This window comes from Ambystoma mexicanum, chromosome 5q, assembly GCF_040938575.1.
Source record: "Ambystoma mexicanum isolate Mex_15411 chromosome 5q, UKY_AmexF1_1, whole genome shotgun sequence".
Lineage (NCBI taxonomy): Eukaryota > Metazoa > Chordata > Amphibia > Caudata > Ambystomatidae > Ambystoma > Ambystoma mexicanum.
Window position 1 is genome coordinate 1,323,061,942 of NC_090933.1, and position 72,089 is coordinate 1,323,134,030.

Genomic DNA, 72,089 nt, shown 5'->3' on the forward strand with positions numbered 1-72,089 from the left:
TGCGGCAAAGGCAACCGAGCATTCAAGTCATAAACTGGACGAAAGGGATTCGCACAAGGAAATCGATGTTCACCTGAAAAAAACACTCACAGCACCTAAAGCCGATGGCGTAGGTGTAAGGGAGGAATCCAAAATGGCCATTGTTGTCTTGGTGGGAACGTCCACCATTTTGTCAGCGCCTGAGGAGAACTGCGTCACATGTGGGAGTGAGGCAGGGGTCTCCACAGACGGGTCAGTGGGTCTTCATTTTAGCCTTGAGACAAGGATCATCAGCAGAGCCGGTACTACGTGGCCTAGGATTTTTCTGAGACATACTATCAGACAAATTATCGGCAACACCGGTAAAAGAGGAATTACAGTAAGCAACCTCACTCTGTGCCCCCTCGACAGAACCGGTATCACCGCAAGCACGGGAACGATGAGGAATCCACCTCACCGACAAGACCTTAACAGGCCTCCGTTCTGTCGGTCACCTTAGCCTCAGATAGAGGAACCTTGGACCAGAGGCCGGTAATAGTTCGCTCACGAGGGGCTTCAAACCTTGGTTCGGTACAGAAAGCCTCTGCCGAGGCTTTGGGGCACACCCCGGTGTCTGTATGGGAAGCTCCAGACAAGGAGACCTCGAAGCAAGCTCCGGTACTCACCGCCTCAGTAGAACTGGGCCGTTGAATAGCCCCTACAGGAGGGGCCTCAGATTGGAATCCGGTGTAGGCAGGCCCCTTACGGAGGCCCTCGGTGAAAACTCTGGTACCTTTTTTAGGCCTGAAAGGCACTTCAGGGGAAACCCGGTAACAGAGCTTTTGAGTTGGGGTGTCCTAAAAACTAAAGAACTAACCGGGCATCTCTTCTTTTCGTTGCTGAAACTCTGATAATGCGGGGGAGGAACGCGCTGAAACACCTCCCACCGCTCCAGACGACGTTGAAGTGACCGGGCAGTAGAAGCACGAGTCTCACCCGTGATCCGGACCCAAACACTCTAAACAAAGAGGATGGGGATTCGCCCTAGCGAATCGTCGCTCGCAGGAAGAACAAGAAGGAAAATCTAACCGAACCGGCACAGACGGACTACTACGCGACCGCTAAACCGGAGCAGGAGAGAAGGAAACTGGAAGGAAAAAATCTTCCGAAGATGCAAGTGCGTCCAGTCCCGATCATGCGGAGAAAAGGACTAATGGGTGATGTGCTGGGCGGAACTAAGGAGGGCAGGGTTACGGCCGCGTGCCGTACCGCGTAAAAAGAGGAGGACATATTTTTTTAAAAATGTGTTGCTTTTTACAAAGTGCTCCGGTCCCGTCCCACAGCAAGGAGGAATGTCCCTTAAGTATGGAGGAAAGGGGATGGGACGTAGGAGTATAGCCTTCTCTGTTTGTATTATACACGAGTGCTCCAGATAATTTAAATTTGGGGTATTTTAATCTCTATGTGTTAATGTTTAAAGTAAAACTACTTTATGGGGGTGTACAAATAGAATTCCCAGTAGAGGCATTTCTAATGGATTCCTTCCTTCCACGGATTCCTCATCTTTGGTATCTATATCCTAGCACAGCTGTTCTCTAGAAACATTTCTGCAGTCAGGGGGTTTGTCCCAGCTCTGTGTCGGGTCAGTCCAAAGCCTCTATGCGCTTTGCACCAGAAATGACATTGAGGCCAGTATAAGTAGTGGAGCCACACTCCACGACCTCAGTTCCTTTTTTCCACGCATTCACACTTGAACGACACCGCACCATGTATTCCGCAGGAATATGTGCCATTTCCCATGGACACTTTCATGTAAAAAAAGTAAGACATTTACAATGAGATCCCCTGGGTTTGGAGCCCATGGATTCTAGAGAGGAGACACTTCCCAGAGTAGTTCTATGGGACTGGCGCTATGCTGGACCTGGAAGCTAACATGCCAGGGCAGCAATCTGGACAATTCCCTGTAGTTCGACATTCTACCAGCACCAACACCAGGTAAACCTCAATCTGCTTTTTAGTGCCTGATGACAAAGGTGGTCGATACCCTGGGTTCCTCTGTGCCGCCCAGGTCCAGAGTGCAATACAAACTCTGCAACATTCTGGACGATGCACCGAAGAGGCACTGCTGCCCTTCAACGTGGTGGTAGAGGCACCAGTGTTAGAAGCATGGGAGAAACCTGCCTCGGTCACCCCTAATGGACACGGTCCTAGCATGGAAGCATTGTCCGGCACCTTCTGACCCAGCTTTCCTCTCCACCCACACATTACCTGAAAGCATGCTGGTACAGGCCACTACAGTGAGCCTGAAAACCTCTACCTTATCCCTCCTCTGCACCACGCAGGTGAAGCAAAGGGCTGGACGCATGAGGCAAGGAAGTGTTCGCGTCAGGCAGCCTAGTGGTGAAAGCCATGAATGCATCTCGTGCCTTTGGCCTCTGGTCAGCTGTAGTCAGTGCAGCAGAGCATGCTCCAGAGGGCAGAGAAGCAAGGAGACTGTGGTTCTGGAGAACTAGGTGTCCCCAACAGCGGCTCATCAGGCCACACAGGAGAACATCACAGCAGATGCATTGAGCAGCCAGACCTCAGCCTACCACAAATGGGAGCTGCGTCAAGAAGTTCTGGAGGAGATCTCACTTAATGGGCGGGGGGAGGCAACTCATCAATTGGACCTCTTCGCTTCCAGAGTCAATCGGAAGTGAGTTCTACTGCAGGGAATTTCCTCAGTAGGGAGCTTTTGGGGGCGCAGTGACCATCAAGTGGACTTTTGACCTCCTTTATGAGTACCCACCGATCCCAGTCATCCCACTGGCCCTCAGGAGATCCAGTCTATTCAAAACCACACTGATCCCAATCGCCCTGGACTGGGCTAGAGAACGTGGTATCCAGAGTTAATGGACAGGCCCACCTGACCTCCCTTGCGCCAATGCGCCAGTCAGAGGGGCGTGTTCTCCATCTGAACCTCAGCAGCCTTAACCTTCATGCTGGACTACTGAGGTACTATGATACAAGGAGTCCTCCTTTCAACTCTGAGGCCAGATACAAACTCCATTTATGCCTGCAGGTGGCATACATTTTCACTGCCGGAGAAGGTCCTGGATCCTTTATCCTGTCCACTGCCCCATGTGTTGGATTTTCTGCTTTCCTTGGCCCAAGCAAGCCTGCAGATTGACACTTGGCAGGGTTACCTTGCCACCATTTCTGTGTTCAAGAGGTCCCTAGAAACGGGCTTGTTTTTCACAATCACCATTGTCATGCAGTTCTTGTGGGGTTTGTATAATCAGTTACCTCCCTACCAGTTCGTAGTTCCAGTGTGGAATTAGAATTTAGTTACAACTTTTCTTATGGGCCCTCTGTTTGGGACCTTTCATTTTGTACCATGCTCACCCTTATGTGATTTTCCTGGTTGCCATCACATGCGCGAGATGGGTGAGTGAGCTCCATACTTAGTTTTACCTCTGCATTTGTTTTCCCCACCACCCCCCCAAGGAGAAGGTGACTGGAAGCAAGACCCTCCTTTCTGCCAAAGAGGGTCTCAGATTTCCATCTCTCAGATCCATCTTCTTGCATTCTTCCCTCCACCTCACCCTTCCAAGGCTGAGGAAAGATTTCATTGATTGGACCCAATACGGGACCTTAATTTCAATGTCTCTCATACTCGAGAGGCTAGGAAGGATGACCAGATTTTTGTTGGCTGCGCTGGTGCGGGCAGTGCTGTGACCAAACAGACCCTGTACAGGCGCATCATTCTCTGCATCTCAGAAGGCTATGATCTGGGTGTGAAGGATGTGGGGTAAGGGTATATGGGCTCATTCTACCAAGAGGGGCTGCCACCTTTGCCCTGCAGGCATTTGCCAGGCAGCTGAAAGGGGCCCTTAGGGGTCCCTCGCGATATGGAAACAAGGCAACAACCATACACAAAAGGATACGCCAGACACAAGGTTGAATTCCAAATGCTAGGGTTTATTTGCAAGAAAAAAATAGTCTCAGTTGGCCAACTCAGGTCTCATGCCCCGCAACGTGTATTCTCTAGACCTCAAGGGACGCAAGAGAGCGAACAACATACATCACTTACATATATACAAAATGCATATCATACAATCAGCTATGTCATGTTTAACATCCCCCTTTATTGGGTTTCTTTGAACTCGGGGTGATGGACATTTTCTGACGAGTATGACAATTATGACACTTTCGATGTCTATTCTAGTAACAATGTGCAATTTAGCAAGTGCGGAGGCATCTTCTAGTTGTTGAACAGAACACAGTGCTTCTGTTCTTGGAAGCGAGCTAAACACGGGGGAAGAGTCACATTCCAAGCTTTGCTATCTATGAGGGGCTACTCGTGTCCTGGGAGCCGACACGCTCTAAAGGGTTCAGTTAAAGGTGGGCCGTAAGAAGAGCATAATTCAAGCCTTTAGCTGCTTTATTCTAACATATTCTACCATAGTACTAGACTGGCTGGCAGCTGCGAAATGATTAAATGCCCTGCGGCTCTCCCTCAAGGCTACAGAGAGGCAGCGTGGGCATTCCTTTCCGGGCTGCTCGTGAGGAGTTTCAACGAACTCCTTAGTCCTGCCGCCTTGCCCTTTCATATTCAGACAACAATGTTAACAGTTGAGCAGAGTAAGCAGAATTCGCAAGAATTGCAGGCTGCAAAGCAGTTTAGACAGAAAGCAATGAGCAATGGTTAACAAGCAAAATGGCAATTCTTGCTACGTTTAAAATGGCTGCTCGTTGGTCAAGTATAGTAATCTACATTTCTATAATTCTGTGCATAAGACGGTTGGCCTTCGGCCATCAAGATACGTCTATCATCCAAACTGAAGGGTATTCACTTTTCCAGATTGACAAACCCTCCTTTTGGCCATATGCCAAGCATCTTATTCATTCATTGTATCCTCCTCTTATGAGGATCATTCTGGGGTATCTATGTCTGAACCTTGCATGCTATCATAAGCATCATCTTCATCATTAATGTCTATAGCCATGAATTGTTTTACTGTTTTTGTTTCATCAGTGTCTTTGTCATTTTGGCCATGGGTTTATTTTCCTCTCGCCATCATGTGCATACATCCCTTAGTACATCCCTCAGTTATCTCAGTGCAAGCTATTGGTAGGCATTGTATGCAACAGCAACATGTTATGAATATTCCAAGCGCCACCACTAGTATCGAAATTAGCTTCCATCCCCAGGACCGCAATAGTCCCCAAAACCAGGATCCTATCCCCCAACCCCCTTCTTCAGTAGAGAGTTTGGAACTTAGGACATGTCATTTCCGGATTGCTTTAAATATCGTAGGGGAGTAATCATCTATAAACACACAGCATGCAGTTTTTACGAGTTTGCAAACTCCCCCGCGGTCAACTAATATTATATCAAGAGCCATTCTGTTTTGTAGTGCCATTAGCCTAATTACTTTTTCTTTCAACGTCATGTTGTATAAGATATCCGTTGTTGTATCTATTGTATTTTTTGGTATTCTGGACAGTTTCCTTATGTTATAGGAGTTTTCTATTTGGGCCAAGAATGGTATAAAAGATTTGGCTGCATCTAATGCTATCATTCCGTCCCCGCTACTCCTTCGGGTTCTACCTCTTAACCGCCTGGCTACTTCTGCTGCTTCTAAGAGGAACACTCCCGGAAACAGTAGACCCAGGTAACACGTACCTCCCCAGTTTCTAGGTAACCATGGGTATGCGCTTTCCCCACATATGAAATAAACAGGGTCTCCTACGTATACTGGTTCAACTTCATATTTTAGGACCACTGTATCCATGCACCCAGAGGAAGTGCCTACTAAGTAGATACCTTTTTTCTTCAGGCATAACGGGACAGTTCTTGGGCTGTAATTCACCGCATAGGAAGGTGCACAGCGTCTTTGTTCCATTCTTCTCTCATGCGGAACTTCATTACTGATGTTTTTCTGGCAAGGACAATCTATCCTGCCTATATTGTTTTCTTATTTTTCGTGTACTCTTTGGCGTGGGTTTTGGGATTATTACACGTTTTTTATGGAATATGGAGCAGCCCACAGGCCTCATGATAATTCCCTCGAATTCATTCATATTTGTTTAATCTAATTGACCCGTACTGCTTCAGTTCCATTTCCCAAAAAAACATTGCACCTAAAGATGTTCTGCATGCAGAACTTAATGGCAACAGTTGTACATACCATCCTATCCCTTTCCCACCATGCTGTGGTAAATGTGCACACACCCAGCAATTTCTTTTCTTTAAAACGGCATGGGTCATGTTCATTATTAGCAATAACGTGCTGTTGCCATACCCTTCTCTATGGTTCTTCAATTGGACAACGTACCAGTGATTACATGAACCTGGCTTTCAGTAGTGGACACATTCGTTTCTGGTAAGAGTGTTTCTAATGGGTGCTTTGACTCCATGCACCATAATACAATGGCTATTGTCATTGGTACTACCATACATATGAAACACAGAACCAGCGTCCAAGTTAGTACACCATTTTTTTTACCATGCCTTTTCCCTGAATTTACAGTCTCTATAACTATCATTTTCTCAGCAGCGGTGCAGGAGGAAGCTGGAACCAGTTTCGATTTGCTCTTCATCATCCTTCCTCTTACTGGAAATGTTCATCGTGGATATCTCTCGTTGTTACACTTGCTCTGATGCCAAAAGTTCAACGGAAAAATGTCATAGTTCAGTCTGCCAGCCCTTCACAGCCTTTACCATTGGTTTGGGCAAGATTGGTAGTATTCCTTTTTTCCCACTGCTCAGACTATTTCTGAACAGTTTTTAGTGACCGAGTACTATGTGCATCCAGCTTGTCCTGCTCTGGCTTAGGACACATGTACTCTGTCATAAACGCACCGAGGAGCCGTGAGTCTTGAATTGTCCGATTTGCACAACTCTCACACCTCTCTCCTCTACACCCCTGGTTCCTTCTCCAACCGTGAGTGGAACCCAAGGCAAAAACACCAAGAATCAGTGGATCACTTCGCCCTCCGAGGCCTGAGGTTATACCGTTTCACTCCTGGTATAGTGTGATCTGTGAACAGTGTCGATGCACTTCCAGTGTCAGGCTCAGTGTCAGCCTGCGGCGCAATGACAGGTGACGTGGAGCGCCGCGGCAATGATGCAGATTCTGTTATTGGCTCTGGTGTGGTTACAAGATCTGATGGGTGCCAAAGGGGCACACGCTCCTTTTTTTGCAGCTGTTTGCAATGCTGATTCTGTGTCATTCAACAATGATGTTGTTTCTACTGGCCAGCGTTGGGGCACTTTTCGCCCTTTCCCCTTTTTGGCAGTCTCTCCAGGCTCTGTTTTGAGTTTCACTTCTTGCTCAAGTTTCGTTTCGAGTTTCACTTCTCGCTCAGGCTGATGCTGTGGCAGTCAACTGGCAGTAGTTTCTTTTGCTTCCAAGACCATTTCCTTTCTCTGTTCGTCTTGGTCAAGCGTAGTGTTCAGCAAACCTGGGAATCTTTTGGCATGCGTCGCATGGATCCAGGCCGTGCGGCCGTCTACTCGAATGGCCGTCTGCATCGCCAAAAGTACTTGATAGGGGCCGTGCCACCTGGGTGCTAATGATGTTTTTCGCGCAAAGTTTTTGATCAGCACCCAGTCTCCTGGCTCCAGCACGTGCCCCGGTCCGGCGTATCGTACTGGTAATGCCTCCTGCACCTGCTGATGAATCAAACGCAACTTCTGCATTAAAAGGCCACAGTATGTACTTAACACAGGTTGCTCTACCTTGCATAATCTTTTGGGCTGCGGTGCACACCATACATTTGCTGGTCTCCCCATGATAATTTCATAGGGAGAGAGCCCAGTTTTAGCCTGCACAGATGTACACATGCATAATAGCGCTAGAGGTAATGCATCTACCCAACTAAACTTGCTCCCAGCACATATTTTTGCAATCTTCGATTTTAGAATACCGTTATGTCTCTCAACAAGTCCGGCGGAACTGGGATGCCTGGAGCTGTGGAATCGTTTATCTATCTGCAGACCTGCACAGATCTCTAATACCACTGCACCCACAAAATATGGGCCGTTGTCTGACCACAGGACACGGGGCAGCCCAAACCTGGAGAAATACTCCTTGAGCATTACTTTTGCCGTAGTCATTGCAGTGCAATCCTTTAAGGGATATGCCTCCACCCACTTGCTGAAAGCACAAATCACTACCAACACATATTTATAGTTCTGACACCTTTCCATTTCTATGAAATCAAAATGGATCATCTCAAATGGCATAGAGGGTGGGCCAAAACTGCCTGTTGGAGTCACGGTTCCCTTCCCTATATTGTGTTGCAAGCATATAATACAATTCTACACCAATCTTTCTGCATTTTTGTTTATGTGCCCATTTTTCCATACTGTGGATAAATGCTGTACTATCTTCTTTGCACAGATGTGAGTAGGGCTATGCGCCATTGTGACCATTGCAGTCACATAACAATTTGGCAACATCCAGTTCTTTGTTTCTTTGTACACCCCACTGATACAGAGCTGTGCAGCACCCCCTATCGGCAGAATGGTTTCTGGATAACAGCTGCACAAGGATATGGATATCATAGATGAGGAATCTATGGCAGGTATAACCATCAGAGAAAAAAACATTGCAGAGAGGCAAGTCATTTGTTCTTTTTACTTAAGTAGAAAGAAATTGCAACTTTTTAATTCACACTTCTTTATGACTAGCAATTAATGTAAAATAAAATATTCATTACTTTATAGTTTCTCTACATATCCAGTGAAAATCCCTGTAAACCACCATCCACTGGTACTGCCTGGCTGGCATCACTGGGCTGAACATATTCATGAACCCGAGTGGGAGAAAGCAGGAAGGTTGGCACCAATTTGTCCATTGCTTCCAATTTTACAGTTGGGTTTTTGGCTACTTTTTTGAAGGGAATGTTTGCTAATTCTTGGAGAGTAAATGGTTAATACACAGCTTATCTGTAGGGTTGCATTAAGAGTTGCCTTTTTTATTAAGAATCTTTCCCTATGGCACTTATTCACCTAAAGGTTTATGGGTTCTAACAACAAGTGGGCATTGAAACATAAGACAATCTAGAAAAATGAAGGAAAGACAAACCAGTGAGCTTAGACAGAGGGCGTTCCAGATATAGGGAGCAAATAAATAAATAAATAAATAAATAAAGGTACACCACCTCCTCATCTAGAGGAATGATGTAAAGGTACAGGGAGGAAGGATCCAATGCAGAATGGGTTGGAAATAGGCAGTCAATTGGGTCAGTAAAATGCAAAACACAGACAAGCTGCCTGTGCCCTCTCGCCCATCTGATCTCCCTCTTATCACCATAAATTATAATAGAACAGCACAGTATCATGCCCCGTTAACAAGGTGTATCCGTTGCATCACAACATAACAGATCACTGCTGCATTCAATCTTGGTGGGAGCGCCCACTCATCATTGGCAGCAACAGTAATTCCGTTCAGCGGAATTACCGCCAAAACCGAGTCCATGGCAGTAATTCTGCACAGATTTGGTGGATTTACCGTTACTGCTAGAAGGGGAAGCACGGCAGTGGCCATTTTGAAAAACGCAATCCGCTCGAAATACAATACTTCCTGTAGCCATCTAGACAAACAAGAGAGAGAGAGAGAGAGAGAGAGAGAGAGAGAGAGAGAGAGAGAGAGAGAGAGAGAGAGAGAGAGAGAGAGAGAGAGAGAGAGAGAGAGAGAGAGAGAGAGACACACAACGTCCAAGGCGAAGGTGCCCGGTCAGAGGCTGAGGAAGCAAACTTTGTGAGGTGGGGATTGTAGGAAGCGGTAGAATGACCTAAAGGGCAGCGTCTGCAGCCTCCTGTCCAAACACCAGCAGTACTCATTAGACACCAGAGGCGGCACTGTGGACACCCCCCCCCCCCTTGACCTGACCCTCGCGGGAGAAGGCCAGCTCCATCCTCAACATTGGGTGGATCAAGGGAGTGCTGAACCATAGAGCCAGCAGCCAATTTAAATTTTGAATGCATCCCCCGGCCCCACCCCTTCCCCTCACAACGCACTGGCCAAACGACCATAACAAGCATGTGGCTCCCAGCATAGATGGGCCTGATGACAGGTAAAGCTGTCACCACATGGCAATGCTCCCAAAGGAACCACTATCCAACGTGTTTTCAAGCAGACCCGGGTTCAGGCATGGGCGCTCTGGCCAGTCGCATGGTGCACATCAGCACCCAACAGATTGGGGTGACACCACCCTGCAGGCATCCCCCTACACATGGCAGAACCCTGCCCCCACCCTGCAGGCAGCCCCCCTCCACATGGGAGAACCCCAGCACCCATTACCCACGACACCAACCTGCAGGCAGCCTCCTCCACATGGCAAAACCCAGCCCCCCCCCCCGCCCATCACCCCTGACCCCACCCTGCAGGCTGCCCCCCTCAACATGGGAGAGCCCAGCCCTCCTCACCCCAACCCCACCCTGCAGGCAGCCCTCTACACATGGCAGAGCCCAGCCCCCCCATCCCCACTGACCCCACCCTGCAGGCAGCCCCCTCCACATGGCAGAACCCAGCCCCCATTACCCATGACACCACCCTGCAGGCAGCCCCCTCCCCATGGGAGAACCCAGCATCCCTGACTCCACCCTGCAGGCAACCCCATCCACATGGGGAAACCCAGCACCCATCACACCACCCTGCAGGCATCCCCCTCCACATGGGAGAACCCAGCCCCCATCACCCCTGACTCCACCCTGCAGGTAGCCCCCTCCACATGGGAGAACCCAGCCCCCCTGACACCACCCTGCAGGCAAGCCCCCTCCACATGGGAGAACCCATCACCCCGGACCCCACCCTGCAGGCAGCACCCATCCACATGGCAGAAACCAGCCCCCATGACCCCACCCTGCAGGCCGCCCCCCTCAATTTGTGACATCACCTGCATCATTGAGCTGCTATCCCTAGAAGAGAATCCCTAAAATATACTTCACTGGTATGCCCATGTGTGAAGGACATGGCAATCGGACAGTGCAGCACAAACTGAGTCAGCTGCAATGGGCAGCCAATGTGTAAATACTATGAAATGGCAATAGCGTATCCCAGTGCAAGAGGTCGACCAACACCAGAGATGATGATGATGATGATGATGAGGACTACGAAAACACATGCTGGTGAGAATTTGGAAAGCACCACCAGTGTGTTACACAGCATCAAGCAAATCATGAGCAAATGTCCTGAACATGTAATACTCTCACAGTCACCACACCCACCTAACTCACAAACACTGTCAAGGCAAATACACAGTGATGCTGCACATGTTAAAGGAAATGCCATTTGCCTGTGCACACACAAACTTCCACTCCACCCCCCCCCGGTGCGCCCCATATGTATACTTACCCCGCAAACATTACACATGCAAGTAAGCAACCACACACATGACTAACAATGAGCAGGATCAGGGCTACTAAATGGACTACCAAACAGGCACAATGAATGTGAGATTTAAAAAAAAGAAATTTATATATATATATATATATATATATATATATAAACAGTTGTATTTTAATATTTTAATCATACATATTGTTAATCAAATCATCAATCATAATATTAAAAAATGTCCATGTTAAAATAGAAAATTAAACATTTTTCATGTGTATCAAAAATATTTTACATAAAAAAGAAATTCACTAACAAAATACCTCAAACACACTAAAAATCTATGTACAATAAAACATGGAGGATAGTCCACTCCAAAAGAAATAAAAGGAAACTTACACCTATACAGAAGGTGGAGTAGAAGATGACATGAAAGTTCTTAGCCTCACAGGAAGGAGCAGGTAGAGGACCCAGGGTGGGCGGCCAGAGCTAGAGGAAAGGAGGATCCCCAGGTACCCCAATGAGGAGGATCTCAGCCTTCCTGGCATTAAGGCAGAGATGGTTGGGGCACACCATTCCTGATTTGCGGGCAGGAAGTCTGGTATGAGAGAAGGAGCAGAAGAGGCTGAGGGGAACACGAAGAAGAGCTGGGTGTCATCCGCATAACACTGAAAGTTAGAGCAGAAGGTAGAGATGCAGTGGGCAAGCGGTACCAGTTAGTGGTTAGAGAGCCAGGGAGAGGTTAGACACATGGCACATGTTAGGCAGAATTGCATTCATTGCCCTCTGGGAACACCACACACAATTAGGACTACAGGTGCAAGTAAATACCAACCTTTGGCTTATCCCAAGAGGGAATGTGAGCAGTAAATGAAGTTACACAGGAGTATCACAATCACAGGGGTTCAAGTAGACACTCAAGGTTTCTTGGTAAAACTCTATACATTTATTTACACAATCATTTGGAAAACATACACTAGTAGACATCAATTTAATATTAAGCATCAATGCACTACAGTACCAAACTCTTAGTTGTAGAGACAGTTTAAGCTACCCTGAAAAAGGAGTCAAATAGCACTTCAATGACTTTCAATGGGAATAAAAGGCCACGGTTTGTACAGAGGGTTAGAAAAAACTTCTGTGAGGCAAAAGTGTCAGTTCAATTTAATAGGCCAGGCCAAAGTCAATCGGCTAGTGTTCTTGGATAGAACAGAACAGTTCTGGTAACAAATGGAGAAGTAGTTTAGATAAAAAAGGAAGATATGCTGGGTCACAAGCTGATTAGGCCTGCAAGTTGGGAACGTTTCACAAACATCTCACCGCAAGAGTTAGGATCCCTCAACTGGATGGCACCGTACCTTAGTATGCAGAACAAAGATGTAGCTGAAGATGTTGGTTCCTGGCAGTTCCTGCAGATCTCACTGTTCCTGAGCCTCAGTCATGCGGACAAGAGGGAGGACGTCAGGGGGGGCGGGACTCCTGCACTGCACAGGAACATCAGAGCAAACAAGATGGAGTCAGTTCAAGTAGCTGTTGCTTCATAACACAAAACCAGTGTCCCTCTCCCTGGCTAAACCTTAACCAGCACGGAGAATGGTATCCAGGTGTTTTCTGAGCCGATTGGTCTCACCAGCTCAAGGGAAGAAGCCGTCCTTGAAGGAGCTTCTTTGTCAAATGGAGATCTGGCAATTTGGAGTTGCAGCAGGGCTTCACCAGGCAAACCAACGGTCCAGTGGTTGCAGCAGCCGCCCTCTCCCAGCTCGTCTTCGGTCCTTTCGTTCCAGTGCTCAACTCAGCCTTTCAGTCCTGGAGACTCGCCTTTTAAACAGTTTTCTCCCTTTCATTCCAGTCTAGCTGTCCCTCACCCAGCAGGTTGCCACAGAGGTGATGGTTAGAAAAGATGTCCATTCATGGGTAATTTTTCGACCAGTTGTGAACCCACCCCGAACCCCCACCTTCTCCCCCAACTTTTTGCTCTTGTCTGACCATCCTAGCCTGATGTTTATCAGTGGAGCCCACCCTTCGGCTGTACTCTGCTGGGCTTTTGCTCATTTTGTTATGGGGAAACTGACATGCCCTTCAGACTGTCAGTACTGGGAGACAGTGATTCCTTTAGTCATTCACTTTGTTGTTATTTCTTAGCAACATTTTATCAGTGCACAATGTACCTTACATTACAGTGCTCAGGAGTCCCTTTTTCAAATGATTTTTCGTGAATGTACAAGTATGCCCAGGACAGAGCTGGTGGCAGCAGTTACTTTTAAAGCATTTTTGACTATTTTCTATGGACCAAACTGCATTTACCTTATTTGGCCCAGGACAGTTGCCAGTGCGTAACATGGCCATGCCACGAGGTCCTTTGTTCTGTCCTTTTGCCATCTTGTAGGTTTGCCTTCCCGAGGTCCAGCTGGACCGGGAAATTCCTTATTTGGTCATGTAGACCCCTGGGCAAACCAAAGCTGTCGCAGGCTTCTGCATGCCTTGTGTGTGCAACCAGGATGTGGGCTGGAGCCGTGCAGTTCCAATACATATCCTCGGTGCCAGGATGTCTGGTGTGCTTGGATGTCTGAGATCACTGTGGTTCGCGATAGGTCCACCTCTGGGATGGATGAATGTGAGCAGATCTCCCATTGGTTTCTCTTCCTTTTGGCGCGAAGGAGACAGAGGATAACAGAAAGGCACTAGACACCAATTCCAGGTCGAACTTCTGAGTTACACCAAACTTAGTAACGGAGCCAGGTATCCTGAGCAGAAGCAGCAGTTAGGAACCGCTGGAATGTTTGGCACCCTGACCGCGCTGTTGTCCTGACAGAGCCCCCGTTTCTCATCGATCACAGAAGGCCTGCAATGGCACTTCAACCCATTGGAGTGAGTAGTGAAACCAACTACTCTCGGCACCTCCTGCTTAACCTGTATACGAGCCTTTTCGGAAATATTCCTGGACCGGCCAGTGAACTGACCAGCTCATACATGACCTTAGCCCTGGAACGCCACTGTCTCAATTTCAACTTAGTCTTTGGGGACGTTAAGCTCCTGGTAGAAGGCATTCTCCCGCAGAGGTTCGTACACCTAACATTCCTAGGTCTGGAATTAGCAGAGTCCGCCAGAACCCGAGCCTGCCTTTCACCTACTAAAAGGCAGGCTCAGCCCTAAGTATTGCAGAGATCGGGCACCATATCGAACCGTTGGTGCTTGCACAACAGAACAAATTGCCCCTGCCTCTACCATGGTCTCAGCTTATTACCGCTTGCTCGGCAGCTGCAAATGAATTGGCACCTTGAAAATTGATAAAGAAAACTGCACGTCTCAGCTCCCTGGTTCTCACCGAAACTCTGGGCATGGTGGGCAACTGTCAGCAGAGCTGAGCGGAAATGGTGCATACATTTTGATCTTGCATTGTAACTTTCTTTTAAGAAAGAGTTAGCCTCATATCATCTTGGGATAAAGGCTGAACAAAGAGTCTTACTTTGGCTGCATTATGCAACAAGCTGTCAATACTCCAAATAAGAATAACATCAGAAACTGATGTACCTCCTTCTGAAGGTTGTGGTACTTAAGTCTGAGTCCTTTCATCTTATTAGCCCCTACAGCAGTAAAGGCTGTGTTTGGTCTAAAAATCATCCTCTCCTCTAGATTAGATTCTTCTTCTCCCAGCAAAGTGCATAATTTCTAAAGGATTCTGCAACAGTCTTGATCTGAGTTCTGACTCGACAAAACAGGTACTACCAAGAGAATGACTCCATTCTTCTGGTCTGTCTGGATCAACCTTGAGGGCCGTCTTTGTACAGTCATTTGAAATAAAGTTGTAAGAGTCCCTTGTTTCACTGTTTATTAGTAGGCTTATTGTTTGGAAGATTACTCCATCCGTTATTGTCCTTTAACACTTTTCAACCTTGTTTAGGTATCCACTGTGACAAGGGAGAGGACTCCTGAACCACTCTCGTCTTCCCCAGTTTTGTAGATTATCACTAGGACGAGGGAGATGACTCCAGAGTACCTCTTGGCTCTTGGTTTGACTAGAGTACCTACCAAGAACTGACTCGGGTTACCTGCGGCTTCCGTTACCTTGATAATGGCTAGGGCACGTTACTGGTTCCACCGCCTTGGGTCGGCTTTTCTTCTGCATGCGTCAGTGTGTCTTTCTTCAGCTTCTCGTTGCTGCTTTGCCGATCACGGCACACTTTATGGACCACACAGTCCATCTGCTTGAGGTTGTTCAAACACCTGGTTTCTTGCAGCGGCTAGTGGAGATGGGTCCGTACCCAGTCATGGAAGGCTTCTCAATTTCCTGTACGAGGTCCTCTCGTCTGAGGAGAAACTGCCTCTCAGGACTTCCTCTGTTCTGGGTTTGAATCTCCTGGGCTGTGATGGAAAGACGCTGCCTTCACTCGAGGCTGTCCCTACTCTCCCCTCCAAGTCCTTGATCAGTTTTTAATGGCGTGTAGCTGAGTTCTCCACAGCTTAACGTCAAAGTCTTTCTTTAGTGCCTTTGATGCAATCTACATGCCTCCCTGGGCCAACTCGTTACTGTACCATTACCAGTCAACCTGTTATTACTCTGCATGTTTTCTTGGCTCTTCCTCATCTCAGTTATATAAAATCTAGGTGAAGAGATCTTACAATAACAACCAGTAGTATTCTTAGGTTGAGTTTCAGAGGTATTCAAAAGATCCTAAATTCTGGGTAAACCGGTTGAGGGAGTTAGTCCTTAATCCCACATAGGGATTATTAGGTGGCGGCCACAACTCTCTAACCTCACAGGGAAGGGCTCCCCTCTGGGAAGAACTGACGAGAACCTGTGAATCTTCACAGTATGTAGTATGGTGTTGCAGTAGGCATGGTAATTGTCAACTTCAGGTAGACAAGATGGTTCTTGCCCGTCATTGATCTGAACTATTTTCAATTCAGCATTAAATAGGAAGGAAGACCTGGTAATGGCGCTCAAACCCAAGTCAGGAAGCCCAAAGTGCAGCATTTCAGCTCTACGCCCCCAGGAAAGAGTATATATATTTCTATTAGCCCACCGAGCTGCCTTCTGGGTGCGGATACCTTTTCTTTTTTTTACAGGGACCAAGCTTTGCGCAATTCATGCTACTCTTAAAAAGTACTACACATGTCTGCAATTAAAACAAATATTTATAGGACTGGATGTGGACCAGGAGGTGTGCAGGTTAGTGGTAACAGGGGCTGTGTGGGTGCCTCTAGTGGGATAGCGGGAGGAGGGGGGTGGAGGGGTTGAGGTGATGCACTCTAGTGGAGACTCGACCTGGGGCACCACCTCCAAAGACAAGGGTGTATGTGTCAGAGTCCTATAGGATGCTGCACCAAGGCAAAATGCCTTGCTTTGGAGTGCCAGACTGTGGGCTACTGCCCCCACCCTCCCAACCCCCACTGTGGGTCTGGATGTTAGCGGGTTCCTTGCAAACCTGAGAATTACAGCGGCCAGATGTCCTTGTAGCAGAATCAACACTGAAAGACAACACCTGCTCTGGCTGTGAGCTGCAAGTAAAAACTGCATCCCTGAGCAATGAACCTGGTAGGAGGAGAACACCAGTGGCCGAATAGGTGAAAATAAATATATATGGGAAACATTACTCGCCATAATTGTATTTCTGATGCTTGTATCTGCTTAGATGCACATGCTTTCCATAGGCTGACATCTAGCGGAAGCTGGAGTAATGCACAAACGTTTTCGGCAGGGCGTGACTAATACCATCCCTTGTACCACGATTCCCTCACGCGTCGAAGTCCCTCAGATTGTTCCTGACAAGAGGGAAGTGTAAGCATGAAGTGTAAGAAGAACCATGAGTTGTGACAGATCCATGGTTCTAATACCCATGCTCCTTCTACTCCAAGAGGGAAGGGCGGGTGCATGTGTATCTAAGCAGATCCATGATTACTCTGTATCCCTTCTGAGGCTTGTAGAATCACATGCTTTGCGTAGATTAGCAAGCACTACTAGAAGGAGGTGGGTTATTAGAAGGCAGCGCTGCAAAAAGAGATGTTTCAGCACCGCTTGTCCCACCTGTGTGTCACCACTAGACTGTCCAGACACTAGTGTTGGGTGAAGGTGTGTACTGAACTTCAAGTGGCAGCCTTGCAAATGGCATCTAGAGGAACGTCTGCTATGAAGGCTCAAGTTGCCCCGGTGCCTCGAGTGGCGTGTGCTCTGGGTTTAAAGGGCAATGTTCTCTTGGCAAGAGTGTAACAGAGTTGGATGAAGTTGACAATCCATTTAGAAATTGCCGCTTCAGAGATAGGGTCCACTTCTCTTCCAGCGGCTACTGATACAAAGAACCGATCTTTCTTCCTGATCGACTGTCTTTTAAAGGTAGAACATGACAGCTCTGCATGCATCCAGTGTACGTAGACTTCTTTCTGCTGCGTTTGTTCGGTTTTGGAAAAATGCAGGAAGCTCCATCGTTTGATGGACATGCAATTTTGATATATGTGAGAAGCTAGGGTTTGTGCGTAGCATTACCTTGTCTTTGTGTAGGACTAGGAATGGATCTTGTACTGGCAGAGATTGTAGTTTGCTAACCCTTCTGATAGAGTAACAGCTATGAGGAAGGAAGGCTGTCTTGTATTTAAGGTGGTTAAGGCTGGCTTTGTGCCTAGGCCAAAGGCCCACCCCCGCCCCCCTCACCATGAGCCTTGCGAGTACGACACTGAGGTCCCAGCCGGGAGTAGGATTAGAAATTGGAGGGCGTGAGGGGGCGCTAGAAAGCCCAGCCAAGATGAGCTCCCGGTACCTCTTATAATCCGGACAAGATCCTGTTGACCTACTGGCAAAGTGACCCATTCTAAGGCGGTGTCAGGCAATGCAAAAGGTCTTCCCGACAATTGAGTAAAATCTGGTGACCATTGGACCCCAGGAAAAGGAGCAACTAGTGACTCCACTTCGCGACCTCGGCGCTGAGCCGTGTGACTCTCCCGAAGTGGATGGAGACTCATAAGGGACACAAGCCGGTGAGCGGCAGAGTGCAAATAGCGGGAACAACGAGCCAGGCGTTGGCTCGCCACGGGGTGCGAGCCGCAAAGTGACCCCTGAGGAACCAAGCGACCACCGTGTGGGGGCATGCCGCCTTCCCCGGGGCGGAGGATACAACCATTTGGAGTGGTGCCAACCCAGACGGGATTGGTAGGTGCGGCCAAGGAGATATTGTGCGCCATGAGCAGCCACCAACCTGATCGTGCGAGAAGCGCCGGAAGAGCAAGGTAAGCCCGGGAGGATAGCTCAGCGGCAGCGTGCGCGTCTTGGAAGCAAGACGACACGAAGCAGCAAAAGGTTCGATCCCCGGGTCCGCGCTTAGAAACCTCCGGGTGTTTAAGCGCGTTATAAATACGTAACTAAGACAAAAAAAAAAAATACGCAATTTCGCAACTAAGAAAAACAAACAATTCCTGTAACAGCGCCTCGATGCCTGCGGGCTGTGTGAGCGCTTTATAAATGTAAAAAAAAAAAAAAAAAAAAAAAAAAAAAAGTCCCTTGACCCTGCAGGGATAATAAAAGCACAAACACGATGGAGAGAGCGGGCCAAGCTGTGCAGCCTGGCCAGGGGCTTATTAGATTTGGTGAGGGAAGGGCGCAAGCGAGATCTGCCAGCAAACCTAGGAGCACAACCACAGCAACAGGCTGCACTGGGGGAGCCGAGGACCCCCCCACAACCCTGCACTACAGGGACTGAACATGGGCTGCAAGGGGAAATTGCTGGAAATGATCGGGAGGTGCAGCGCCTCTAGCCCATTCAAGGTGGAGAGTCACTGACCCTGGTGTGCATTGAGAATGTGTGACACGCCGATTACAATGGGGACAGGAGAAGGGGGTGCAGATCATGGATGCTAACCCCCCCCCCCCCCCAACCAGGAAACGCATCGAAGCAGTATTGACCTGTAAGACTAGCCACTGGCTACAAGATGAACCAACCAGAATCTGCTTGGGAGGCAGAGCACCTCTACCTTGTAAAATATCCAAGTGAGGAGTGAAGTGGAGGGCCCCTGGTGTGCTTTGAGAACGCAGAACCTGCCAATCCCACTAGGGACTGAAGGATGAGAAACTGATCATGAATACTAATCCTTGCCCCCCAAAAGGTGATATATCGGAGCTGTATTGACACATCCCACGTGTGACAATGTGCTGCTCACCTCTCTGTGGCCCAATGCACCAAGTGTCTGAGCAGTAAGATGTCATAGTGATCAGAGGTGGGAAGGCGATAAGAGCACACCAGACTGTGGTACTCAAAAACCGCTGGAGGGAGGGTCACAGACTGAGCAGTTGAAACCAGTAATACCAACACTTCAGCAGCGGGGCGGGGGCTTCGGATCAAGCAGCATGTAATATAGACATTAGACATTGGGCTGGACAGCTGCACCCATATTTGGAAATTGTCCCAGAGGCTGAACCAAAAAGACTACAGAGGGGAAACTGCCAGATCCCGGATGCCCGGCAAGATGTCAAAAGCGAACAAAGGGGGGGTGGGGGGGGGGGAGGGGACTACAACAATCAAAGTTTCAAATCAACACCCCCACCCTAGCGAAAAACCATAAGACCATGGAAGACTTACAGGACTGAAGTACTCAACCTATGACCCACGATACTTCAGTCGCGTTCCGAGACATCAAGGAGATGTTCAATCAGCTGCAAAACAGCATACAACCTCTTGATGGGAAGATGGAAACTAACATGCAAGGCGGACCACATGCAGGTCCATCTTGACATGCATGGAGAGAGAGAGAGTGAGATTGGACAAAGATGAAGGGTGAATTCTCTACAGTAGAGGATGAATCAGCACTGCCATCTAGAGAAATGACACGGGTGAGACAGGCAATTAAAGAACTTGCCAAAAAACAGGAGGCTCTTGAATCCAGATCCAGGAGGAACAATCTACGAATAACAGGAGAACCTGAAACGGTGGAGCCAAGATTCATGGAACCACTAGTCGCGAGAGAAGCATTGGGAGGAGACGGATTCTCAGCGGCATTTATAGTGGAAAGAGCCCACCATATTCCAAGTGGGAAGAAACCAATACCAGGGGACTCTCCATGCCCAATCATAGCCCAGATGGTGCACTACCAGGATAAAGATCTAGCTCCTCGCAAAGCAAGGGAGAAGGGAACCGTGACATACCAAGGGGACACCATCAAAATCTTCCCAGACTTCTCTGATAAGGTGCAAGCATCTTGAAGAATCTACATGGATGTGCAAAATAATAAAAATAAAAAATAAAAAAAAACTGCCGGAGAGAGGCATACGCTCTGCTATGATGTTTCTGGACAAATTAATAGCCCATGAAGAGCGCACATTATTTTTTCCACACCCGGGAAGAAGCCAACATGTTCCTTGAAAAACTCTACAATGGAACCCCCAGGCACGGGGGGGTGTGGGGGCGGGATAGGAGAATGGATAACAATGGATGACACTGCATCCAGTATAACCTGTCCTTAATCGCGACCGGGTGGCACGGGGTAGAGGACAGAACTCTGATAATAGGTGAAAACTAAAGTTATAGCTGCCCCTCAAGCGGAAGCACCTGTTGAGGGGAGAAATGGTGATGCTGATTAGTTGGGGTTGTCAGCTGGGGGTGGAGATCAGATTACTGACAGGTTGGGGTTGTCAGTGGGGGCGGGGGAGCAGGAGAGGTGGAGTTCAGCGTTTCTTGCATTTGGTTCACATTCTGGACAGCCTCTGTAAATGACACACGGTCGGGCTACAGCCCAACCAGACGATCCTTGACTCAGAAGAGGGGAGACCAGGAGAGTCGGAGAGAATAGACTGCTTGGATAAGGGTTCATCCCAAAACTTATGGGGTTAGGGAAACAAAGATGTCAGTTAATATTGTATACTATAAACTCAAGGAGTATTACGTTGTGCAACGCAATGCAAACTGTACAATTCATGGTTGAAATATTGATATGGACATGCAATAACTGGGGCACTTAGAAACATTACATGGATCTTGAGGGTTTTGAACTGCCCATCTAAATGCCGTAGGGTGCTACTTTATATGCAAAGACATCAAGTGGTGGTAGCGTTTCTGCAAGAGACATATTTCACACCAAACAAAGACGCAGGATTTGGGAACGGCTGGGCATGCCACCACCATTTCACCTTGTACTCATCTTATTCACGGGGGGTATGTATCCTAATGCATAATTCTGTTGGGTTCTGTCTGACCACAGTGATCAAGAACCAGGAGGTAAGGTGCCTGGTGGTAGAGGTCACCATACAGGGCAGACAATCTTATTTTTATTTATTTTAGTAGTTGTTATAACTTTTCAAATAATGAAACGGATATAAATACAGATCATATTGAACATTGTTAAAAACACATTCTCAAGTGCATTTTCATTGTTTTCTTGTTATGGAAGAGCATGCTTGCTCATATAGTACAATTTATTACCCCGAGATGTTTAGCCACATTTGCATTAGGATTTAAAAATTAAAGTTAGGTTTGGCTATATACATAGTGTGACAAAATCATTTGTTCTTTAGTTCATGCTGGACATCTGTTCATCATACTGTGCATCAGTGTCACAAGCTTAGTCGTTGAGGGACGTTAATTGTGGCAATGCTTAAAGAGATATGTTGTGCATTCACAGTCATGGACCACATTGCATTAGGGTGCGAAAGTAGCAAAGACATTCATAGAAAGCTTCTTTCTTTAATATGGATAGCGCGTTGCAGTGCACCAGTTTCAGGTTGGGTCTCTAGGTTGCAAAAGTAGTTGCACGCTCACGCCCTTTAGATCTTGTTGCTATTAGCACTCTTGTGGGCCATTGATTTAATCTAAGTCTCATTATTTCCATGCAATATGTTTGGTCAAGAAATCTTTGTAGGTATTTAGGGGTTTGATTGAACATTTTTGGGGTGAAGATACCAGATTAAAAATGTTGTATTGATTACATTTTTCCTCTGTGTTAACCCAGTCATTGTACCAGAACTCGCTTTCCATGCTCAGGGTTCGATATTGTGGTTTTATCAATATAAGCTCTCTCCAAATTGACGACGCAATCTTCCTTCCAGGTATGAACAGAATTTTCAGTTTGTTGACAATGGTGTATGCAATGAAATGTACAACAGTGCAAGCACTTCCTATCAAGTAGTAATGGATTCCAGCATACAACCACCCTTAGTGAGATCCGTCCTAACTCCTAGCGAACGACAGGGATTGGAAAGCTTTTAGGCAATGGTAGTATGGTTTTCTAGAACAAACCTAGGTAAACCCAGTTCAGCGGATTCTCCGGGAATTTGGATTGGGCGCCATATGTTTATGCAGGAATTATTTTTTGCTTCTAACAGGTCAGCAGATGGAGACAGGAAAATGTACCATATGTATGATGAAGCACAGGGATTGAAATGCTTATTTCATCTCAGCTTTGTTGGGTGCTCAGATTTATTATCATTGATGTTCTATCCTAAATATTTGTATTCATGTATGATCGCACGTGAGATTGTACTGATAGACCATGTAAAGCTTGAATGTCTGTTTTTCACTTTGGTATTCTGGATTTTTAAGATGCTAGATTTAGCTGTGTTAATCCTTAGACTGTTCTCCAATGCTTAGGACTCGAGCTCACCAAGTAGTCTTTGGAGGCCAATAAGGGGGGGGGGTGTTTGATCTGCCATTGACTATATACTCGGATCAACTATTATGGTCCCAACCAAGACACAACGGAAACATTAGAATGTATTGACCGTCAAATAGGGCAGCTGATGATACCCGGGTAGGTGATCTGGGCAGTCATGGAGCAGAGCAAGGACTGCACAGTGGGCGCTCATCACCCAACGCCTAAGATGACCAGCAAACTCCAGGACGTGCTCTGGGTGGGAAATTGCATCGTTTGGAGCATTAGGCACTAGGACATTCCACTCCTCCGTACACAACTCGGCCTCCCAGCTGGACTACTGCCTGATCTCTCAAACACTTAGAGGATCAGTAACGGAGGCATCTATCCTGGCACGTACACCGTCAGACCATGCCCCAATGCTATTGTCTATAGAACCATCGTCTCGAGGAATGGGAAGGACCCCCCTGGGACTTCAAAAGTGAGAGGCTGATGGACATGGTGTTCTGGGAGGGTCTGGACAGGGTAATAGATACATTCTTTGAAATAAATGAAGGATCAGAGGAATCAGCCGCGATCCTATGGGAGAGATTTAAATGTGTGGTTAGAGATGAATGCATCTCGTGAGAATATGGGGTAATGAAACAGATCAGAAGGGAAATAACCGATGCTGAAGATCGCATTCAGCAATTACAAACGGGAAGACCCGCACCAATGCCGCCAGAGCAGGCTGAGATCAATAAACAAATGCACCTGTTTAACAAACTAGCACATTGAGAGGTCATATTTCTAATGGGGAAAACCGCAGTGTGGCAATATGGAGGAAGGACAGAGAAATGGGAGGCTATTGGCCAGAGTTGCAAGAATAGACAATGCCACAAACCAAATGTTAACCATTAAGGATGCACAAGGGATGGAGAGGTTCGAGGACCTGGAGATAGTTCAAGAATGTTGCCAAATTTACAGGTGGCTATACTCCTTCCAGACACAGGCCTCCCAAAGGGTGATGGAGGACTATCTGCAGCGAGTGGCCTTGTACTGGTGTCCAGATGAGGAGCGAGAGTGGCTGGTCGTCCACGGTTATTAGAGGAAGTGCTAGGGGCTATTAGATTTCAGCCATCCGGGAAATCCCCTGGGCTGGATGGGTTTACAGCAGAGTTTTATAAGCAGTACGCCGGGAAACTGGGGCCCTACCTGTTACAAATGTTTAACCAAAGCCTAAAGGACGGTCAACTGCGAGCATCCCTACGAGATGTAGTGTTGCTACTTAAACCGGACAAGGCCCTGAAAGACCGATTGACCCATATACCTCATTAACTTAGACCAACAAATCCTAGTCAAGGTGCTGGCATCCAGACTGGCACCATTGATGTAGAGGATGGTGAAAGCAGATCAGTCAGTGTTCATACCTGGTCGCTGCACATTCCATGGTCTCTGTAGAATATTCGGTCTACTGGCTGCGGTACAACAGTTTGAACTTATAATATCACAAAGGCATTTGACATGGCCCTTCCTATTCACTGTGCTCTGGAAGATGGGCGGGGGGAGCAATTCACCTCAATGGTGTCGCTATTGTACCAATTACCTAAGGTCAGAGTGAATGGTCAACTAACCCCTGATATCAGGCTAGAGAGGCACCTGACAGGGTTGCACCCCCCCACCCCGTCACCACTGCTGTTCGCATTGGCGAAAGAACCGTTGGCAGATGCGATCAGGGAAAGTCACCTACACAGGGGAATCCAACTATGCAAACACAGGGTGGTGAAATCCTTGAATATCGACATGGGGATATTTGTATCTAACCCTGAGCACAACCTTAATCCAATAAGGCGGGATTTACTTACATTCGAGGAGGTGTCGGGGCTTAAAATAAATCGGACAATCCGTCCTCTTCCCAATGACGGAAGGTGTAGTTCAATTTGCAGATGAGTTGGGGGTTCCAATGGCACATGGATCATACTAGATACCTAGGGGTCAACATATCCCGTAATCCGGCAACCCTGAACATCTGAATTTCTACACCCTCTAACACTAAGCACTGATATTGCAACAAAATGACCTAGACCCAACATTAAGTCATTGGCGCACATGCCAATGTTTCGCACACTTCGGGCTATCTCTAGGCATCCACACTTGTTGTAAATTTGAAGAAACACCATTTAATTGTTCAAAGTCCACCTGTGTATAGTGAATCTATCGAATGATGCAACAACATCTGTGGCAAATTGTATTTGTGCTTATTGGTAAGAAAGGAACCTACAAAACTACCATGTTGTGTATATTCCCTCTTAGTAAATCAGGCATTCTATTGTGCAAGCTACGAGTTGTCACCCACCTTTAAATAGTTTGAATGAATGGGCTATTGAGATTCAGATGAACAAATAAAATCCATTAGGTTTTCATGTCAAACTTTGAATTTTTATTAAACTGAGCGCTCTAACATCTTTGGGTGTTTTATTATTGAAAATACCAAAGTCCAGGATCTTTGGCAGATATAGAGGGAGAGAGTTCCGTAGTTTTGGTCCAGCTACAGAAAAAAAAAAAACTCTTTCCAGCCGATAGGATGGAAATTTCAAAAAGACACTGGGAGGCCGAAGATAACGGGCAATTTGGCCAATACGGAGTAATTGTCACCTGTAAAGCCAGGCACCCTCTGCCCTGAAGTGCTTAATAAATAATACACAATTTAAATTTAATCCGGGCCCGACCAGAAGCCAATAGAGGCTTTGTCAAGCTGATGAAATAGAGGTTGAACATAAATATTAAAAATAAGGGGATGGGACGGGGGGAGAGCAGACCGCTGATGGACCCAACAAGAACTCTATAGTGGGATTGCACCCCACTAACCAGGACATTCCTAGTATTATCGTAAACTGGGGTGCTGCAATTAAACCAAGCAATATGCTTTCTTCACGATTAGGGAATCATGCTCACTTATTAGTCCGTGGATTGCACAGGTTCAATGAGCTTCTTGGGTTGTAATGATACCAAGGCTTGCACATATTCTACAGCAGTAAAATTACCTGTAACCCCAGAATCAATCATTGCTGAAGCAGTGACGATGACGTCCTCAATGACTAAAGTGACTGATACAGAGATATGTACTCTACTCAAAGAGGCACATTAGGGATATATGTAGGGGCGAGTACCCTTACTCCCGACACTCCCCATCCCTACACTACACGGACTCCAAACTTTTCCTGAAGGACATGGCATCGCCCCCCGCCTTAGGACAGTGAAGCATTGCTTATTCCTTCTCCTTTAATCCTTTTCCTCTGGACTAGGAGGTCCAGGAATACTTCCAATCTGGATAGGTTCTCCCTCACTCGTTTGGTTTTTACATACCTTATCTAACCTTATGCAAGCAGTCACCTCCTTCCTCTGTTCCCCTTTTCTTTCCATAAACCTTAAAGTCAGGTCAACCAAATCAGCACAAGACAGCATCCTTCAGATCATCCTCAGTCTTTTCTTCACAATGTACCCATCTGAAGAGCTATATGGCGGATCAACGCGGCGGGGAATCCACCCGACTTTGGATGCACGAGGAGCCCTGTTGACAGAGATGTGAGCCTTTGCTCAGTACAGGCCTGCGACCACGCAGAGGCCACTGGTATGCTGCGAGTTCTCAGGCGAGGCGCTGCAGTACAACAAAGGGACGATTTACAACAGCACAAAGCACAATAACCATACCAGTCTGCAGGGCACTGAGAGAAGTGTCTCGGAGCAGCCGGGCAGCCCCTGCAGCATTGTTACAGCAACACGCTGTGTTAAGAAAGCTTCAGATAAGAGCCGGTGAGTCCAGAAATCTGAAAAGCTTTCAAACAGAAGACTAAACACAATGCATCAAGTGCGGTGGAGTTAAAAGGAGAATGCCTACTAGTGGAGCTCCGTACGTTTGAAAATGAAACCGACATTTTGGAAAGCAGAGCACAATGGATACAATGTGACCAGGGTTCCGGCATTCTCTTACTCAGATGCATAGAAAGATCGCGGGAGGAAACAAAGTAGCCAGAAGATGTTTGTTGATGAAGGGAAGTGATTTAAAGGCACTGTTACGTTGTACAAGAAGAAAGGAATTGTGGAACTTGCAGTGCAAATTAAACACACAAGCAGAGGATAAGGGAAGGGGAGTGTCCCCCTGGCAAACAATTATTTGCCCCACCCTTCCTCCTGCGCAAAGTGAGTGATGGCTGACCAGTCCTATTGCCTCATCCAGCTATTTCCTTGAATCATAAATGTGCCAAGCCTATTCTGCCTTTCTCCCTTGAACACCTATTTTGTTCACTGCACTCTGTGTTCTACAAGTGGCAAATTAATTCTAGTTGTGATTCTCCATTTCCTCTCGCATACCTGTGTGCACTACACTGTGATTGTGCTTAACATCTTGCATCCATTTTGTGCATTGCAATCTTTTTTTAAAATCGAATCTAGGTGGGTGTGCTTAACATTGTGAATCCATTCTGTGCACTGCATTGTGAAGGTGCTTAACATATTGCATTCATTTTGTGCATTGTGATCCTTTTTAAAATTGAATCCTGCACCCCAACTATTGCTCAGCATTTGTATTTATGCCCCCCTTAGCTACTAGGCCGCCTAATAGCATGAGCCAAGAGTGCAGTGCCCCAAACCTAACTCCCCCCCCCCTTCTCTCATCTATCCTATGCCACTCACCATCTCTCTAATCTACTCTAACTGCTACACTATCACCTATCCTCTCTCGCTCATGAAATCTGGATGTTAAGTGCACACACAAAAAGACACGTTGGGTGAAAATCCTGGCCTTCCAATCGCAGACACCTACGTTAGTGCATCTTCCAGAGAGATCTTCACTGAAATTCTCTTCTCCGTCCCCTCTCCAGACCTATGGACTTCTCATCTCTACTCTCCCCACTTTCACATCCTTTCCTATTAATTGTGGCACCAACACCAAGTGGGAAGCCCTCTTGGCGGGCTTCTTCTCATCACGCTGCATCGCAAATGTATACCACACTGGCACTATCCTGGTTCAGGTTCCTCAGGTCAATCTCCTTATCTTTGACCGGATCCTGCTATCCCTCATTAACTTTCTTCCTTTTCCTGCCTCTCCCCCTACCACTCTCTCTGCCGGGTTCCACCTGCCTGAAGTATCACACACATGTGATCCACTTCAGAAAACCTTCAAAGGCAGAGACTGTCTCCAACTGGTGACCTGTCCGCTCAGCCAACAAATACTCTGCTGACATGGACTCCTAGAAGACACTGACTTGGACATTCGCTCTTACTGAGACATGGTTCAATGCCAGCTCAGTCACTGCATTTGATTCCCGCCTACGCGATGGCTTTAAGATTTCCAAGCCGCGGTAGGATTGCCATAATCTTCCTTGAGTGAGATCTTTTTCCATCTTACCCATTCAGCTCTACTCTTGAGAGCCTGGTATGCAAGTTGGTAATCTCTCCCTCCTCTAACCCGACCATTGCTACCATTTACCAGCCTCAGTCACTACCTCCCTGTATGGGCTGATTTCTGTTCCTCCTTACTTTCAATCTGCTTCTCTAAGGTGACTAACATCCAATTGGACTCCCCTGGCACAGCATCCACTCTTCTCTCCTCCCACCTGGGTACCTGTGGCCATGTTTCCGCACTTCCAAAAGCCCTGCCAACCTCCTTCACGAACATCCACCCGTTGAAACGAGTTTCAGCTGCTGCCTTCACTACCACTTTTATCCTCCCCTTGCCCACCCCAACTCAAACCTCTGCCACTGACACTGCTCTCAGCAACTTTCTCCTGTCCATCACCAACACCCATGACATTATTGCCAAGTGCAACAACTGGTACGGAGGTTATACATATTCCAGCACATAGAGTCATGTGAGGTCATTAATAACAGTTATTTGGATCACCATTACAATATTGCGTTTTAAAGAGGAAGTGGCTGGCTAAGTGGGAGAAGTTACTGCAGGATAACGCTTTGCTTCATTTGGTGAAACTGACTGCGCCCATTGTATTCCGTTTACTACAGCAAGACCTGGCAAAAAGAACGCTATCACTTTAAGAGGGGAAAAAAGCAAGGGGGACGCTGTGTTGACCAGACGTGCTCCACCCCCCACCTCCCATACTTATACTTATCTTCAGCTGCTCCTCAAAGCAGCCGAGAATTGGCTGGCTAAGTGGGAGCAGTTACTGCAGTTAAATCAGTAAAATTAAAGAACACTACAGAAAGAGAGAAGTTACTCTTCCGGCGGCCGCCTTGTACAAGGTCTGTATTAGTCCATGCTGGTGAACGTGTTCGGAAGCCCCAGGTCGCCATCAGGTCACCACTAACAGGCGTTGGCGTGAGGAGCCATCTAGGAAGCTGGTTTCTGGTCTATTGTTACACACGCTGTTGGAGAAAGTCACGCAGCTGGAAGACTGTTGGAGTTGATCATTTGATTCTAGCTGCATTTGAATCCGATGCTGGGGTCGGGACAGAAGCGTATACTTACACAGGATATCTAAACAACCTGGTATAATTTTACCCTTAGGAAGGGGTTTCAATTGTTGCCTCCGTCTGCCGTCTGGAACCCTCATTTGTGCTACGTGAACCGAGGGCGTCGAGAAGCCTTGGCTACAACTATGGCAAAAACTGATGCAAGCATTGGGGAAATCCTATCAGCAGAGGGAGCGGACATACATATTACATCATTCGGTGACGGGGAGGCTGATACAAATCAGAAGCTTATAGGCTTGGACTGCACAATTGAGGGAGCACTGTCGACTGGATGGTCGTTGCACGTAATGGAGGCAGCGATTCCATATTTACCTATAGTTGTGGAAATATGACTTTCTACCACCTCCGCTGACAATATAATGCAGTTGGAAAGCAATCTCAACTCGCCCGCAGCTCGACTCCTCTTGAGGAACGAGGAGCCAACTGCCTCTGTAACCCTGAAAAGGGTGCAGGGGCAAGTCCAGGTGCAGAGAAGACGTGGAGGGAAGGGGTTTGGAGGGCAGAAAACCTTTCAATCATTAGGGGGAGGCACGCAGCCCTCCCACACTAAACCTCACACGATCTATAGGTTTGGTAAACCACACAATGACTGGTCCACTAAAAAGACAAATCAACCCCCCCATGAAATCAATCTGGAAGTCTCCATGCCTCACTCCAGCCTCCTTGGTCTCAAAACAAAGGTTATTTTACTGGAGGCCCGATTATACTATAGAGTCCTTCAGAAGACATGATTGAGAGACGAGAGGCAACTGCTAGGTCAACGGGAAGACCACCGAAAGAGGTTTGGATACCGTTACTAACATCCCCAGTAAGGAGATAAAATGGAACTTCTCTCATGTCGGGAGGGCCATGATAATTGTGGACAGAGGATCATATGATAAGAGCCCACAACAAGAGCAACCAGCAAGCTCGATGTGCCCAAAGAAATGGAAATCTGCAAAATCCAACGATTCCGTCTCTCGTCGATCATCGAGGAAAAACCCTTAACCGATTAAGATCTTCTAATGGAGATGGCAGCAGCACAAATGGAGGACCAGGCATCGACTAAGGTGCAGGTAGATACTAACTTAACAGCGACTCTTACTCTAACACTTCTGCCATATATGAAATTGCACGTGTCCCTAAACCATCAAATCAGGGACCATTCAATGATTATAGAGATGATCAATTCCAAGATGGTGGTGATTTTAGAAGGTTTTGTAACTGCAATACAATCCAATTTAGATAAAAACACAAAAAACATCAGAGATTCTTCATAGCATCACAGACCCGATTATCCAAGATGAATTAAAGAGACAGGCCGACTTGGAAAAGTTGCGCGATGCGGTAAAGGAGGCAGATGTGGTAACTGGTCGCCTCTCTGATCCCACTACACCGGCGAAGGAGCAATCAAGTACTAAAGGAGCAATGATCCAAAACACCCAAGAAAAGAAAGGGCAATTGTCCACAGATGCACAAACGGGGTGAGAGGCTGAACTGCCAATGAACTAGTGACTCAGGTGGGGGACTGCGCACATAAGGATACACTGGTCCTTCCATTATCTGTCTCTAATAACAATGAACTGGTGATGGCTGTGAGTAATAAGGTTATGTGTTCACGTGACCCCTTGAAGAAATATGACATCTTCTCTAAATTAGGCCCAGAGGCAAACAAGGGACATTCACCCCAAACAGTAACACAAAACAGCTAAACCACCCTGTAAAAGAGGACAGATTAAAAGTGCAGGTATTCAAAAACGGGCAATTAGAAACATCATGGTTCCAAATACAAGTGGTCTGCTGATGCAAGCTAAAGGTCTGGATAAAGGCCCTCCCGAACAAGCGAAACACGGGAGGTCCTTCAACCCCAACTGAGACGCGGATAGATCATACCAATGCTGAAGGTGACATGGAAGACCTGACTAATCTTTTGAATATAACATTACGGAAAGTGAGGATAGCACTGTGGATGGAGACACCTGTAAAACACCACATTTCCTGCAAGGTTGAACAAATCGATGTTGCAGTAGCGGAAGGGAACCTACAGGCAGAAACCTGTGCAGTTCCCTCTGGGACCACTGCAAAAGATTTAAGACTACAGGTGTTTGGCAGTAAACCCACTTGGTAGCAGTCTGTACCACACAGATTCACTTGGTATCTGTGGCTGAGCAGTCAGACTTCCCTCAAGAAGAGTTAGGCTGTATACTTAGTATTCACAATAGGTCAAGAGAACACAGTAGAACAAGTAAACACTGACCAGGGCTCGGTGTAAAAGAGATATATTTATTTAAAACCACATCTAGAAAAACACACAGGCACTAATAGTAAGCAATTCAAAGACACAGTCACTAACAGATATACACTCCCTTAAAAGAATATTAGACACGTCTTAAGTAAAGCCCCACTTATTTTCAGACAGCGGTGAGCGCTTAACGTAGATGGCACTCTAATAGTTCGTTTTTAAAAGGGAGAGAAAAGCAGAGAATAAGTTTAAACAGATCCCAACACTTTTACAAGAGCATAACAAGAGAGGAAGGCAAAGTAAAACCGTGAAGTTAGAGTTCAATAGGCCGGATCCACTTTAAGAGGATCAAACGAAATGTGTCCAAGGTCACACGGTTGCAGTGCACAAAAGTCTTGTAATGGTTCAAAAAGGAGCTGGACCAAAGAAAGGGACCAGTTAGAGGGTCAAGGCGGCCAGCCCAGTCCAGAAGGTTAAGGGGTTATTATTACCTTGTAGCAATCTTTAGAAAGGGAGGCCTGGCAGACACGGTACCTTAAAGTGGTGAGAATACTCCAGCGGGGGCAGTTGTTCCTGGCAGCGGATGCAAGTCGGTGCTTCGTCCGGGGAAGAGAGGATCTCGTCAGGGAGGAAGACAGGAGTCCGTTGCACTGCCAAGGAAGAAACCAGCCACGGAGTTTCTCAGGTACAAGGAGCGGTCCGTTGATTCGTGGTTCAGTGGCGAGTGGCTATCTGGCCGCCGGGGTGCTCGGCACGGGCAGTTCGACCACAAACCGGTCTGGGGTGCGAAAAAAGAAGGTAAAATGGTTGTGCCCACCAGTCAGGGGAAGAAGCCTCTCCAGCCAGGAGATCTCTGTCGTCGGGAAGTGGTGAGTCGGTTCCGCCGGTGGTGTTGTCGTGGTAGGTCGGCTCAGCTTCTCCCTTGTCGAATTCTCAGGTCCTGTGGCGACTTCTGAAGTTCCAGTCCCCAAAGCCCTGTTTTTATGCAGCATACCCCCATTCACTCAGCCTAGCTGTCAATCAAACATGCGCCAATCACACGAGAGTGCGACTTGAGTTACCAAGGTAACTCAGTCCAGGGTGCCTAAACCCCCTCCCACACCTCCCGTGGTACCCAGACAGAGTGGCACCACTTTTGGAGGCTTCTGTGGAGAAGCCCGCCAAAAAGTGGAACAAAGGGCTCGACTTGGGTTGGAGTCACAGAAGTCACAGAAGAGAACAAACGCCATTTTAGAATATAAAAAGTAGTTTCCACTGCCACCAGCCAAAACTCGATCAGGGGGGACGGAGACGTGCCACTCGACTAACAGACCTCGGGGCAATCGAATTGCCCCGACCAGTACGTCCACAATAGGATGGTTTGCACTGGTTTCTGTTAATAATTTGGGACTAGTAAAGTCGTCAGTCCTAGGGTATGGAGTCTATGGTGGGGTGCCACTATGACACCCCTGTGTTACTGCACAGAGGGTGCTGTGTAACAATAGTAAAACACATGAGACCCTATGGAGTAAAGGACCCCATAGCCCATAAAACACATTAACAGTCAAAGGAACACCATAAATCATGTCCAAGAGTGGGAGAAAAAGAGTCTCACTTTTGGCAGGAGAAAAACAAACTCCAGAAATCCAGCAAAGCTGCTGGGGGACTCACTAGGTTAGGAAATTCAGCCTAAACAGAGAATTCTCCCCAACAATGAGAAAGAGCTATCACCAGCCCACGGGGTTGCTCCTAGGAGGGGCACCCCTAATAGGAAAATCATTGAGCTTGATCTCTCTTTGGCAACACAAGGTATTAAATAAAACAAACATTTTACAAAACGGGGGAGGCACCTCTCGTCTGCCACGGAAGTAGATGCAGATGAACCACCTTCCCCCTTTATTCCGTTAAAATGCCCTAGGTTGACTGAAACATCGTCCCAGTGATTTCAAACAGATTAAAAATGAAATAGCCTAAAAAGGGTATTCATGGAAATCGGGAGACTTGGCCGGCCCAAAAGTGGCCCAGGACAGACGACAGAACAGAAAAACTTAAGGTGGGTGGTGAGTGGGGCTAGAAACTGTATTTTTCTTCAAAAAGGGGGTGAGGAGGGCTCAGTAAGCAAAAGTTTGAAGACCACTGTACTAGAGTGATCGGATTGGGAAAAGGACGCCTAACCTTCCGCACTTTTTCTTTCATCACTGGATATTCTTGGAACTTAAGGGCAATGGGTCTACACACCTTAACAGGGAAAGACTAAGATATAGAGGGCTTATTTGTATGATTGGGGGTTTAGGGCTGAGCCTAATAAAATGTCCCATAGCCGGCTCCATGCCAATATCAAAAGCCATACGGAGGACTACAAAGATGGCATACACATTCATGATCCTTAAGACGGCGTACTGGTCACATATTATGCACAACCTCAAGCTTTGATCCACAGTGCTTAGGGCACTGCAGAAACCTGCCTGACCATAAGATTAGTATCAATAATCCAGGTTTGTCAATACATCTTTATCATATATTAGTCAAACAGATATCGACGGTAGTTCCCTGGTAGATCCCTTTTTAAAAATCAACACGATCTCTGCCTGCGCTCAAGAGACGGGAACAACATTTGTAGCGATAAACAGCATAGTCAAATATGGAACACATGCCAGGTTCTGACAGGTAAAAATGAATAGGGACCCTAACCAGCCCGCTGTCTTGCCCAATTTCTGCTTCTGTAGAGCTCTGCTAACTTCCTCACAGGAGATGACAAAGGCTGCATCAGTGAGGTCAATCACGCATGGAGTGCTGGTCAGGGGTCCTTGTGTATCCTGGACAAAGGATCTATTCTTGTATAGTTCCATAAAATGATCGACCCACACAGATTCAGGAACACAGCCCTGCTGATTACTACCGGTATTCTCACAGCATAAGCGCATGATTGCCCAGAAAACCCCTAAATCCCCCCTGCCACTAGCGGTTAGCAGTTGGTTCCAAATATCTTCAGACCAGGCTCGTTTTTTCTATGCTTTCCTGGTCTCTTGGATAATCGAACTATACAAAGTGAGTTGGAGCTAGCGTGTAGAATTAAAGCTTGTTTTGCTCCACTACTGACGGCACTGTACCAAGGGGTTCGGGCAATCGTAAGGAAAATAACGACTTTGCGATTTAGAGAAAAACGGGCCAGGTTTCCTCATCAGGTCTGCATTGACCATCTGTACCATTAGATGTGCAGTACTCTCTAAAGTGGTCAAATGTTATAAAAGAGGAAGATTGTCCCCATAATCCAATGGAGGGAACTGTGGTAGATTAACATTAATCCACTTCATATTACGCCGGCCATCACCCACTAAAGCCAGTACAATCAGTCACTTTCAATGCCCCGAACGACTCTTAAGACCAGCTTTCGCTTCTCTTGTGTATGTAGAAATTTGTTACAGATGGACTATCTTGGCAAATGCAGAGGCGTGGCTATTTTACTGCACAAGTGGACGTTATCGAATGGCTCAATGGCCAGCACATCCCCAGGCAAACGGCCATTACAGGCCCTAAGGCTATACCCCCCATTACCCCTGCCGTTCCACCAATCAGCAAAATTGCAGCCTCCTCCACCAGCCTATACTGCATCTTGGGCTCAATCGAATTTAAAACATTAATAAACACAATGGTGATCAATCATAATTCAGGAACACAGCCCTGCTGATTACTACCGGTATTCTCACAGCATAAGCGCATGATTGCCCAGAAAACCCCTAAATCCCCCTGCCAATCAGCAAAATTGCAGCCTCCTCCACCAGCCTATACTGCATCTTGGGCTCAATCGAATTTAAAACATTAATAAACACAATGGTGATCAATCATAATTAGAAGAGGCACATGGATCAGAGGTGGCGGACCAGCTTGCTGGTGTGGTCGTACAGTGAAGAACGCGATTTCACAGAATATCAAGAAAACAAGGGTAACAAACAATTGTTTGGGCTGATGTCTTCACAACATGCTTTTTTTTTTAGTGGTGCCATTCTGTCTGGGGACCACAGGGTGTGTGGGAGGGTCTTTTCACACCCTGGACTGAGTGGCCTCGGCAACTCAAGTCGCACTCTTGTGTGATTGGCCAGCATGTTTGAGTGACAGCTAGGACTGATGAATGGGGGTTTGCTGCATAAAAGCAGGGTCTTGGGGACTGGATCTTCAGAAGTCGCCACAGGACCTAAGAATCCGATGAGGGAGAAGCTGAGCCGACCTGCAACGACGACACCACCGGTGGAGCCCTTTAGAACCGTCTCACCACTTCCCAACGACAGAGGAGATCTCCAATCCGGAGAGTCTTCTTCCTTCGACTGGTGGGGATAAGCAGTCTGTCCTCCTTTTTCGCCTTCCTGGAACATCTCGTGGCCGCCTTGCATGTGCCAAGCACCCTGGCAACCGGAATACCACGTTTTACCACAACCGCGAACAAAGGGTAGTACCCTTTTGCCAGAAAACTCTGCGGCTGGTTTCTTCCCTGGCAGTGCACTGACCTTCATCTTTCATCCACGGCCAGTTCTTCTCTTCCCCTGGACGACGCAGCGACTTGCACCCACTGCCAGGAACAACTGCCCCCGCTGGAGGATCCTTTCCACATAAGGTACTGTGCTCCGCCCGGCTTCCCTTGCAACCGATTGTACGAGGTAGATTAAGCCCTCGCCTCTCGAACCTGGGTTAGCCTGGGACACTAACTAAACTTTTCTAAGCGTAACCCAATCCTTGTGAACTACTTACAAGACTTTTCAAGCCTGTCTAACCTGTGATCTTGGACGCATGTGTGCCCTGCTCTCTCCAAGAGTGGGCCCGGCCTTTGAACTGGCTCACCAGTAGACTTGCCTTTTCTGCCTTGCTAAGTGCCCTGAAGTATTCGTGTTGCGTGCTTTCCTAAATTTCTCCCTTTTCCCTCCCATTTTCGTTAACTTATCAGAGTGCCATCTTTAGTTAAGCGCTCACCTCTGTCTGGAAATAAGTGGTGTTAACTAAGACTTGTCTGATAGGGAACCTGGGATGTATATATATTATTATGTATATATATTAATAGTAACAGTGATTTGAAGTGTTTTACAATAATCATGCTGGAGTGTTTCAACAAGTGTGTTTTTAAATAAATAATTATATACCTTGATACCAAAGCTCTGGTCAGTGTTTGCTTGTGCTATTGTATCGGAGTGCCTATTGTGTATGCTTTACATACTGCCTAACTCTTCTTGAGGGAAGTCTGACTGCTCAGCCACAGCTACCACAGTGAATCTGTGTGGTACGGACTGCTACCAAGTGGGTTTACTGCTAGCACCTGTAGTGCTAAATCTTTTGCAGTGTTCCCAAAGGGAACTGCACAGGTTTCTGCCTAACATCTGTATGTTGGATTTACATTGAACATGTTTTTACAACCCATCTCCTAGAGGCCCAGAAGAAACAAAGTAGTATGAAGACACAGACAACAAATGAAACCAAAGATGCTGCTTGCCAAATTCACCATGGAGCAACTATTATTTGAGGACCGGCGTAGTCCAGTCAATAAGCAGACTCGAGGCACCAATCAGACAAGTTGTTCCTGGGAGGCGATTTCAATGACGTCATGTGTAACACCCTAGATCGCTCACACCTTAGACAACGCAACCCGAACCTCCCCACGAGGCTGTTTAACTTTGTGTCTGCCCTGGGTCTTGGTGATGTATGGCGGGAACTGCACCCGGGAACCAGAGGCTATTCGTTCCACTCCGGGGCCCATGGCTCCCTTTCCAGGCTTGATTACCTATTTGTTCCACACAAAGACCTGTCTAATATGCTCTCGGACCATTCGCCTCTCCTGGTGGAAAAGTGGCTGCAGGGAGCGGCCCCTCCTAGAACGTGGCGATTGAACACTTGCTATTTAGGCAGGTAGGATTTGGTGGACCGCCTTACGGAGGTCTCAACTGAGTACTTCGAGATTAACGGTTCCGATGAAACCGACCTGATGGTGTTGTGGGAGGCCTAGAAGGCCGTGCTGCGGGGAGAGATAATCTCTTAGACAGCGAACAAAAGAAAGGAGAGGCTCCGGAAGATAGCTGAGGCAGAGGAGGAGGTAACCCACAGAGAGAACGAGCATACCCTAGACCCTACCCCACAGACCAACATGTCCCTTCAATGCGCCAGTGAATGCCTCTGAAACCTTACGTTGGACAACGCCAAAGAGGCCCACTGGGAATCCACAGTCCGGATATACAACTGGGGGATAAAGCCGGTAAGCTGCTGGCTTGGCTTGAGAGGAGGGATGAGGGTCGGCGCTCGGTCCGTGAGATCATCGCCCCACAGGGCGAGATCTGTCGGTCAGACGCTGAAATAGCAGAAGGCTTCGCCCAACTTAATGCTGAACTATACCATGCCCCGGAGCTACCGCTGGACCGAACCCTCCTTGATGGAGTGGTATTCCCCACTCTATCGGTGCAGCAACGCGAGATGCTGGACTCCGATCTTTCTGATGCCGAGATGGTAGAAGCCCTGGGACAGCTGCAGCCAGGGAAGATCCAGGGCCCAAACGGATTCCCCAGAGAAATATTGCAGAAAGTGGGAGGTAATAACGTGGCACCTCCCCTGCAGCAGATGCTGCTGGCCACACTAGAGCGGGGCTCCCTCCCGGACGACCTATGTAAAGCCACCATAGTGATCATCCCCAAGCTGGATAAACCCCAAGAGCAATGTGCCTCTTATAGGCCGATCTTGCTAATTAATGGTGAAGCCAAGGTCCTGGCCAAGCTCTTGCCTAACCGACTGCAACGGGTAGCGGATACAATTATACATCCAGACCAGTGTGGCTTTATGCCTCATAAATGAACCAGGATGAATCTACGCCGACTCCACGTGGCGCTAGAATGGGCCCCCATCCTTGATACCCCATTAGCACTGCTGGCAATAGATTTTGAGATTGCATTTGATTCTGTCCGTTGGGATTGCCTTTGGGAAATCATGGTCTGTATGGGATTTGGAGAAAGCTTCCTGGGTTGGGTAAAATTGCTTTATACAAACATCCAGGCAGAAGTTAAAGTGAACTGATGGACCTCCAGAGCCTTTCCCTTAGGTAGAGGCACGCAGCAGGGCTGTCCCCTTTCCCCCCTCCTCTTCGCCCTCGCCACTGAACCGTTGGCACTGTGGCTTCGTCAAAGCGGGGCATGGAAGGTATTTAAGTGGCCCGAAGGGCATGAAGACCGCATATCTCTTTATGAAGACGATCTTCTATTATAACTGGCTGATCCAGTTCGGAGTTGCCCCTTAGTAACTCAAATACTCGTCACTTACGGGGAATTCAGTAGGTTGAAAATTAATTGGAAGATATCCGTAATGTAATTGTTCATACCGGCTTCAACGGCAGGGCTTTAAATATTTGGGGATCTGGGTAACACTTGACCTCACTAGATATGCAAGACAACCTCCAGCCGATCATGGATAGGTTGGTCAACGACTTCCACCACTGGAGACTCCTCCCTCTGACCCTCATGGGGAGAGCCGCACTCTTTAAAGTGATATCACTACCAAGATTCCTCTATGTTTTGCAGAATGCCCCGCTTGCGATCGCTGCCCCTGAATTCAATCGTATAGAAACCCTGCTTAGGGAACTCATCTGGGGGGAGGCCACTCACGCATTGCCCTAGGTACCTTGCAGAGGTCAGTCTGGGAGGGTGGGATAGGCATACCCCGTCTCCAGACTTACTATTGGGCTTCACAACTCTCGGTGGTCAATGACCTGCTCCACGGGGACCGGGCGCTACCTCACATTAGGGCAGAAGTGGAACCCATGCAGGGTGCGGACCTGCTGCAGGAGCTGTACCAATCTCCGGGTATGCCCCACCGCTCACAATTACGGCCCACACTACTACGATTTGGAGACAGGCACACATGTTTGTTGGGTGGGAGGATAAAATAACAGCAGCACAACCCTTATGGCACAACAACAATCTGAAGGAAATCGAGAAACTTGAACCATGGCCGCGCTGGGTAAGAGCGGGAATCCTTAGAATTAAAGATATCCTAAAAGATGGGAAACTAACCTCATTTGAAGACATGCAGGGTAGATTCCAACCGCCCAACACCGAGTGATATCACTTCACGCAATTGATCCATGCCCTCCGAACCCATATACCCCCCAGGTGATTCAGTCCCTGACTATACTCCGATAGAACGCAATATGCTACCCGAGTATATCCCCAGCAAATGTACATCCACTCTCTATAATGCTATCACCTCCTTCGCAAACCCCCGAGCTATTGGGATTAAAGCCAAATGGGAAAGGGAGGTGGGGGAAAATAGACCCCGAGGACTGGATCCAGGTCCTAATGCACCCATGGGAGGCAGCCATCTCCTCCAGACTTAGATTGGTGCAACTTAAAATCCTGCATAGGGTGTACTACCCTCAAACTCTCTTATATGGCTGGAAGAGGGCAGTGAGTCCGAACTGTCTCCGCTGTGGAGAGGAAGAAGGCACCTTCTATCATATCCTCTGGACATGCCCTCGGATCCGTGACTATTGGACTGCATGCTGTACGGAATTGTCCAGAGCTCTTACTTATCCTATTGAACTAGATCCGAAGGTCTTAATATTGGGTGTACCGGACATGTCTGAATCTAATAAATGGGAAAAACTGCTATTGAACACTGCGATGGCCCTAGGGAAATGCAACATTGCGCAAAAATGGGGAGTGCCTGACCCTCCGACACTGAAACAATGGATACTCGACATGGACTCATGTGCCATGACGGAGCACCGAGTCTATGGCGCAAGAGGATGCCCGAATATATGGGGAAAATGGGAAGAAACTGGACCTTGACGTCCCGATGCAGTGGTGGCCTCCACATGAACAGGAAGTGGGTGGGACGGGTAGCCCGCGACCCATTGCGAGGAGAGAAACTATAATACTATGTAAACACGTGACTGAAGATGCTGTACTGGAGTGCTTTTAATTTGTTGCCCCCTCTTTTTTTTTGTTTTGTTGTTCTTGGCCCCTGATTCGGTGGGCGCTTTGGTTATGTCACAAAATACAATAAAAATGTTTTATCAAAAAAAAAATTATGCCCAAAGGCCAGAAAATGAATTGAATGTGACTGGCGAAGCAAGCAAAGTGTTTTTGGACCACTGCTACAATCTGAGAACTCGACAAGATGAAGAAACTGATTATAAGGAAGATGCTTTTAAATTACTCAGTGACCGCTTCACACAATCTACAGCCGCATAAAAAGGCAACCCAATAAACAATCGACATTGATGGTTTCTCCAATTTGTGTTCAAATAACCCAAGCTGAAATAACAGACGTTGAAGCCTCAACGCAATTGACCGAGGAACTTGCCAAAGATCTCGACTTCAGTGGGTCCTGTTCGGCCGATATAAGGCATAAAATAACCAGTATCGCATCGCAATTCACTAGACAAGAATGATCAATTGCTTTTCATTTTATAAATCATGTCGCACTAACTGCGATGTAATTTCAAAGAAGGTGAGCATGTTTATTATTCTTTGTACCAGGCTCCAGGAAAGTACAGGGCCTATACAAAGGAAAGCAGAGCTGCAGGCTGACCCCAAAGTTCACATTTAATGAGCACTTTGGCTGATGCAAACTGCAGATAATGGTGACTGTGTGGGAGCCTGTATATCTTCCACTGTAAATATAGGAGGGATGCAGGATGGCACTAAACAAGTTAGCCCTTTCTCTCCGATAGTCATTGCTTCCACCTCTGTACCCCAGCATTTTTCTATTTCATAATTTGTTTGCTCACTTTTGCACCCTGAAAAGGTATTCCCCTTTTTTTGGTCCCTTTCCTCTCATGTATCCACCGACCCTATAGCTTTCTCTTGCCCATCTCCCCTCACCACTTCGGAGGCTCTTATCTATTTTTTTTCTCAAACATTGTGCTTCCTAAATCAATTGTCCAAATTCCCCTTTCTTCTCTGTCCACCTTTGCGGAGCTGTATATTCCACTCAGACTGCAATGGCCTTAAACATGATGGGCTTTCATGTGCGCATGCAAAAGGCTATTGTGTCATGCATCTGAAAGGATGTGAAAGGCTGAGTGTGCACATGTGCATTTTTGGTGTGCATGCATGTGAAAGGCTACAGTTTGTGCCTGAAAAGCTATGCTGCATATGAAATGCTAGGTATGCACACGTAATGCTGAGGTCAGTGTGCATGTGAAAGTCTGCATTACTCATGAAAAGCTGCAGTGTCATGGTATGTGTTGCTGTGGCTATTGTACATGTTACCATTTGGACACCATCTTAATTCAATGAGCGCACCAAAAGGTAGGATTATGGTTAACCCATCTATAGTCCGAACCAAGCAAGGGAAGCGTAGGCTAGTCTTTTTATTTAATGTCCATGTTACGTGATGGGAACTTGCTATGCATGCTGGCATTAAACTCATGACAAACGTGAACTTTGCTTCCCATTGAAAGTTGCCAGGTTTATAACTTAAGTGGCTGTGCAAATGAAGCCTCCCGTAATGTGCATATCTATTGTCATTGCTGGAAGCGATACCACAGAAACTTAGCTCATATTTAGCCTTGGATACTAAATGTGATGATGGTAAGTTACATTACAAAACTTTTTTATAAGTAAGCCAAGAGACAAATAACTTTGCTGTGCAGATTAAGTGGCATTATCATTATATATGAAGCAGTTCCCTTTTGTGTGTAGCATAAACATGTCAACTGACTGGTTTGTGGGCACTTCTTTGAGATCAAATGATTTGCCAAGGATCACACACTTTTGTTAATTGTGAAGCCGGGATTTGAGACCAGTCTGTAATATAAGGCCCTTAACCAAACATCTTCCCAGCTTTAGTTGGTAGAAATAGTACTTTAAATAACACTCTGTTTTGTAGAGAGGTTTTGAAACTTACAAAGAAATCATCCAAGCTGAAAAGTATATAAATCCATGTTGAGAATAAACACTATGGTTGTAGCTTTATTTACTAATTATTGAATGGAAAATTACAAGAACACAAAGTAATGTTAAGCTAAAAAACATCCTATGAGTTTGGTAAATGTGCGTTTAAGACACACATAAAAAGGTATTGTATGACGAGTTCACCTTCTTGTAGGCATTGTTTGACGGGAATCATGCTTGCTCTTGCAATTGGGAAAGTGAACACTTGCCAGACAATGGTTCATCAATGAACCACCACTAATAAGGAACTTGCCATTAGATAAGTGTGTTTTTTTTATTTATTTTTACATTTGTATAGCGCATGAAGCCCAAGAGCATCAAAGCACTGTTGCATGAAAAGTTACTCAGAAATGTACAGACCTGGGGATAAGTACAGTGTAATAGTTATTCAGTAAAAGCTACTGTAGTTTCGAAGTTCAAGGGGGTATGCGGACAGCCATTGGTGAATGTGACTTGTCTATAACAAGGCACTAATCTGAAAATCCAAGCCACCTGTGGCCAGCTACAGGCTACATTTTCATGGTCCACTCAACCGATGCTGGGCAAAGTGCCAGCTGGAAATCTACTATGTGAAGCCGCTTTCCTTTTCAGTGGTCCAGTTCCTGTCAATTTGTGGGACTCCAGTTCCTTTCTAAAACGCAGTATTACAAATATCAACGAGAATATTTATTCCCTGCTATTAGTGAATCTTGGATAATTGAACAAATGTCAATTGAAAGGACATTCTCTGACAAACGGTTCAGACTAGCTGGCGATGGATAGTGCGACAGCCCCGGATTTTCAACAAAGTACTGCACATACCACTTTAAGGACATGGAAACAAAAAATAAATTGTCGTGCAGGTGTCCGAATGTAAATTCTCAGTGGCCATGGAGAAACATGGTTTTATAAAATCCCTGGATGATCTCCAATCGAGGAGAATGCAAACAGACCTCATAGCCACCGACAGACATGTTTCAAGAGCCAAGGCCATGCGAGAGCAGTTTCCAAACATTCGCCATCAATGTGATGTATGGCACGTTGCCAAATCAAATTAAAAAAAAATTAAAAACAAAAAGGGGCTCTGAAAATATTTCACAGTGGTCCCAGTCTTTGAGCAACCATCTTTGGCGGGGCTCAAAAACTTGTGGTGGGTTTGTGGAAATTCTACTTGAAAAATGGCGCTCATTAATGCACCGCTGTTCCAAAGTTCACTCTTGGGACAGAAAACATACATTTTCACCAATGTGCACATGGACCTTTATCGGAGGAGCAGGAACACAAGAAGAAGTGGTTGGTTCCATCTTCACCTCCACACAAAGCTCTTGAATAGATTGCGTTTGATAAAACTCTAATAAGAGATCTGTTGGTACTCACAGAATTCTGTCACACCGGAGATTTGGAGGTTTTCCACAATATGTGCCTAAAGTACAGGCCCAAGAGATTGCATTTCGGCATAGACGGGATGCAATAGCGAACATTACTAGTGTTATTAGCGCATAACGAGAACGTAGGGAAAGAACTATCTAGGACTGCAGGAAACTTTGGGTTGCTTTTCGTTACACAATGGCCTTTATAAAAAGAAGCAAAAACATGGGTGGTCAAGCCAATATACCAGCAAATGGAATTAGATTTTGTGAAAGATCTCACTTTGACTGTTTTGGACATGCATACTCATGGAATCGGTCACGATTTTGTTCCTAGGACACATACATTGCCAAAAAACATTGCAAACGTGCCCTGTCCACCAAAAGCACACCTCACGTAACAGTTCACTTCCCGGTACAAATGATTAGCAGCTATTTATAACATGTTTATATAAATTGTCCAAATAAAGCATCCAAATTTTCTTGAGAAACGTATCCTCTTTGTCAATTTGTTTGTTGTTGCAAGAAGTGCCTTTTTGAAGATGCCATACAGTGTTACGCTGTGCTTTCACACTTCCCGCTTTCGTCAAGCTCTTGTTGGTCCTTCACTGATCGGAGGAGGGTCAGATAGACATCAGCATGAAAGCAACTTGGGGTTCTGCAGTTGCCTTACCAAGCACGTGTTCAAACAGCTAAATAAATATGTGCCCCACAAAGGAATGAGACCTAGGCTAGATAAGAAACTTGGCACACAAGAACTACTGACTGTAAGCAAAACGACGCATGAAAGGAGGTTGTTGGTGAGAAATAGCTGCATTCTGACCTATATTTTTATGGGGGCATGTGTTAGGGGGCGTTGCTATCGGATGCCTTAGAGGGGCCGATCTTTGATATGCGGCCTTTGGAATTTTACGATTTCAAACGCAGTGGGGATAGGTGTCAGTGTTATTAGGTATATGAGAGGTTAATTTGAGGTGATGCAGGGTAGTTCCTGGGGACCAGATGCGTTCAAAGGGAACAGGGGTCATGGGTTCAGGGGACCGCGGCCTGGCAGGAGGGGGTTGGAGATGGCATGAGTCAGTGAGCAGAGACGGATTGTGCACTAAGGTTGGAGCAGGGCTTGCTCTGTCATTCTCTTACGAGCACATTTTGTCAGGGCTTGAGACCCGCTACTAGCAAAAATGATTAGCTGCTTTGCCGTGAGAACAGAAGACGAGCTGAGCTGACAGGTGTTGGGGGCTGGCTGTGCGAGGCGCTGGGAGAGTGAGCAGTTCAACAGAGGGACACTAAAAATAAAGCATTTGGAAGTAAACCAACTGTTTTCATTTAAAAAAAGTAAATCACTATAAGTTTTGCGCGGCATTAGTGGATGCCAGCAAACAGTTTGTTTTTCAAAAATATTTAAAATGTCACATTGTTCTGAAGGGCTATTCGCTCGTATGGGAGTGAAGGTCAACGCGTTTGAATTTTGCTTGTGAACTGTGCACACCCACGCACCCTACACAGTATATGGTTTGATTGTTTTTTGTCCTTGGAAGAGCGGGAGGATTTGGAATGGAAAGAATGAAGGGAGGTGTGTAATACTGTCAAATATGATAAGGTTCACCATTCCAAAACTTGAGAAAGGAACAAGCAATTTAATTTTATGAAAATGTGTCGATCTGAACGGACACTCTGCATTACGCCGAGTGAATGGAAATGCCAAAAATTATGTATGCTTTTACTGTAGACGAGTTTATAGACGAACGGGTCAAGGCTTCATTTTCTGACCGGTATTGGCTTACATTGTAATGGGTGTTTGTGGTTCTACGCGAATATTACTTATGTGTTCTTCGAATTCTTCCGTCAGCTTCTGCATCCCATTGTGAGCTAAACATACGCCATAGCACTAACCGCTCAAGCACATCGTAGACTCAACTTTCCACTATGTTTGCTCTGTGTTTCCATTGTTTCGCGTTTGAGTTTATCATTAGTTTTCACACGGTGCAGAATGAATGGGCAAATTGATAAATAAGAAGAACGGCTACTGAGACATTTCTGTTATGTTTTCTAAAAAGGTACATCCTGCCGTTCTGCAAATGTCATCTTTTCTAGATACCAATTGATGGCTTCTTCAGCCGGCAGCTGCAGATACACTTGAATGGCTGGATTACAATCACGCCGTTTTGGGATGATCGCACTGGCTCGATATGCCATTTCGCAGTATCAGCGATAAGGAGCAACCTGACATAGTTTACGGTGGTCTAGTCCCAAGCTGATGCCGAAACCTTGCGATTCACTGTGCGTCCAACGCTCTTCATGTACCCAAAGGAATACCCTGGGACTCGCGATAAACATTTGTGGATCGAGAACAAAAGAAAGAAATTACCAATGTGGTTGAATATGGAAATCGGCAGATGTTCTCAGAGCATTTATTGTGAAATAAAAGTGCATTACAAATTGCAGAGTATTGAGGTTTCCTTTAAAAAAATAATGTTTTCTTTTCAAAATTGGGACACGTTGTGTTGTGAGAGAATGTGTGTTGCTATTCCGGGTTCCGCATCAACTGACGTCAACACGTAGGTGATGACTGGGCGTGTTTGGCTACGCTGCTCAGTAACGTCATGGCACAGAATATTGCTAGGAATGGTGATGTCAGCTTCAGGGGCAGGAGATATGATTGTGCCACCAGGGCAGTTAACCTTAGGGCGATGTAGCAACAGATAAAATTAGCACAAGATGGCCACGCCCTGCTGCCTGATTTCACATGTGTAAAAGTGAGGAAAACTACGGTAAGGTACATAGGAAATGTTGGTACAATCGAGCACTGTATCCCTCTGGCCTCCGGGCCCAGGTCCTGCTCACCCTGCCACTCTCCCGCACTGCCCCCAGGGCCACCCCTTGCACTGGGGTCTGGGTCTGTATCTGTACCCATACAGCCCCCCCCCTTTTCTTCCTGCACTTATCAGACCACACCCGTCTGCTGCCTTAAACCTAGCAACTTGCCAATGCTGGCTGCAATACCACTGTTTGTTGCCTTTATTATTTATTTATTATTATTTATCCATTTCTCCTTTGCTTCGCACTTTCCAATTCTCCCCTCCCCCATGCACTTGTGCGTTCTCACTGTCACTGGGCCTAGTAAGATCATTGTTTTGTTCTCCCCTGTTCCCCTCCCTTGCCGCGCTCTGAAACACTTATGCACGAGTGTGATAGAAATAAAATATCAATACCAAAAAACACTAAATGCTAGAGCGTGCCAGTTTTTTTGGTCAAAGTGCTCCACTTTGATGAGTTACTTTTTTATGCAACTAATAGTTTTGACCAGTGTTGCTGAATAAATGTCCTTTAAATCGTACAATTTGCATTACGTTTGAACAGCCCCCCCAACCACTCATTAGGTACTGTTCAAACAGCCTGTCACAAAAAGAATGAATTACAATTTGCAACTATGGGCCACTTTTACATTAGTGCCCAAGCCAATTTTATGCCACAGTGCGATCCTGGTGGCTGCCAAAAGTGAGCCACTGAGGTTGTATTCTCAGCGGAGGTGTGGATGGTGGGGAGCATTGTGTGCAAAAGAGTAATCAGAGAAAAATGATAGGAAGCAGGAGAGGCCGGGGCAGTAGCCAGGCCGGGCCCAGGCACCATTCAGGCCCCCGGGAACCTCACAGGTGCGTGGGGACAAACGCCCACAGCACAGTCACATGTAGAGTTGTAGAACCCTATCAAAGGACAATGCAAGTCACACCGTAGGAAGCAGGAGAGTCCGGGGCAGTGACCTGGCTGGGCCCAGGCACCATTCAGGTCTCCTGGGGACCTCACAGGTGGGTGTGTACATGAAAGGACAATGCAACGCTCGTCGGATGATAGGAAGCAGGAGAGGCCAGGGCCGTGGCCTGGCCCAGGCACCACCCACGCCCCTAGGGTAGGGTGCCAACTCTTTGATAGTCTGTCCCGGGACACTTGCCCACAAGGCGGTGATGACATCACATCATTCACGTTTGGCCCACCCCTTTTTTAAATAAAAAATGTTTTAATGGCTCTTAATTCCTGGCTTAATTGACATGCAAATGGTTTGTCCTTGGGAGGGGATGGTCACGTTTTTTAATTACAAACATGACCATCACGACCCCAGGAACAAAGCATTTGCATTTGAATTATGCAGGTGTCAGAGCGTTACTGCTCGACCTGCAGGCTCAAAGGAGCCAGGGCCACAGAGCCGCCCGGAGAAAGAAAGCAGCAGGCAGCAGCGCCATGCTGTGTAGATGGCCACTTCAGTTTGCAGAGTGGCTGTGCTGGTGGCAGACAACCTGCGTCCTGCATAGCCACTCTGCAAACTGCGGGACAGAGTCCCTAATTGCGGGACAATCCCGCGAAATCCGGGACAGTTGGCCACCCTACCTCACAGGTGGGTGGGGACAGACGCCCACAGCACAGTCTCACATAGTGCTGTAAACCCCTACGAAAAGACAATGCAACACAGGCCGGATGAAAGGAAGCAGGTGAGGCCCGGGGCAGTGGCCTGGCTGGGCCCAGGCACCATTCAGGCCTGGGGAGCAGGGGGGGTCAATTAGAGCTGTAAGACCCTAAGAAAGGACAAAGCAACACAGGCCGGATGATAGGAAGCAGGTGAGGCCCGGGGCAGTGGCCTGGCCGGGCCCAGGCATCATTCAGGCCTGGGGGGGCGGAGCATGTAGAGCTGTAGGACTCTACGAAAGGACAAAGCAACACAGGCCGGATGTTGGTTCTACGCAGCGAGACGTGGCTTCTCACCTGCTTTTGGCCGCGCAAGGAGCCTTCTTTCCGGCAGCCAGAGCCTTCCCGAGTTCCAGTTGGAGCCAGAGGGACGCACGATGATGACGTCAGAAGTCACGTGAATAAGAGTGGGCGGGTCGTTACTATGGTCCTTTTCTCTGATGGGAACTAGCCAAGCTCCTCTAATGGTCCTTTTCCTGCGCTCTCAGCGCTCAGCATGTTTACACTTCTGTTTAAGATCATTGAGCATGCGCAGGGTGTTCCATGGTGTACGCACGCCCGGCTCATCATGCGTTTAATGCACATGCTCTGAGGATCAGTCTCTCAGCACTGCGCATGCTCTGAGGATCAGTATCTCTCCACTGCGCATGTCTGTTTTTCAGGTTTGCGGTTCGGCTTTCCAGATGCAGATCTTTATCTCGGCCAAACAGCAGTCGCTCTCAGAGAAGCCGAGCGGGGGATGGGCTCCTTTTCGTCTTCCTGGGACATCAAATGATACGTTTGCAAATGTGAACTACATCCAGCGGTCAAAGTGGGTGGGAACTAAAGAGTACAACGTCCCCTTACTGTATGCACCCAGAATACCGCTGCAGCACCTCAACTTTAAAGAATACTTTGTTTTTAAATGCATCCCTACTGGAGACTCGAACCTGGGCCATCCCGATATCAAGCCAGTGTAGCCTTGCACTGCTCTCTCTCACGTGTTTGAAAGGGATAATTTATTTCAATAGACTGGGATGTAAAACCCATTCCCAAACAACCAAGAAGGCAGAAGCCCAGGTTGACAGTGATCTGGATCTGCCTATGAATGGTTCTAGGATCCTGTTTGCAGGCAGTGGGAGGTGTGTGTGTGTGTGTGTGTATGTGTATGTGTGTGTGCATGTGGATAGGCATGTTCTTTAAGAGGTGTGACCAGTGAAGTGGAGGCTGCATGTAGGTGCAGGCTGAATGGGATAATGACACACTAATGGTTGTAATTAAATCGATTTTCTTTCGTTTTATTCAGTTTTACAAGAACTGTTGTAAAACACAATGTTGCAGGGTGCGGTGGAGGAAAGGAAGGACCCATGAGTATGGGGGAGTGGGCAGAAATGGAGGCAGGGTGAGGGAACATAGTTCCACACACTTTTAAAAAACATTTTGACACTGAATCCATCACAATCTTTTAAGGAATAATTGGGGAATAATTTGCTGTAAGTGAGTGACCAGCGACTATTCACTCCTCTTGGTGAGAAAGCAGTCATCTTTTTTGGCCACGTGTTAAGTAAACCTTCTGTTAATCCTGTCTTCTGTGTATGTGATGGAGGATGCATTACTGGGTGGGAAGAGATGTCTTGTGTTTGTAGTATTTAATTAATAATGGAATTTCTTCCATTTCTAGATCTAAACACACAATTGTGTCATCCTACTCTTCACAACGTAAGAAGAACAAGCAACAAAGGGTAAATAACTGTTGTAGTTTGTTTCTCTGCACATGTTGCTCTATGCTTCTGAGATAACCTGTCTCCCACCCTGCGTCCCTGGACCCTTCATGTCCCCTTCTCTCCTGTCTTGTCTCCATTTCTCTCTCATGCCTCATCCTGGAAGTGGTGTCCAGATCCAGCTTTATGGTCCATGTATGTGGCTCAGTGGACTAATGCATTCTCTAGAAGGATCCGTGTGTGTGTCCTCATAGTCACTGGGCCACCCAGCCCTTAATCTGTCCAAGATTAACAGAATTAGTACCACTGAGTTGTGTAACAATGATCATCTGTTAGCTTCTGTCTAGGGGTCAACACTCTACAAATAAACCTATTATTTTATGTTAATGCATTCCTCTGCTGTCCTGTTAATTAGTAATTCGCTATTGAATCTGTATGGTGGATCACAGCACTTTGCTATAGGGGTGGAGGAGTGGAGCTCTACAAGTGAATTAAATAGGCACATTGGTAGCTACAAGTAGTGTTAGTTGTTCTCCTTCCAGATCACCTGGGGAGCAACGGAACGCCGGATATGCACTTGGACATCTATCTGGGTGTTGTTTCCTGTCTAAGTATGAATGAGGGAGCATTCGGGAGAGGAATTGAGAGCAAGAGGTTGTTGGGGAGAATTCTCTCTTTAGGCTGAATTTCCTAACCTAGTGAGTCCCCCAGCAGCTTTGCTGGATTTCTGGAGTTTGTTTTTTTCCTCCTGCCAAGACTGAGACTCTTTTTCTCCCACTCTTGGACATGATTTATGGTGTTCCTTTGACTGTTAGTGTTTTATGGGCTATGGGGTCCTTTACTGCATAGGGTCTCATGTGTTTTACTATGTGTGTTACACAGCACCCTCCGTGCAGTAACACAGGGGTGTCATAGTGGCACCCCACCCTGGGACTGACTACTGTCTCCCAGGGCATGTAAAGTCACCATTGACTTTACTAGTCCCAAATTATTAACAGAAACCAGTACAAACCATCCTATTGTGGACGTACTGGTCGGGGCAATTTGATTGCCCCGGGGTCTGTTAGTCGAGGGGGCACGTCTCCGTCCCCCCTGATCAAGTTTTGGCTGGTGGCAGTGGAAACTACTTTTTATATTCCACCGCGAATATTTTCCTATGGCATTTTCCCATTTGTTCGAGGCTACCAACGTTAATTATTTAATTCTCATAGCCTCGAACATACCGCTGGTTTATTTATTTAATATTAATTCGCCGGTTTGGTATTTTTTGCGATTGAATAGGCTACAAGTATAACTATGGGGTGTGCAATGAATTTGTATGTCGAGCATGCTTTGTTCGCCATTTTAGAGAAACCCAAAAGTACATTGACAACACAAAGAACGTCTGTATATAAGGTGATTATTCTGAACCCAGCCATTAAAATTGTGAGATGTAAAGTAGTGAATGCAGAACCCGTAGAGCCAGGTGATCATGTCCACAACTGCACAGATTATACTGAGTTCTATTATAACATTCACCACGTTAAACAAAACACTTTGGGAGAAGGGGAGAGACTCTTTATTGATGGGTCCTCAAAAATAAACCAAACTACTGGGGAAAGACACACAAGATCATCAGTAGTAAGATATAGACTGAATAGTGAATTCGAGCTAGTAGCTAGTAGCCTAGATTTGGGCACCATAGATGTTAACTCATTTTGCTATATGCATATAGCAATAAAGCACTTCATGTATGCGACCATAGAGACTAAGTATATGTACATTGGCCATAATTGCACACGTAGAGTTTATCCATGCAGTTCGACATTGATCGATAGAACATACATATAGATTCAATTGAAAGCCTAACATTCATAAGAATTAACGTCTGTATGGCCTCCGGACAATTCCCACGGTAAATACAAGAGTGGCTATTGTAAATGCACCAAACATATACACCCAAGAGGCTTGAAAAATGGATTCTGTTATTTTTCTTCCAACTAGGCAACGTTGCAGGATGATTATGAGTCCAATGTAGTGCTATGATACACTAATGAGTGTAGCTAACTGGACACCGCGCTGCAATATGCAAAGAACAGATATGAGTAGAAGATAAGTCTCATTGCGTATAAGTAAATTGTGGTATATATGCAACACATTTGCTGCTATAAGGAACTCTCTCTATAAGACTACATTGGTTGTATTTCTTTGGAGCCGCCCTGAAGAAGGACTATCGGTCCGAAAGGCATCGGCCAGTGCTTCTGCATGAAATTAACTGAAAATGAAAAAGAACATTGTTCCAATACAGAAACCCCAAGATCTGGTCTATTTTTTTGATAATTTAAATCTACAATTTGAACGTCTGTACCTTTTTGAAGTAGTATTAGCTAGACAATTGGCGTCTCCAGACTCAGTAATCGTTTCACTGAGCATTTTCTTCCCTGCTTTAACCCTTACCATTCCCAATGGCTATAAAATACTCAGAATGGATCGCTCCTTGGGGCACGGAGGGGCGGGGGGTTGAACTGATACACAAAGCTTGTTTTAAAATACACACAGTGAGATTGGAAGTGCAAAATGATTGTGATAATTTGTTATGCCAAAATATTGGTAAACCCCAAAACAAACACTGACATTGTTCTTATGGATCGCCCGCCCACCTCTACAGCGGATTTTCCTGTGTACTTAGCGGATATTCCGCCCTCACGCCTGAAGCCTTCATCCAGGATGGTTCTCTTGGGGGACCTTCATTTAGGGGTTCATGATGGATCAGGCCATCTGGCAGCTAGCACAGAGGCAACACTCTCCAGATCAGGCTTCCAACATCATGACTTTGAGGCAACCCATATCAAAGGCAGAACGCTGGACTGGGTGGCCAGTCTTAATGTGTTGATCAACAGCATAAATATAACCCCCGGTCCATGGTCAGACCATATGACCATCATCTTTAGGAATACACGACGGCTTCATCACTAGCCCCTTTTCTGGAATCCACACTTAACGAGCTACCTAACGTATGCACGGCTGATGCAATAGCGGATGCTAATTACTGTCAATACCGTGGCACCAGAAAAAACACGACATATGATAAAAAGGGAGATGAAAAGCTGGTGCTCTAGGAGGAGACTGACTGGGAGTATTCGGGTAAAACACAGGAAAACAGGGATTCTGGGATATGCATAGCATCTTAAACATGACAAAATGAACAGTTGTCTGCAAGACCTGGTAACTGTTGCTCCTTGCAATCTGGGTGAGTTCCCCTTCCCCAGATTCAATCAGGATTTCAAGCAACAGTTCAAAAGAGTAAGGAAATCCAGTATTATACCAAGTTCAAATAGAGCTAATCTTCTGCCAATTAAGTCCCCCACTTAGGATTAACCAACAGTTCAGAATGTTCAGTAAGTCTTTTGCCGCTCTACTGGTGGTAGAGAGTTCCACACAACTACTTCTTAACAACAAAAAGGTATACTTCCACAGCGCATCAATGTCAACAAAATGACTTCTGTCAGGATGATTCTGCAACAGTTCACAATGCACTCTGATCAGCAATGTTGATTTGTCAAGGTAATTCCATAACAATTAATCATGATCTTTGATGGTCTTGCCACTTCTTCAATACCTTTAATATCACCACAGTACTTCAATGAGTTCTCTCTGGTCCCCTCACCTGCCAAGCCTACACTGCAAAGTCCTTTTCTCTCTGGTACCATTCTGCTCTGTACAACGTATAAAGTCCTGGACTTTCCACAAGCTCAGTGTTGATTACTTCTTCTGGGAAAACAAGAGACACATTGGTGTTGTTTATTCCACACCCTTGATTGCCACATACAATGCAGTTTATGCTTCTCTCCTCCTGAACACCTTCTGTGAGAAGGGCAGCCTTCCTGCCACTCTTATTCTCGCCCTCTGATTTTAACCAAGTGCTGATGCTGGGATTCTCCCACTCCCGTTCTTGTTTGGCTTTGGCAATGCTTCTTTGGGTCAGTTATTTCTATTGCCTCTTTTTCCTTTTACAACAGGGTTCATGTACGGCTGGTTGTTCAACTGCCTCTTTTTGACTTTGGCAATATTGGTTCGCTTCAACTAGATTCTTTATCGTCCTCTTTTGGCTTTGGTAATAGTTGTCTGCTCTAGTTTTTAGAAATAGTGCCTCTGATAGTTGGTGGCCATTATTCTGACCTATAAATTCACAATTACTCGGGCTTTTCCTCCCCTTCGTATAAGCGTGTTAGGGAGAATTATCTTCTAAGGCTAATTTCCCTTACCTATAGAATCCCACAGCAGCTTTGCTGGATTTGAAGGGTTTATTTATTTCTCCTGCTAAGAGTGAGACTCTTTTTCCCCCACTTAGACATGTTGCTGATGTGAGTTTTAGGCTATCTAGTGTGCTTATGGTATATGGGGTTTTTCTCACCCTCATAGGTATCATCTTTTTACATGTGTGTTACACAGAACCCTCAGTGCGGAAACACAGGGGTGTCATAGTGACCACCAACCATAGACTCAATACCCTGGGACTGACTACTGTCTCCCAGGGCATGTAAAGTCCCCATTGACTTTACTAGTCAATAATTATGAACAAAACCAGTACAACCCATCTTACTATGGAAGTACTGGAAAGGGTTAATAGTTTTTCCCTGATGTTAATTTTCGAGGGGGTACCGTCCAGTCCCTCTCTCCAAAGTTTCTGGCTGGTGGCAGTGGTTTCTACCGTAAAAATTCGACTGCGAATATTTTCCTATGGGATTTTCCCATTGTTCGAGGCTACCACTTTTACTGACAGCCTCTAACCTACCACCGGTTTATTTGAATATTAACGTTACTCCGGTAGGTTTTTATTGCCAGATCTTTGATAATATTTCTTTCTCGTGTCTTTCTCTGAAATCCTAACCCGGGTCAGGATTCTTTGTTTGTCCTTTTGGCGGGCTTCTGCACAGAAGCCCTCCTTTCGGCTCCACTGAGTCTGGGGTAGACAGGATGTGTGGGAGGGAGAATAGGCACCCTGCACAGGGTTACCTAGGCAACCCAAGTCGCACTTTGCCCTGATAGGCTATGGGGTTATCCCACCCGGATAGCCACCCCATTGTGTGAGTGACAGCTAGGCTCTATGAATGGGGGTTTTTCTGCATAAAAGCAGGGCTCTGAGGACTGGAGGACAAGACGTCGCCACTGGAACTAAGAAACCCGTAGAGGAAAGAAGCTGAACACATCTGCAACGACTGAACCACCGGTGAAGCCCTGCTGCATATCCTCACCACTTTTCTCCAACGACTCGAGAAGATCTTCACCTACAAGAGTCTTCTTCCCTTGAGCTGGTGGGGCCAATCAGTTCGCCAATCATCTTCCAGGTCCTGCCTTGGTCGAATCGCTAGGAGACTGGATAGCCAGGCACCCGTCCACCACGACCGCGATTTAATCAATTGTTCTATCACCAATGACAAACAATTAATTCTTCAAAATACCTAAACCCCATGGCATGTTTCTTAGTGCTCAGATATATCACCTCACGTCCACTTAATGCCATACGTAACTCCACTGCTGTACCACCATAGACATGCCAAACAGAGCATTCTCATATTTTTGACACAGTGTATCCCAAATGTCATAGATGTACATTTCTACCCTCGGATTCCAGAGCTTCATCGCCTAGTCATCATGTTTTCAGATTACGCAATTTAGGCAAAAATCTTCCTTCATCCCCCTGGGTTTATGCAATCTTCCATTCATCCATAGTTCAGCACACATGGCAGCGTTGCTGTTATGTTATGTTACTTTGCATTTAAATAGCGCCTTATAGACCATTGGTATGGTCTGAAGGCGCTGGTAGGTTGAACGCCCTTGGGAACCGAAGTTCAAGTCAGTAGAGAGAGTAGAGAGAGTCAAAGGTGCGTGTGAGCACCGGATATGTGTGCAGCTGGTGAGGCATTTGTGTGATAGCTGCTTCTTAGCGGTAGGTGTGGTGGTTGAGAGATCAGGTGTATGTGTTAGTTCTGGCAGGATTTGTCCAGACCGAAAGTGGCTGCATTAGGCCTGAGGAGAACGCCTGGCTGGGGGTGTGTAACCAGCGGTGTTTACTTAGAGTGATGGGGAGTATGCATCAGGTGTTGGTATGAGAACAGTTATACCGAATGGTGTCATAGTATCTCTGTGTTCTAGTTCAGTGGTGGTGTAAGGAAGAGAGTAAGCGTGGTAATGTGATATGATGGGTTACATGCTCGTTCAAGCATTCTCTGCACTCTGGTCCACTCCACGCCCTCTGGCCCACTCCACGCACTCTGGTCCGCCCCAGGCCGCACTCTGGTCCGCCCCAGGCCGCACTCTGGTCCGCCCCAGGCCGCACTCTGGTCCGCCCCAGGCCGCACTCTGGTACGCCCCACGCCCCACTCCAGTCCGCCGCACTCCAAACGCTCTCCAATCCACTCCACGCACTCCACATGCAAAACATGCCTTCATTAATCGATTCAGTGAGGGACCTCTGCATATGCATTCACACCAGGCACATTCATTCATGCAGTAATTGTATTATCATATTATTTAATCACGTAGACCTCTGCTTCGTTCTCGTTTAATTGTCCTTGCAGGGATGGGCAGCTGCCTGCTCGGTGGCCCTGCATCATGCCGCAGCATTCTCTATACGGAGGGAAAGGTGTGCTCCTAAGCGCAGCCTGCCCTCCAGCAAAAAGGCAGGGCACACACACTTTCTTTGATCAGCCCTGTTACTTGTCCCGGGCCGAGCGGGCGACAGCCCAGAGCTAAATAGCTCAGGAGGAGGGCGCAGTAAGGGGGCCACTCAAAAAGCTGCTTCCGAGCTTGCCAGACAACCGATTAAGCAGCCTGCTGTGCCGGTGAATGCTCCTCTGTGAAGTGCGGCCGGCTGCTCTCTTTGCCGACTTGTACATGACTGCGATGCGTTCGGAATACGCAAACAAAGCCATGCATATTCCAGACGCAGCGTGTGGGATGCTCTGGAGGCTCACACCATGTGACCATCATTCTTTGTGCCAACAGCCTTTCAAGTGGGGAAATGTATACGTGATAGCTCACTTAACAAGACATTGTTTTTACACTGTCTGTGCTTAACATTTCATTGTTAAGAACTGAACATGGGGCATTTGTATTCACCAGGCCAGCAAAAGCATCAGTTAGCTGACCAAATCTATGCATTCCGCAAAGAGAATTAACGTGCCACACAGACAAGTTTAACACTATTTTCTTTATTTCCATGTCTCTTTATTTGACACACCAACATTCTCTTTTGTACATTACTTTTTAGTTACATATGGCGCATCACTGGGAAGGTTAACTGTAATTTTCTTGATTACATATTCTAGTGGCTGCTTTTGGACATGGACTAAATGCATCCGCTCAGCATCAAAGGTCTTTTAATTTTCTAAACAAGCCAGCCACTGCCTAGTGCACACACCAGATGGCACCTCAATGTCACTTGGCACCTTGATTAGGAAAGCAGTGTTCACTGTGTGTTACCATGCAGACAGTGGTCCATGGTAAATCAATGCAGTAATAGGTGTGCAGCAATGATTTGTGTGCTGCACAAGTCATCACCCTGTTGGTTAATGGCATCTATGTGGTGCTCCCGTATGTAACAGCACATATTCCTGTTTTTGTCTGATGTGCCCAATATCCATACAATAGCACACTGCAATGGTTTGTGTGTGTGTCGCACTGACGTGCATACCATACTGTGCCCACACTTAAACACATAAAGCAACCAAAGACGTAGTCTCAAATTGTACATCCACTAGGCCAAACACCCTTTCTACACTGCCACACCACTCCACAATAAGAGATGCTAATGCCAGCTCAGTTAAAGCACGAACCTGCTCTTTTTTGCCAAAATAACCTGAGGCCAGCGTAATAGTGAGGAGGTAGTGGCTGAATTGTAGACCCCCTTTACTATGCATTAGAAGCCAGTTTTGTTTAAAACGCTTCATTAACTTATTACTGGTCAGGCTAAAGTTTGAAAGAGCTGCAATCCTTTCTGTGTAGCTTTTCTGTGCATTGTTTATTGTGCCTCTCTTGTACAGTATCCTGTCCTGTCTGTAGATATAATTCCCTAAAGTTGTTTCTGTATTGGGATTGGACATGCACACACTGAGACCCATCCCTTCCTCATCTAAAATTCTTCTGAAACAAGAAGCAAAAGAGCGCTTGTACCCCATTTGAGTGGCTGATGTTGCAGCCATTTAAGACTTGCATCCAAAAACTTTAAGCTGTCCAAATGAGCTTGTATGGTTCAGGGTTGCAAACATTTTAATGTTAGGGTGAGTATTGTGAACCGTGAAGGGAGCACCAAGCCATGCGTCGGTTATGCATTCAGAGATTCAAACATGCAATCCTTTTAGCCCAGACTTGTTTATCAAATGTAGAGTTCTCTGGTCACTGTTATAGTCCTGAAATGCTGTGTGATTTAATGAAAAGGATACAAGAATCCTCATTGGTGCTATTTGTCCCCTTTCCCACTCGCAGAAAGGTATTTTGAAAGAGTGCAATAAGAGTGTACCAGAAGTCCCTCTTGGAATGATAACCTTCTATCAGAAAATAATTCATATGGTTAGCCTAGTATTGCCCCTTGCGAAATAAAAGTGAGGTGGTTCGAACAGAACACCTGCAACACAGGGCCAGTGGGCCCTCAGACCCTGGTAGGCTGGTCGCACCGCAGTGTCCCAGTACAGACAGTTTGAAACTGCATTCACGCAAGGCTTTCCCTAAGAGCAGGCGATAGACAAACCATTTACTTGGACAGCAACAACTGTGTTTTCACATTACAATTATTCTGTAAAGTACTTGAATTACAATGTAATGAAACCAGCTTGATTTATATAGCAATTATTTATTCATATTGAGGAGGGATTTTTTCACACGACAGAGGTGTAGTTTGGGAGTGACGTGAGCCAGTTGGGGGCTAGGGGGAGGCACATCTCATGTTTCGCCATGGGCACCAAGTTGGCTAGAAACTGCCCTGTCTATGATTCCCCCGACCTTTCTGCTACTGTCCGAATCTGCATTGCATTAGCATTTGTACAAGGTGCTTTAAACCTCCAGCCCCCCCATCTCCCCACCCTTTTCTTTTAACTTTGCAGGCGTTGTTTAAACAGGTCGCACATTTGTTTTACGAGCCATCCATCTCTACCCGTCATTCAATTGGAGGATATATGTAGTTATCAAAATGTCACTCACCTTGGTACTGTTTTGCTAGTCCCTGGATAGTGAGGATGGGAATTCTTTTGAAAGCTAGGGTACAGATAACTGTTCAGGCTGGTAGTTCCCTCCAACCTCCAAAAAACTCCACCATGGCACCTGTTTACCTTATTAAGAAGATAACTTCACTTAACCATCTGAGCAAGCAAAGAGCTGTCTCCTCTCATGCCATACGTTCTGCAGTCAAATACAAAACTGATGAACCCCCACCCCCAAAACATGCATCATTTGTTTACATGCAAACCGTGGAAAACCTGTTTTTCTTTTCTTTGCACATTTATCATCAAGTGTCTTACTGATAAATGTGCAAAGAAAGGATTTTTTTGTAATTTACCTGGTGTGGCGTATATCGTCCAGTGCAGTGTGGGATCCTCTCTTCTCTTATCAATTCCAAGTGCAGCAGGCAAGGCCCGGCCAAAATGGCACCCCAGGGTTTGGGCTTCAACTTCCTCTTGTGATTCCTTGTGAGGGGTCACCAGAGGAAGTTGCAGTAACTGGCGCATTCTCCTGCCACTGCTGTGACTGACAACAGTGCCAGCCACAGCGTTGCACAAACTGGAACTTCCTCTCATGTGTCATGAGAGGAAGTTCCAATTTACACAACACTGGCTGACACAGCTATCATTCACAGAGTTTCCCAACATGGCATGCTGCAGCGCGAGAAAAGGTCCCAACACAGCATTGTGGGACATGGGTGGGGGCCTAGCAGCACCCTGGCTGAGCACAACTTTTTGGAGACTGCCGTGGCTTGGCGCCTGCTGGTCCCGGCCCTCTTAAAGCCTTGTATACCCCAATGCAATACAATATTGAACATTAATTCTCCTGATTTCTGGGGAAAATGTCCCTCCCAGGTGCCTCAAAATGTTTGTATGTATTGCAAATATGTGAAAGAAATTACTTTCTTCCGGTTTGCAATACTTTCTTTTAGGTCATGCACACTAAAGCGTTTCATGATGTGTATTTTATGAGTTCAAATAATTGTATTGCATTTTTAACAGATTTCAGTAGACATTACAAATCTATTGCCAAAGCCCTCACAGAGGGAAACAGAAAGTCTCAAATTAAATGACATGATGAGGAGTGCATAAAACATAAGTAAGGGACACGGCTACAGGTATGCAGGAGGAACCACAACATACGATTAAAATGCATGGAATGGTCAGAAGAAGAAATCGTTGGCAATAATTAATTGATCCGTGACAGACTAGGTTACATGTAATCAGTAAGAGGATTATAAATACATTCTTTAATAAAGAGATATGTATTGTTATTTACGAAAAAAATGGAGGGTATAAAGGGATGTAATGTTGCTACTGAGAAGAGGTTAAGAGAATGAAATAGATGTGAAGAAAGGATGAAAGTTAGAGTGGAGAGGAAGGAAGCCTACTGATGCCTACGGCTTTGGCGCTCAATAAATACATAGACATGGAGAGAGGATTCTATCTTTATGGAACTAGAGAGTGGTTCACTATGGAATCTGAAAGGACCCTACTGAGGTGGTGAGTGTGTGTGTTTTTATAGGTAAGGGTACCTGTAGTGCACTGGACATGGAGAGAGGATTCTATCTTTATGGAACTAGAGCGTGGTTTCCTGTGGAATCTGAAAGGATCCTACTGAGGTGGTGAGTGTGTGTGTGTGTTATATAGGTAGGGTACCTGTAGTGCACTGGACATGGAAAGAGGATTCTATCTTTATGGAACTAAGTCATCTGCTGTTTTTTCATGGAAGGTTTAGGCGATTTCCCTTTCCAGAGAAATGCTGAGAGGATGGAATTGGTCTCCTTGTGAAATGCATTGCTGCATGGAATGGGGGTCGTGGCAAGAGGGTATAATAGTACTGGGGCGAGCATCATTTTGATTGTGTCCAGTCTCTCTTACCGGGATAGACCCAGAGGTGACCAGGTTTTTGTTTTTTTCTTAACTATTCTAGTATGGAGTTTTTGGTCCTAGTGATTGTTGTGTCGATGGTGGGAGTAAAATCTAGTCCGAGATATTTAATGTGGCTTGATTTCCAGCTTAGTCCTAGGTCATCACGGTCGCTTTTCATACAGAACAGTTAGAGGGAGGAGTTTGGTTTTCTCTTTGTTAAGTTTGCACCCTGAGACTTTCTCATAGTTTTCAATGTGAGCTAAAATGTTCCTTGCTGAGCTATTAGGGTTGGAAAGAAAAAGAATAATATATCGTCTGCATACGCTACAAGCTTGATATTGGTATTAGGATGTGAATTCCAGTGTGTAATTTCTGATTAATACTTGGAAAGGTTCTAGTGCAAGAATGTATAGGAGAGGGGAAAACTAGGCAGCCTTGCCTGGTGCCTTTGTTTAGGGGGAATATCGGGAAAATTGTATTAACTGTTATGGAGGATTTAGGGGAGTTGTACAGACATATATAATAAGTTTGATAAAGCAGTCGCTAAGACAGTGCCAGCTAAGTGCTTTAAACATGAAATCCCACTATAAACGATCAAAGGCTTTCTCTGCCTCTAATGCCATTAAAAGCCTGGGTTTGATGGTAGGGTTAGCAATCGTGAGAATGTCGGTGACCAGTTTAGTGTTAGCATTGGCACGTCTACTCTTAATAAAAATACACTTGGTCGTTTTTTATCCGGAGTGGAAGACGTTTCACTAATCTGACAGCAAGGATGTTAGCAGAATTTTGACAGTCAACATTAACAAAATGGGTCTGTAGCTCTTGCGGTCTGCGGGGTCCTTATTGTTTTTTGGTAAAACGATAATGTTGGCTTCTGTTAGGGAGAATTCTCTGTAAAGGCTAATTTCCCAAACCTAGTGAGTCCCCCAGCAGCTTTCCTGGATTTTTGGGGTTTATTGTTTTCTCCTGCTAAGAGTGAGACTCTTTTTCTCCCATTCTTAGGCATGATTTGAGAATGTCCTTTGACTTTGTAATGTGTTTTATGGGCTATGGGTTCTTTTACTCCATAGGGCTTCATGTGTTTTTGGTAAGTGTGTTACACAGCACCCTCAGTGCAGTAACACAGGGGTGTCATAGTGACCCCAAAACATAGACTCCATACCCTGGGACTGACTACTGTCTCCCAGGGCATTTAAAGTCACCATTGACTTAACTAGTCTTAAATTGTAAACAGAACCAGTACAAACCATCATATTGTGGAAGTACTTGTAGGGGTAATTAGATTGTCCCTGGGTCTGTTTTTCAAGGGGGCACTGTGCAGTCCCCCCTCGTCGAGTTTCTGGCTGGTGGCAGTGGTTACCACGCGAAATATTCCACCGGAATATTTCCTATGAGATTTTCCCATTCATTTTAAATGCACCACTTTCTTTTTAGGTGCAATGTTAAAGATACCGCCGGTTTATTTATTTAATATTTATTCCCCGGTTGGATCTTTTTGCCAGGACTCGGTTTTAAAATGGTGTTTGTGTTCGCCTCTGTAACTCCAGCCCAAGTCGAGCCCTTTGTTCCACTTTTGGCGGGCTTCTGCACAGAAGCCTCCAAAAGTGGTGCCACTCTGTCTGGGTCTACAGGATGTGTGGGAGGGGGGAATAGGCATGGAAAGAGGAGAATAGGACCCATAGGCACACCCTAGTAACAGGAGTGGTAAATTTGAGAAGATGGGGTAGGTTTCAAGTTTGTTAGGAAACTAAGTAAAAAGAGGTAAGAGGTGCAGAGGAGAGAAAGGCAACCTTGACACCTAGGATGCACTAATAATAGGACAAAAATAAGTTCCCAACATAGGAACTTACGTCCCCTGCACACTATCTAGTATCTGGATGACCAGACCAACATTTATAGAAAGAGTAGTAAAGTAACTCTATGTAATAAAGTCTTAATAAAGGACGTGTTGGTATGAAAAAAATACAAATTCTTAAAAAAGGACAACATTCAATCGTTTAAGGTCACAAGAAACAATCTTCATTATTTATTCTTGATGGTGCAGCTGTGGTAGGCCCAACGCGTTTCGAGTGAAACAGACACTCTTCATCAGGGGCAAAAACAATGATTCTAGGAAAAAATATGCACAATATTTAATATAGAATAATATATAAATCCAAGTGAGAACTTTTAACCAAATGTCTTTTCTGACTCGACAAAGCAAGTGGTCCCACGATTTTGTACAGTAATTAAATCCCTAGTACATTTAACATGTATGAGATTTGCTGGATGCAGAAGAATAACTAACAACAAGTAAATACTTATTCATATATTTTGGAAAAAAACAGACATTAATTGTTTAGATAATAAATTACATAATATAGTGTTAATGTGGATCACAAAACAAATAAGTCACAAAAGTATGAAGGAAAAAAAAGGGGGAAAGAGAAAAATCTAACCTTGTATGTTTTATATAAAAAAGGGGGACTGGACGGGGACTGTAACAGGAAACCCAGTCATTCGTGTATGCAAGGAACGCTTTATCTGAAAAAGTAGAGCATAACAGAACTCAGTTCAGTCAGAAGTGAGTTATAGGTCTGAAACAAGTCAAAACATGGAGATTCACTTACATGCTTAATCGTTCATCCGAATGGGAGAAACCATCAATTGAAAAAATAAGCGGATAAGTAAGCAGAGGGTCTTGTAGTAGTGCAAGAGCTTGAACACTATGGATGAAAGTCCAAAGACAGAGAGTCAGGGTGAGGAAAACTATATGGAAGAAAAAAAGCGGGTTCAGCAGAACCCAAAGGTAATATAACTTACCTAACTTAATGCAGCGTTGCAGACAGAGGGCAGGAGACCGGCAGGTAATCCGATTCCTCCTACAACTCCGCCGCCATTATGTACTATTCGTTAGTATGACGTCACCATGCGCATGCGCGTGATCCGTCATTATTAGAGCTGCTGTGAAAGCGCAATAAAATTATGCGAAAATAGATGGCATTGCCCCGTGTACGGAACGGATAGTGCCTTTGTCTAGAAAAAGCGAAAAATTGGTATAGGTGAGTGACTACCAGTTTGGGAGTGTTTACACTCTGACGTCATCACGCAGACGCGTGCATGACGCCACTTATAAACAACCAGTTGGTATAGGAAAGAACAGCTTAGAGAAGAGGAGGTGCTATGTTCAACAAAGCCTAGAAGTTGTCCAGGAAGTGGCATGAAACGATCAAATGTCAAAATACTGAATTCAAGGAATCGCTAAGGATTAGGTATGAATAGAGCAGCACCTAAGGAAGGGCAAAAGCCGAAGGAGGCGTAGAAGTGTACGTCGGGGAATTAAAGAGGAGCTCACTGCAATCTGATGACTTAGTAGAGACAGTTAATGTTAGATGGTATAATAAAGGTGTTTCACAGGATTGACAAAGTCCAGAACTGAAGAAGGACATTAATTCAAAAAAGCATGGAACTGATGACTATAGAAGTATTAATCAAAAAATACAATTGTTATCAGGTGCCTAAATACATGTTCCATTAGGTAACATCTTAACACCATGTCTCAACATGTAAACATCTTACATTAGGTCACTTTTTAACAGAGTGTCTCAAGCCCAAAAAGGCAATCTGAATGCACCACCAGCGCTATTGTCTGACTTTCTATGTAGTCAAAACATAGAAAAAAACACTGCCCACATCTGTGGTTCACATACTTATGATTAAGTTATAATCTATTTAACAGAGAAACCACATATATGGAAATGTCAGATGTGTCTACATGAAATCTTTAAACTGATAGACATTTTGGACAAGTGTACCCTACAGATGACTGCCAACAGACTGCCCCTTGGAATGGTTCACAGTCTTTAGGTTAGGATCTGGTCTTCTCAACTATCATTAGTTGTGGAAGAATTTGCCTAATATTCACATGGAATAATCCAGGTAATAGGAAGAGTAAGGAATAGTATATGCTCAGATAAATGGGCCTAGGTAGTAGTCCTCATTGAGCCCAAGAGGGGCCATTGCATCTAGCCTATGTATCCAGTACAGTTCCCTTTGTGCCAGTAGTTTTGGTAAGTCACCACCTCGTTGGAGGGGATGTACCACTTCTAGTACTGCAAATCTCAACTGTGAGATGTTGTGTTTATGGTCTCTAAAATGCCTGAAAACCGGTGATTTGACATTTTTAGTTCTGATTTGGGATTTATGTTCAGTCCACCTTTCCTTAGCTTTTCTACTGGTTTTCCCAACATAATATTTCCCACAAGGGCATCTGATAGTGTAGATGACATTTTTGGAATCGCAAGTAGCAAAGCTTTTTAAAGGGATCTTGTTGCCATTATTCGGGTGCCTAATATAATTGCCTTTAATGATGTTTGAGCAATGCTGACAATTTAAGCATGGAAAAGTGCCATTTTCTGATTTTGTCAATACCCTTTGGGTGGATTTTTTAGGTCTTTCTGCTCTGATTAACGTATCTCTGAAGTTTCTTCCCCTTTTATACGCTAACATTGGAGGAGTTGGAAAAAGGCGGTTGAGATTGGGATCTGATTTGATCAGGTCCCAATTCTTCATAATGATTTGCAAGGACGACACCACCGGTGGAGCCCTGCTGAACCGACTCACCACTTCCCAACGACAGAGAAGATCTTCATCCTGGAGAGTCTTCTTCATTTGAACTGGTGGGGTTAACCAGTTTGCCCTCTTTTCGCCTTCCTGGATCGTCTCGTGGTCGAATCGTCCGTGCCAAGCACCACGGTGGCCGGATAGCCATGTTTCACCACTACCGCGAATAAAAGGGTAGTAACTTTTAACCGGGAAACTCCACGGCTGGTTTCTTCCCTGGCAGTGCAATAACCTCCAGCTTTCATCCACGTCGAGATCTTCTCTTCCCCTGGATGAAGCACCAACTTGCACCCGCTGTGTATATATGTATCATGTGTACAAAGTGAGGTGCCAGGAAGGGTTCTGTTGGGTAATGACCTGAAAACTCTTGGAGTAGTGTCACATACCCCCAGACCTCCTAGTAAAAGGTTACAGGAGCTCACAAGACCTGCAAGGGAGAGAACCATGAGAGGTACTCCCAAGGAGATGATGAAGAAAGATAACACTCCTACTCTACTGGAGTTACAACTTGCTAGCACTTAACAAACAGAAGCAAAGGGGAAACCCAAGACTTCCAAGAAACAGCCAACAGCAAGCACTCCGGTGCTTCCAACAAGGACTTTCCTGAGGTTGTCCAAAGTTACACCTGTAACTCCACCTCCAGCTGAGGCTGAGAGGGAGGTACAACCCTGTATGGTGGAACTAGACTCTGAAGAAGAGCTAGTGGAAGGCCAGGAACTCATTGTTGATCTTGATCCTGTTGACCATCCTGAGCTGCAGTCTTTACTGGCAGAAGGTGGACCCAACAGGGCAGACTTCAGTAAGGGACAGAGAGAATGTCCAACTCTGGAAGGCAGCTTCTCAGGCTGATGGGCAAGAGCCTGGGAAGTATAGGTTGCACTGGGAAGATGGCCTCTTCTACAGTGAACCAACTGAGTCTGCACCTGGAGACTACAAGCGGCTTGTAGTACCTCAAGAAAACAGACAACGGGTCTTGCAACTAGCCCACGAGATTCCTCTGGCTGGTCACTTGAGTTTCAAGAAGACCAAGGAAAGGCTCTCACTCTACTTTTATTGGCCAAAAATGGGGGCTGAGGTAGATATGTTTTGCAAGAGCTGCCATACCTGCCAGACATCTGGTAAGGTTGGGTCCAAGAATGTGGCACCTTTAGTGCCTCTCCCAGTAGTGGGAGTCCCATTTGAGAGGGTAGGGATTGACATTGTTGGTCCCCTTGATCCTCCAACCTCCTCAGGCAACAGGTTTATCCTTGTTGTAGTAGATCATGCTAGTAGGTACCCTGAGGCAATTCCTATGATTACTGTTACAGCTCAGGCTGTGGCTGTCAAAGGTTTCCCCCCGGCTCACCTGAGTTCTCTTCTTGTGGCGTTCCGCGGAGGACTCCTTCTCCCAGCCGGACCGGGACTTGTATAAGTGCGCGCGAGTCGAGTCTGACGAGTCGAAATCCAGAAATCCAGCAAAGCTGCTGGGGGACTCACTAGGTTAGGAAATTCTGCCTAAAGAGAGAATTCTCCCTAACACTCGCCCCTCCCCCCACCCCCAGACTAAGGGACAGGAGGATTTAATCCATTCCTGGATGAATCTCATACCTTTAGTCGATGACATACATCCTAGAGAGACCATCAGCATTTTGGTGGTGACACCCTGACCTGTGCTCAATGGTGAAATCAAACCCTTGCAGGCAGATTGACCATCTCAATAGTTTTGGGTTTTCCCCTTTCATTTGCATTAACCATCTCAAGGGTTGGTGGTCTGTCTGAATGACAAAAGTAGAACCATACAGGTATGGCCTAAACTTCTTCAGAGCCCACACAATAGCAAAACACTCTCGTTCAATGGTTGCCCAGGATGGGGGTGTATTGGGCACCAGTGCAGGGCACTGGGACCGAAAGTGGCCCTGGAATTGTGTTTCCAAGTGGCCCCATGTTAACATATATTGGAGGTTTTGTAACTTGACTTCATCCCACTCAAAAGTGGCCCATGGTACAGAGGCCCACCGGGAAATCGCAGGAGTTCCCCATAGGCCTCTCCTTCACTGGTGCTGTGAGATGAGCATTCACACAGGTGGATATGCTGTGGGCATCTGCACAGGGGGATATGCTGTGGGCATCTGTACAGTGGTCTGTGCTTTTGGCGTCTGCAGGGGGGGGTATGCAGTGGGCACCAGTACAGTGGATTGTGCAGTGGGCATCTGTACGGGGGCTGTGCTGTGGGCATCTGTACGGGGGCTGTGCAGTGAATGTCTGCAAAGGTTGTTATGCAGTGCAGCTCTACATGGGACTGTGCTGTGGGTGTCTGCAAGGAGGCAATATGCAGTGGGCATCTGTACGGACATCTGTATAGGGGCTCTGCAGTGTGCATCTGTACGGGTGCTGTGCAGTGGGTGCCTTTGCAGAGGACTGTGCTGTGGGCATCTGCAAGAGGGATACGCAGTGGACAGCTCTACATGGGGCTTTCCAGTGGGCATCTGTACGGGTGCTGTGCCGTGGGCATCTGTATGGGGGCTCTGCAGTGTGCATCTATGGGTGCTATGCAGGGGGTGTCTGTAAAGGGGGCTGAGATGGGCATTTTCAGCACCCACCTGGGAGGTCTTCGGGAGGGCTGAATGGTGCCTGGACCTGGCCAGGCTACTGCCCCGGCCTCTCCTGCCCCCGATCCTTTTTCTATGATTACTTTTTTGCACCTGGTGCTCCCCATCGCCCGCACCTGCCCAGGGAATACAACCTCTGTGGCTCACTCTTGGCCACCCCCAGGGACGGACTGGGGCATAAAATTGTCTCGGGCACCAATGAAAAAGTGGCCAATGGTTGTAAATGCCTCGCACAATTTGCATTACGCTTTTGATAAAATGTAATGCAAATTGTGCGATTTAAAGCATATTTATTCAGCAACAATGGTCAAAACTACTAGTTTCATAGTGAAGTAACTCAGCAAAGTCCTGGGGGGATAGCTCAGCAGCAACGTGTTCGCCTTAGAAGCAAGTCGACAAGAAGCAACACAGGTTTGATCCCCGGGTCCGCGCTTAGAAACCTCTGGGTATTTAAGCACGTTATAAATACGCAACCAAGACAAAAAAAAAACAATTACGCAACTAACAAACATTTCCTGTAACAGCGCCTCAATGCCCGCGGGCTGTGTGAGTGCCTAAAAAAATAATAATAAAAAAAAATAAAGTGCCACACTTCAACCAAAAGAAACTGCCCCACACTAGCATTTAGCGTTTTTGCGAAGTTCTTGAATCACGATGTAATAAAACCTGTTTCATTTGTATAGCAGTGATTTATTGACATTGGGTAGGAGTTACTTAACCGTCTAGTGTAGTATGGGACGGGCGCTCATGCTGCGCGTGGGGGGGGGCGGCGCGCTTTTTAGTGTTTCGGCCTGGGCACCACATGGACTAGAAGCTGCGCCTGGGTGGAGGGGCTCTTTTTTGTCTCCCTGGGACCTCAAATGCTAAATTTTTAAATATTAAATATTTCTTTTAGGGGTATCATTTGCTGTAGGCGAGTGACCAGAGACTATTCACTCCTCTTTTGGTCAGAAAGTGATCATCTTTTTTGCTTGTACTTCATAAAACTTCCAGTTAATCCTATTTTGTGTATGTGATGGAGAGTGCATTACTGGGCGGGGAGAGTGGACCGGCAGCTACTCTTTGGATGTTTCAATTATATGGCGTTATATGATGTCTTGTGTTTGTAGTATTTAATAACATAATATCTTCCATTTCTAGATCTAAACACATTATTGTGTCATCCTACTCTGCAAAGCGTAAGAAGCACAGGCACCAAATGGTAAATAACTGCTGTAGTTTATTTCTCTGCACAGGGTGTTCTATGCTTCTGAGATAACCTGTCTCCCACCCTGCGTTCCTGGACCCTTCATGCCCCCTTCTCTCCTGTCTTGTGTCCCTTCCTGCCTCTTCCTGGAAGTGCCGTCCAGATCCAGGTTTAGGCTCCAGGTCTGTAGCCCAGTGGACTAGTGCATTCTCTGGTAGAATCCATGGTTGTGTGACCTCATAGTCACTGGTTTGAATCCCTACAGGTCCACCTAGCACTTCATCCACACAAGATTAACTGAATGAGTACCACTAAATTGTGTAACATTGTTAGGTGTTAGGACCCCTTATTGGCTTGAGTCCCATATGCTTTCCTGATGAAGACCCACTTTGAAGCACTCTCCCACACGTTGCCCTGGGGGGGAAGCTCCAAGATGTGGCTCCATCAACTGGGCCTTAGCCTTCATCAAGTCCTCACGGCTCACAACCTGAAGATACTGTTGCTAACGGCAGCATGATTCAGTCATAACACGTAATGAGCTCTGCATGATGTGCTATGTGAGGGATCTAAAATCCTGATCTTGCCCCATCCTGGCAGGAGAGGTGTGGGATTGACAATATCCATTAATGCCTCAATCACTGATGTGACAAAGCCGAACGGCCAGTGGAGACTCTGTGCTGACCTGAGGGAGCTGAATAAACGGATCCACATGTCGCGATGGCCTCTCCCCTACATTGACCAGGGGCTGGTCCAGATCCAGGGGTCAAAGGTATACACTGCCATTGACCTAACCAATGGGTACTGTACCGTGCCTGTCAGTAGGGAGGACCAATACAAGCTGGCCTTTACTTTCGGGGGGCAGCAGTACACATGGACCTGGACTCCCTTCGGATACATTGACTCCGGCAACAAATTCAACATCTTCCTACATAAGGCCATGCCCGACTTGGGTGAAAGAGGTAGCCTGGCCTATGTGGATGATGTCCTGATAAAAAGCTCAACTGTGGAGGAACATATAGCGGAAATCCGTTATGTTCTGACCCAGCTGAGGGTTGCCGTAGCAAAAAATGTCCTTCCAAAAGGCACAGTGGTGCAGGACCTGTATCAACCTCTTGGGGAATGAGATAACTCTTGAGGGTCTCTGTCCCCAGGAAAAGAAAGTGGAAGCACTCCTAAAACTGAAAGACCCCACAACTCTGCGTGAGCTAAGAAACCTCCATGTACTGACTAATTACAGTAGGAAGTTCATTGAGGATTACGCAGAGGTCACAAGACCCCTGATCCTCCTGTTGAAGGGGGGAGGTCAAGTGGGAGTGGGGTCCAAACCAAGCCGAGGCAGTAAAGCAACTCAAAAGAAGCCTCTCACAAGCACCTTGTCTAGCTTACCCTGTCAAAAACAAGGAGTTAATCTTGGAGACACGGTTCTCGAATACATGCTTGACAGCAGTATTCTATCAGAAGCTTGACAAGGTCAATAAAGTTATATCCTATGAAAGTAAGACTTTATCCTCTGGGAAGGAAACATTCAACGATTGTGAGGAAGGACTCCTGGCAACGGTGTGGGCATTGAAGAATTACTGCCCGTTCCTCCAGGGGGAACACATCATAGTGGAGACACCACATCACCCTCTGCAATATCTTCAAAGTGACGGAATCCGTGCTGGAAATGTGAGTAATTCCTGAATTACTTCCTGGATTCTGTCAATGTAAGGTTTTCCTGTGGAGGTCAGATATGGCCAAAACAAGAAGAGTCCCCTCGTGCAAGGTCTGGCTGACTTGCATGATTGTGCAAGAGAAAACTGTCTTGAGGACTAAAGTCTTAAAACCCAGGACAACATGGAGGCCAGTTGGTTCAATTTGATTAAAAACCGAATGAAATAAGGCTCAAAAAGAACATCCTGAAGACCTCTACCCAAATAGGGCAGTGGGGGTGGGGGGATATTCTGCCAACCCTGGGAGCAGGGAGTAGTAATCAAGAGGGGACCTCCAGTAGCAATGCCTCTGAGTCTGAGGGCGAGTGGACTTGGGTGACTAAGCCAAAGAAGGAAAATAAACTCAAGAGAGTTATGAGAAAATACCCCATTAGGCAGATTAAGGCCATTAGGAGTTTCATAATCCCATACCACAAAAATGCAGCATATTGGAACTCTATGAGCAGATGATGGATGCTTTTCACCTCAAAGAGTATGTTAAATGGACCTTCTCTCCTGAGTACTCCAGCTTCTTTGCTGCACTGGACGATCAGAACCAGTTAAGATGGTCCATCTACAGGGCAGCCATCTTGAAACACTTTTCTGCCCACAGAAGCCCCCAAGAGGCTTGCAAAGCGGCCTACAATCTGGAGTGCGGGGAAGATCAAGCCCCATGAGAATTTGTGAACGAGCTAAAACGCGCCTTTGCACAAACCACAAGGAGGGTGCGCACGGATAGTAGAGAGTTCATAACTACCTTCTTTCATGCGCTCCCAAAGTATATTATGACCCAGCTGGTGAGGGACTTCCACGATAAAAGATCTCTGGACTGGGTCATAGAGCAGACGACCCACATTTATGAAGTCAAAAACCTGCCGAAAATACAAATGTGGCCAAAAACCCCGAACCAGCCAACACCCCTCCTGCTGCTAAGGTGGCGGAGGTGAAGGTTGCCCCATTCTAGACCTAGAGATGGGGGAGCCTAAAAATGTACCTACACAAAATCAGC

The 72,089-nt window shown here is 46.2% G+C and overlaps 1 long non-coding RNA gene across 1 annotated transcript; it reads right to left on the bottom strand.

Moving 5' to 3' along the window:
* Window positions 1-3,897: 3,897 nt before the first annotated feature.
* On the bottom strand, window positions 3,898-48,798 carry LOC138498524 (uncharacterized). The gene is made up of 2 exons (XR_011278729.1): window positions 48,545-48,798; window positions 3,898-7,618 (listed from the first exon to the last, which is right to left on the bottom strand). It is a non-coding gene; the product is annotated as an uncharacterized lncRNA (long non-coding RNA).
* Between the last annotated feature and the right edge of the window lie 23,291 nt (window positions 48,799-72,089).